The following is a 72,089-nucleotide window of genomic DNA, read 5'->3' as shown; positions in this document are numbered from 1 at the left end:
ACCAGAAAGAATATAAGGAAACAGAGGACTTGAACAACACTATCAACTAATTGGACCTAACAGATATACAAAATAATCCATCTATAAGAAAGGTTATGTATGAAAACCCCACAGTTAATATCATACTCAAATATTGAAAGACTGAAAGTGTTTCATATAAGATCAGCAACAAGACAAGACTTTCCCTACGTCTGGTCATCCTAGTAATGGAAATTCTAGCCAGAACATTTCTACAAAATATCAATAAAAAATCTAAAAAGGAAATTAAGAAAACAATTCCACTTACAATATCATCAAAAAGAATAAAATAGTTAGGAATAAACTTAACTGAGAACTACAAAATGTGCTGAAAAAAATTAACTAAGACACAAATAAATAGACATCCAATGTTCAAGGATTGGAAGACTCAACAACGTTAAGATGTTAATACTATCCAAAATGATCTACAAATTCAATGCAATCCCTATCAAAATCCCAATTATGTTTTCTGCAAAAAATAGAGAAATCCATCCTCAAATTCAAATGGAATCTCAAGGGACTTCAAATAGCCAAAACAATCTTCAAAAAGAAAAACAAAACTGCAGGGCTTATGCTTCCTGATTTCAACACTTACCTTAAAGGTGTAGTAATCAAAATATTGTGGTAGTGGAATAAAGACACACATTTAGACCAACAGGGTAGAATAGAGAGCCCAGAAATAAACCCTCCAATATATGCTCATGCTAAGGCTTGAATGTATATGCTCCCCCCAAATTCATATGTTAAAAACCCAACGCCCAGGGTGATGTTATTAAGAGGTAAGACCTGTGGGAGGTGAAGCCCTCATGAATGGAATTAATACCCTTATAAAAGAGACCTAAGAGGGAATTCCTTTCTGGTCCAGTGGTTAGGACTCAGCTGCTGTGGCACGGGTTCAATCCCTAGTCAGGGAACTAAGATCCCACAAGCTGTGCAGTGAGACCAAAAATAAATAAATAAATAAAGAGGCCCAAGAAAGCTCCCTTGTCCTTTCTTTCTTTTTCTTTCTTTTTTTTAAATAAGGTATTTACTTATTTATTTTTATTTTATTTTGGCTGAGCTGGATCTTTTTTGTGATACGTAGGCTCTTTGTTGTGGCACGTGAGCTTCTCTACCTGTGGCATCTGGGCTCCAGAGCGCACAGGCTCAGTAGCTGTGGTGTGTTGGCTCTCTAGTTGTGGCACACAGGCCCCAGAGCATGCGGGCTTCTCTCTAGTTGCAGTGCATGGGCTTAGTTGTCCCATGGTATATGGGATCTTAGCTCCCCAACCAGGGATTGAACCCCCATCTCTGGCATTAGAAGGCCGATTCTTAACCACTGGACCACCAGGGAAGTCCCCTCCCTTGCCCTTTCTGCCATGTGATGTTATAGTGAAAAGACAGCCATCTACGTGGAAGCGAGATGCTGAATCTGTCAGTGCCATGATCTTGGACTTCTCAGGTACCAGATCTGTCAAAAATAAATGTTTTTTCTTATACCACCTAAATTATGGCATTTTTGTTAAAGCAGCCCAAATAGGCTAAAATAGGGCAAATGATTTTTGGGAAAGGTGCCAAGACAATAGAATGGGAGAAAGGACAGTCTTTTCAATGAATGGTGTTAGGAAAACTGCATACCCACATGAAATCAAAGAAGTTGAGCCCTTAACTTACACTACATACATAAATTAATTAAAAATGGATTAAGAGAACTCTTCCCAGAGGCTCTGGCCTGCTGGCCTACTACATCAGATTTTGGATTCACCAAGCCTCCACAATCATAGACTTGGTGCTCTAGCTGGGTGTCAGGCCTGAACCTCTAAGGTGGGACAGCCGAGTTCAGGACATTGATCCACCAGAGAGATCCTGGCCCCATGTAATATCAAATGGTGAAATCTCTCTCAGAGATCTCCATCTCAATGATAAGACCCAGCTCCACTCAATGACCAGCAAGCTACAGTGCTGGAGACCCTATGCCAGACAACTAGCAAGACAGGAACACAATCCTACTCATTAGCAGAGAGGCTACCTAAAATCATAATAAGTTCACAGACACCCCAAAACACACCACTGGACATAGTCATGCCAACCAGAAAGACAAGATACAGCCTCACCCACCAGAACACAGGCACCAGTCCCCTCCACCAGGAAGCCTACAAAACCCACTGAAGCAAACTTACCCACTGGGGACAGACACCCAAAACAATGGGAACTATGAACTTGAAGCCTGCAGAAAGGACACTGCAAACACAGTAAGTTAAGCAAAATGAGAAGACAGAGAAACACACAGGAGATGAAGGAGCAAGGTAAAAACCACCAGAACAAACAAATGAAGAGGAAATAGGCAGTCTACTTGAAAGAGAATTCAGAGTAATGCTAGTAAAGATTATCCAAAATCTTGGAAAAAGAATGAAGAAAATACAAGAAATGTTAAACAAGGGCCTAGAAGAACTAAAGAGCAAGCAAACAATGATGAACAACACAATAAATGAACTTTAAAATTCTCAAGAAGGAATCAGTAGCAGAATAACTGATGCAGAAGAACGGATAAGTAACCTGGAAGATAAAATAATGGAAATAATTACTGAAGAACATAACAAAGAAAAAAGAATGAAAAGAATTGAGGACAGTCTCAGAGACCTCTGGGACAACATTAAATGCATCAACATTCAAATTATAGGGGCCCCAGAAGAAGAAGAGAAAAAGAAGGGACTGAGAAAATATTTGAACAGATTATAGTTGAAAACTTGCCTAATATGGGAAAGGAAAGAGTCAGTCAAGTCCAGGAGGGCACGGAGAGTCCCATACAGGATAAATCCAAGGAGAAACATGCCAAGACACATATTAATCAAACTATCAAAAATTAAATACAGAGAAAAAATATTAAAAGCAGCAAGGGAAAAGCAACAAATAACCTATAAGGGAATCCCCATCAGGTTAATAGCTGATCTTTCAGCAGAAACTCTGCAAGCCAGAAGGGAGGGGCAGGACATATTTAAAGTGATGAAAGAGAAAAACCTACAACCAAGATTAATCTACCCATAAGAATCACATTCAGATTCGACGGAGAAATTAAAACCTTTACAGACAGGCAAAAGCTAAGAGAATTCAACACCTCCAAACCAGCCCTACAACAAATCCTAAAGGAACTTCTCTAGGCAGGAAACACAAGAGAAGAAAAAGACCTACAATAACAAACCCAAAACAATTAAGAAATTGTTAATAGAAACACACATATTGATAACTACCTTAAATGTAAATGGATTAAATGCTCCAACCAAAAGACATAGACTGGCTGAATGGATACAAAAACTAGACCTGTATATATGCTGCCTACAAGAGAGCCATTTCAGACCTAGGGACACGTGCAGACTGAAAGTGAGGGGATCAAAAAGGATATTCCATGAAAATGGAAATCAAAAGAAAGTTGGAGTAGCAATTCTCATATCAGACAAAATAAGCTTTAAAATAAAGAATATTGCGAGAAACAAAGAAGGACACTACATAATGATCAAGGGATCAATCCAAGAAGAAGGTATAGAAAATGTAAATATTTATGCACCCAACATAGGAGTACCTCAATACTAAGGCAAAAGCATGCTAACAGCCATAAAAGGGGAAATTGACAGTAATACAATCATAGTAGGGGACTTTAACACCACACTGTCACCAATGGACAGATCATCTAAAATGGAAATAAATAAGGAAACACAAGCTTTAAATGATACATTAAACAAGATGGACTTAATCGATATTTATAAGACATTCCATCCAAAAACAACAGAATACATTTTCTTCTCAAGTGCTCATGGAACATTCTCCAGGATAGATCATATCTTGGGTCACAAACCAAGCCCTGGTAAATTTAAGAAAACTAAAATCATACCAAGGATCTTTTCTGACCACAACACTATGAGACTAGATATCAATTCCAGGAAAAAATCTGTAAAAAATACAAACACATGGAGGCTAAACAATACACTACTGAATAACCAAGATATCAGTGAAGAAATCAAAGAGGAAATCAAAAAATACCTAGAAACAAATGACAATGAAAACACGATGATCCAAAACCTATGGGGTGCAGAAAGAGCAGTTCTAAGAGGGAAATTTATAGCAATACAATCCCAGCTTAAGAAACAGAAAACACCTCAAATAAACAATCTAATCTTACACCTAAAGCAAGTAGAGAAACAAGAACAAAAATCCCCAAAGTTAGCAGAAGGAAAGAAATCATAAAAATCGGATCAGAAATAAATGAAAAAAAAATGAAGGAAAGAATAACTAAGATCTATAAAACTAAACGGTGGTTCTTTGAGAAGATAAACAAAATTGATAAATCACTAGCCAGATTCATCAAGAAAAAAATGGAGAAGACTCTAATCAATAGAATTAGAAATGAAAAAGGAGAAGTAATAACTGACACTGCAGAAATACAAAAGATCATGAGAGATTACTACAAGCAACTATATGCCAATAAAATTGAAAAACCTGTAAGAAATGGACAAATTCTTAGAAAAGCACAACCTCCTGAGACTGAACCAGGAAGAAATAGAAAATATGAACAGACCAATCACAAGCACTGAAATTGAAACTGTGATTAAAAATCTTCCAACAGACAAAAGCCCAGGACCAGATGGCTTCACAGGCGAATTCTATCAAACATTTAGAGAAGAGCTAACACCTGTCCTTCTCAAACTCTTCCAACATATAGCCGAGGGAGGAACACTCCAAAAAGCATTCTATGAGGCCACCATCACCCTGATACCAAAACCACACAAAGATGCCACAAAAAAAGAAAACTACACGCAAATATCACTGATGAACATACATGCAAAAATCCTCAACAAGATACTAGTAAACAGAATCCAACAGCACATTAAAAGGATCATACACCATGATCAAGTGGGGTTTATCCCAGGAATGCAAGGATTCTTCAGTATACACAAATCAATCAATGTCATAAACCATATTAACAAATTCAAGGAGAAAAACCATATGATCAGCTCAATAGATGCAGAAAAAGTTTTTGACAAAACTCACCACCCATTTACGATAAAAACTCTTCAGAAAGTGGGCACAGAGGGAACCTACCCCAACTTAATAAAGGTCATATATGACACGCCCACAGGCAAGATTGTTCTCAATAGTGAAAAACTGAAACCATTTCCTCTAAGATCAGGAACAAGACAAGGTTACCCACTTTTACCACTATTATTCAACATGGTTTTGGAAGTTTTAGCCACAGCACTCAGAGAAGAAAAAGAAATTAAAGGAATCCAAATCGGAAAAGAAGTAAAGTTGTCGCTGCAGATTACATGATACTATACATAGAGAATCCTAAAGGTGTTACCAGAAAATTACTAGAGGTAATCAATGAATTTGGTAAAGTAGCAGGATACAGAATTAATGCACAGAAATCTCTTGCATTCCTTATACACTAATGATGAAAAATCTGAAAGAGAAATTACGGAAACACTCCCATTTACCATTGCAACAAAAAGAATAAAATACCTAGGAATAACCTACCTAAGGAGAGAAAAGACCTATATGCAGAAAACTATAAAACACTGATGAAAGAAATTAAAGATGATATGAACAGATGGAGACATATACCATGTTCTTTGATTGGAAGAATCAACATTGTGAAAATGACTATACGACCCAAAGCAATCCACAGATTCAGTGCAATCCTTATCAAACTACCAATGGCATTTTTCACAGAACTAGAACAAAAAAATTTCACAATTTGTATGGAAACAGAAAAGATCCTGAATAACCAAAGCGATCTTTTTTTAAAAATTTACTTATTTTATTTATTTATTTTAGGCAGAATTGGGTCTTCATTGCTGGGTGCGGGCTTTCTCTAGTTGCAGAGAGTGGGGGCTACTCTTCGTTGTGGTGCGCAGGCTGCTCATTGCGGTGGCTTCTCTTTTTGCAGAGCACAGGCTCTAGGTGCAGGCTTCAGTAGTTGTGGCTCACTGGCTCAGTAGTTGTGGATCACGGAATCTGGAGTGCAGGCTCAGTAGTTGTGGTGCATGGGATTAGTTGCTCCGTGGCATGTGGGATCTTCCCTGACCAGGGCTCAAACCCGTGTCCCCTGCATTGGCAGGTGGATTCTTAACCACTGTACCACCAGGGAAGCCCCAAAGCAATCTTGAGAAAGAAAAATGGAGCTGGAGGAAGAAGGCTCCCTGACTTCAGACTATACTACAAAGCTATAGTAATCAAGACAGTATGGTACTGGCACAAAAACAGAAATATAGATCAATAGAACACGATAGAAAGCTTAGAGATAAACCGACCCACATAAGGTCACCTTATATTTGATAAAGAAGGCAAGAATATACAGTGGAGAAAAGACAGCCTCTTCAATAAGTGGTGCTAGAAAACTGGACAGCTACATGAAAAAGAATGAAATTAGAACACTTCCTAACATCATACACAAAAATAAACTTAAAATGGATTATTGACCTAAATGTAAGGCCAGACACTATCAAACTCTTAGAGGAAAACATAGGCAGAACACTCTATGACATAAATCACAGCAAGATCCTTTTTGTCCCACCTCCTAGAAAAATGGAAATAAAAACAAAAATAAACAAATGGGACCTAATGAACCTTAAAAGCTTTTGCACAGCAAAGGGAACCATAAAGAAGATGAAAAGCCAACCCTCAGAATGGGAGAAAATATTTTCAAACAAAGCAACTGACAAAGGAGTAATCTCCAAAATATACAGGCAGCTCATGCAGCTCAATATCAAAAAACAAACAACCCAATCCAAAAATGGGCAGAAGATCTAAATGGCCATTTCTCCAAAGAAGGTATACAGATTAGCAACAAACAAGTGAATAGATGCTCAACGTCACTAATCTTTAGAGAAATGCAAATCAAAACTACAATGAGGTATCACCTCATACCAGTCAGAATGGCCATCATCAAAAAATCTACAAACAATAAATACTGGAGAGGTTGTGGAGAAAATGGAGCCCTCTTGCAGTGTTGGTGGGTATGTAAATTGATACAGCCACTATGGAGAACAGTATGGAGGTTCCTTAAAAAACTAAAAATAGAACTACCATACGACCCAGCAATCCCACTACTGGGCATATGCCCTGAGAAAAGCATAATTCAAAAAGATTCATGTACCACAATGTTCATTACAGCACTATTTACAATAGCCAGCACATGGAATCAACCTAAGTGTCCATCGACAGATGAATGGATAAAGAAGATGTGTCACATATATACAATGGAATATTACTCAGCCATAAAAGGAAATGAAATTGAGTTATTTGTAGTGAGGTGGATGGACCTAGAGTCTGTCATACAGAGTGAAGTAAGTCAGAAAGAGAAAAACAAATACTGTGTTTTAACACATATATATAGAATCTAAAAAAAAAAAGCTTCTGAAGAACCTAGGGACAGGACAGGAATAAAGATGTAGAGAATGGGCTTGAGGACAAACAGAGGGGAAGGGTAAGCTGGGACGAAGTGAAAGAATGGCATGAACATATATACACTACCAAATGTAAAATAGATAGCTAGTGGGAAGCAGCCACATATAGCACAGGGAGATCATCTTGGTGCTTTGTGTCCACCTAGAGGGGTCAGATAGGGAGGTTGGGATGGAGATGCAAGAGGGAAGAGATATGGGGATATATGTTTATATATAGATGATTCACTTAGTTATACAGCAAAAACTAACACACCATTGTAAAGCAATTATACTCTAATAAAGCTGTTAAAGAAAAAAATGGATTAAGAACCTAAACATAAGACCTTAAACTATAAACCTCCTCGAAGAAAACTTGGGGGGAATGCTTAATGACATTGCATTTGTCAATGATTTCTCGTTTATGACACTAAAAACACAATCAACAAAGAAAAAATAAATAAATTGGACCTCATCAAAATGAAAAAATTTTGTGAATCAAATTCAGGGAGACCATATAGGTGCTTTGTGACCACCTGGAGGAGTGGGATAGGGCGGTTGGGAGGGAGGGAGATGCAAGAGGGAAGGGATATGGGAACAGATGTATATGTATAACTGATTCACTTTGTTATAAATCAGAAACTAATACACACAAAAAAATAAATAAAACTGCATAAAATTAAAAAAGGACTGTATTAACAAAGTAAATAGTAAATCATGGAATGGGAGAAAATGTCTGCAAATCATATATCTGACAAGGGATTGATATTCAGAATATATAAAGAAATATAAGAATAAACACAAACAGTCCTGTAGTATAAGTACATCCTATATTTAATCTGGCACTCCTAACTCTCTGGTCCCATCAAACTCTCTCCAGTAGGGTCTTCTCTTAATTACCTTTCTGTTTTGGAGTTCTGCACCTCCTTGGAAGAGTCACTCAATGCCTCTGACCTGTTTCTGCCTCTGGGTAAAGGAGATAACAGCACCAGCAACCCAGGGTGTAATTAGGACTCCAAGAAAATGAGCTACCCATTTCTTAGCACCCAATACAGATGCCATAAAGAGCAACAAGTAAGGTCATTAAAATGGGCAAAGGATTGAATAGATGTTTCTCCAAAGAAGATATACAAATTGACAGTAAACACATGAAAAGATCACCAATCATTAGGGAAATGAAAAGCAAGACCGTGAGATACCACTTAACATTCATTAGTATATCTATTGTTTAAAAACAAAAAACTAAAAAACAAAATAACTGTTGGAGAGGATATGGAGAAATCGGATCACTCCTGCATTGCCTGTGGGAAAGTAAAATAGTGGAGGTACTGTGGGAAACAGTTTGATACTTCCTCAAAAAGTAAAACATAGGGCTTCCCTGGTGGTGCAGTGGTTGAGAGTCCGCCTGCCGATGCAGGGGACACGGGTTCGTGCCCCAGTCTGGGAAGATCCCACATGCCGCAGGGTGGCTGGGCCCGTGAGCCATGGCCACTGAGCCTGCACGTCTGGAGCCTGTGCTCCGCAACGGGAGAGGCCACAACAGTGAGAGGCCTGGGTACCACAAAAAAAAAAAAAAAAAAGTAAAACATAGCATTACCATATAATTCATCAATACCACTTCTAGGTATATATCCCAAAGAACTGAAAGCAGAGACTCAAACAGATACTTGCACACCAATGTTCATAGCAGCATTTTTCTTAACAACAAAAAGGTGGAAACAACTCAAATGTTCATTCATATAATAGATTAAAAAATGTGATATATACTGTACATACAATGGCATATTATTCAACCTAAAGAAGGAAATTCTGACACATGCTTCAGCATGGGTGACATGTGAAGACATTATGCTAAAGGAAATAAGCCAGGCACAAAAAGGACACATATTTTGTAATTCCACTTATATGATGTAATTCAAATTCATAGAGAAAAAAGTAGAATGATTGTTGCCAGAATTGGGATTAAGGAAGAATAGCAGTTATTGTTTAATGGGTCCAGTTTCAGTTGGGAAGATGAAAAAATTATGGAGATAAATGATGGTGATGTTTTCAAAATAATGTGAGCATACTTAATGCCACTGAACTGTGCACTTAAAAATGGTTAACATGGTAAATTTTACATATGTATATTTTACCTCAATTTTTTAAAAGCCAGTATTTTAATCCCCAAATAGGGAAACGAAGTAGGGGGTGCCTCCCATATTAAACAAAATGATCTCTTTTTCAGACAAAGAGAACAAATATTTTCCTCAGGTCCTTTTTTGGTTGTTGTTACCTCAAGTCTCTAAAATGTTTAGCAAAATGTTGAATTTCATGCCATGGGATGATTTTTCAGTCAATTTTTTGTTTACATACCATATTTGTAATTTCTGGCTCTGAGTCATCAAGAAAAAAAAGTCAAAAGAGCATTAGAAATGTGAACAGTAGAAGCTAGTTGTCTAAAGTTACTGTTTAGGGAAACAGTTTCTCATATTTCCTCATAATTCTCATATTAAATTTATATACTATTATAGGGAGGCAATTTTTGAGTCTAAGTTTCATTTTGAAGCCTCCGCATATGAAACAGACAGTTGAACAGTAAAAATATTTTGTTTTTCTTGTTCTAAGGCACCTCTCATATGAACAACTTGTTCATATTCAAGTTCTGCAAAAGTGACCACTGTAATTCCAAAATGTTCTTGGTGTCTAATTGTGCCCGTTAGAAAGGTACACTTAGGAATTAGCATTAGAGTGAGAAAAAAGAAAGAGAGTAGGTGCTTTGTGTGCAGAAGGCACAGTTTTAGTTTGAAAAAAACACATAAGAAATGAAAAGTAAGAGTGGTGCTGATGGCCTATGTCTGTAGCCATGGCCATCAATAAGGAGGGGGTTCAATGCTGCCTTGTTATTATAGGGCAGGGATGAAATACAGGGCCCCACACATATTCTCAGAGCCTCAGAACCTGGTGAGGAGAAGGGCACAGATTTTTTGTGGTGTTTACTTGGAATTGGGTAGTACTATGGCCTAGATATCTGTGACCTTCCAAAATTTGTATGTTGAAATCCTAATGAGGAACAGAGCTTGGCCAAGATGGTGGAGTAAGAAGTGGTGTATTCTCATGGTACACCAAAATTACAACTATTTACAGAGCAACTATTGATGAGAAGGACTGGAATCTACCAGAAAAGATTTACAACTAAAGATATAAAGAAAGGACTAAAATGAGACAGATAGGAGGAGCAGAGTCACAGTATAGTCAACACCCATACCCCAAGGTGGGCGACCCACAAATGGAAGGATACTTATGATTGCAGAGTTTCTTCCCAATAAGTGAGGGTTCTGAACTCCATATCAGGCTCTCCAGCTCGGGGTCTTGCACTGGAAAGACAAGCCCCCAGAACATTTGGCTTTGAAGACCAGTGGGACTTACTTTTGGAGGAGCAAGAGGGCTGTGGGAAATAGAGACTCCACTCTTAAAGGGCACACACAAAATTAGATGCAGAAATCAGATGCACACAAATATCAGATGCAGAAAAATCTTTTGACAAAATTCAACAACTATTTATAATTAAAACCTCTTCATCAAGTGGATATAAAGGAAATATATCTCAATATAATAAAGGCCATATATGATACACCCACAGCTAACATTATACTCAACAGTGAAAAGCTGAAAGAGTTCCTTCTAAGATCGGGAACAAGACAAGTATGCCCACTTTTGCCACTTTTATTCAACATAGTATTGGAAGTCCTGGCCACAGTGATCAGACAATAAAAAGAAATAAAAGGAATCCAAATTGGAAAGGAAAAAGTAAAAGTGTCACTGTTTGCACATGACATGATACTATACATAAAAAATCCTAAAGACAGCAACAAAAAAAGAATAGAGCTCATGAATGAACTTGGTAAAGACACAGGATACAAAATTAATATGCAGAAGTCTGCTGCATTTCTATACACTAATAACAAACCATCAGAAAGAGAAATTAAATAAACAATCCCATTTACCATCACATCAAAAAAAAAAACAAACCTAGGGATAAACCTACATAAAAAGATAAAAGACCTGGACTTGAAAAACTATAAGACACTGATGAAAGAAATTGAAGACAACACAAATAGTTGGAAAAATATACCATGTTAATAGATTGGAAGAATTAATTTTGTTAAAATGCCCACAGTACCCAAGGCAATCTACATATTCAATGCAACCTTTATTAAAATACCAAAGGCATTTTCCATAAAACTAGAAGAAATAATTGTAAAATTTGTATGGAAACACAAAAGACCCAGAATAGCAAAAAACGATCTTGAGAAAGAAGAACAGAGCTGGAGGAATCATGCTCCATGACTTCAGATTATACTACAAAGCTACAGTAATCAAAACAGTATGGTACTGGCACAAAAGCAGACACACAGATCATTGGCACAAAATAGAGAGCCCAGAAATGAACCCACACACTTATGGTCAATTATCCTATGGCAAAGGAGGCAAGAATACACAATGTGGAAAAAGTCTCTTCAGTACGTCAGTGTTGGGAAAACTGGACAGCTACATGTAAAAGAATAAAATTAGAACATTCCTTCACAAGGAAACAAAAGCAAAAATAAACAAATGGGACTTAGCAAAACTTAAAAACTTTGTACAGCAAAGGAAACCATTGACAAAACAAAAAGACAACCTACTGAATGGGAGAATATATTTGCAAGTGAATGATCATAGGGATTAATATCCAAAAAATATAAACAGCTCATACAACTCAATATCAAAAAAACAAACAACCCAATTAAAAAATGGGCAGAAGACCTGAATAGACATTTTTTGAAAGAAGACTTACAGATGGCTAATGAGCACATGAAAAGATGTTCAACATCACTAATCATCCGAAAAATGCAAGTCAAAACCACAGTGAGATATCACCTCATACCTGTCAGAATGGCTATCATCAAAAAGAACACAAATTTTGGTGAAGATATGGAGAAAAGGGAACCCTTGTACACTGTTGGTGGGAATGTAAGTTGGTGTAATCACTGTGGAAAACAGTATGGAGGTTCCTTAAAAAACTAAAAATAGGGAATTCCCTGGTTGTTCAGTGGTTAATACTCCATGCTTCCACTGCCGGGGGTTCAGGTTCAATCCCTGGTCAGGGAACTAAGAACCTGCATGCCACGTGGTGTGGGGGGAAAAAAAAGGAGAAAAGAAAGAAAAAATAAAAAGAAAGTGAAAAGGCAAACTAAAGGTTGGGGGGAAAAATTAAAAATCAAAACAAAACTAAAAAGTAGAACTACTATATGATCTAGCAATTCAACTCCTGGGTATATATCTGAAGAAAATGAAAACACTAATTCAAAAAGATACATGCAGCCCAATATTCATGGCAGCATTATTTGCAATAGCCAAGATATGAATCCAACCTAAATGTCCATCAAGAGTTGAATGGATAAAGAAAATGTTGTATATATACACGCAATGGAATGCTACTCAGCCAGACCAAAGAATGGAATTTTGCCATTTGCAACAACATGGATGGACCTAGAGGGTGTTATGCATGCTTAGTGAAATAAGTCACAGGTAAAGACAAATACTGTGTGTTATTACTTATATGTAGAATCTAAAAATAAACCTAAAAAATAATTAATCTAAGAAAAAGAAACAAATGAATATAACAGAAAGAAATAGACTTACACATATAGAGAACAAATTAGTGGTTACCAGTGGGGAGAGGGAAGCAGGGATGTGCCAGATAGGGGTAGGGAATTAAGAGGTACAAACTACTATGTATAAAATAAATAATCTACAAGGATATATTGTATAGCACAGGGAATATAGCCAATAGTTAATAATAACTTTAAATGGAGAATAATCTTTAAAAATTATGAATCACTATGTTGTACACCTGAAACTAATATAATATTGTAAATCAACTATACCTCAAGAAAAAAATAAATAAAATAAAGAGAAGTTAGAAAAATTCTAACCCCCAAAGATGATAATATTAGGATGTAGGCATTTGGGAGGTGCTTATGTCTTGATGATGGAACCATCATTAGTGGAATTACTGCCTTATAAAATAGGCCCCAGAGAGATCCCTAGCCTCATCCACCATGTGAGAACACAGTCCACCATGTGAGGACACAGCAAGAAGGCACTGGCTATGTACAAGGAAGGGCCCTCACCAGAAGACAAACATGCTGGCACCTTGATCTTGGACTTTTCAGCCTCCAGAACCATAAACATTAAATTTCTGTTGTTTATAGGCTACCCAGTCTGTGGTATTTCTTATAGCAGCCTGACCAGACTAAGACAGGTCAAAATGTTTCTCTCCTTCTGGACTGCCTTCTTCCTTGCTTTTTGCTAAACAGAGCTGGCTTTTCTTGGGGGCAATTTTGTCTACAGCCATTAGTGTTATAAGTTGTTATGTCTTCTTGGAGAGTTGACCCCTTTATCATTATGTAAGGCTTCTCTTTATCCCTGATAATTTTCCTTGCTCTGAAGTCTGCTTTGTCTCAAATTAAGATAGCTACTCCAGCTTTCTTTTCATTAGTGAGTGTTAGTATGGTGTGTCTTTCTCCATCATTTTACTTTTAATCTATCTGTGTCTTTGTATTTAAAGTGGGTTTCTTGTGGTCAACATATAGTTGGGTCTTGTTTTTTGTCCACTCTGACAGTTTTTGTGTTTTATGTGTACTCAGTGTGTATTTAAACCATTGATGTTTAAAGTGATTATTGATATAGTTGAATAATATGTTTTCTTTCTATTTGTTGCCTTTGTTCCTTTTTGTTTGTTTCTACTATTTTTCAGCCTTCTTTTGTTTAACTGAGCAATTAATATGATTCCATTTTATCTCCTCCCTTAGTGTGTCAATTATACTTCTTTTTAAAGACTTCTTAAGTGACTGATTTGAGTTTGCAAAATACATTTATGACTAGTCCAAGTCCTCTTTGAAATAACACAATACCACTTCACAGGTAGTGCAATTACCTTATAATGGAGTATTATATATCCAATTCCTTCCTCCATCCCTTACAACATTGCTATCATTCATTTCACTTATCCATAGGCTATAGTCACTGATTATTTTGTTGCTATTATCATTTTGAACAAATTATTATATCTTATCTCAATTAAGAATAAGAAAAATGAAAGATTTTATTTTACCTTCATTTATTCCTTCTCTAATATTCTTACTTTTTTATGAGAGCTAAGCTTTTGACCTATACATAATTTCCATTCTTTCTGAAGAATTTCTTTTAACATTTCTTGCAACACAAGTCTTCTGGTGACAAATTCCCTCAATTTTTGTTACTTTTGGAGGTAATTTCACTGTATACTACTTCTTCAGCTCCTTTCTCTCTTCTTCTTCTTTTATTCCCATTAATCAGATATCACACCATTTTTAACTGTCCCTTGGTTCTTGGATAATATGTTCTATCTTTTCTATTCCTTTTTATCTTTGCTTTTCATTTTGGAAAGTTTCTATTGACATATCTTCAACCTTACTGATTCTTGTCTGACTGAGTTCACTCTATTGATTAGCCTATGAAAGCAATTCTTTATTTCTGTTCCAGTGTTTTTTATATCTAGCACTTTCTTTTGATTCTTTCTTAAGAGTTTATATCTCTCTGCTTACATCACCCATCTATTCTTGCATGTTGTCCACTTTTTCCATTAGAGCCCTTAGCATATTAATCAAAATTGTATTAAGTTCCTAGTCTGAAATTTTCAACATCTCTGCTATATCTGTGTCTGTTCTGACAGTTGGGCTCTATCTTTTTAAACTGGTTTTTTTTTTGTTTTTTTTTAGTATGCCATGTGATTTTTTTGAAAGCTGGACATTATGGACTGGGTAAAAGTAACTGAATAGGTCTTTAGTATGACGATTTATGTTTATCAGGATAGGAATTAAGCTGTGTTTAGAGTTTGCTGTAGCTGAATGTATCAGAGGCTATTTCCTCTAGTGCCCTTAGCTTTATCTCCATTTTTGTGCAAAAATGCTATTGATGTGGTGGTAAATGTGTGTGAGGGGGTATTCATTCTATATCCCTCTGATTAGGTTTCATTTTTAGTGAGTCTGTACTCCTGGGCTGTGACCTTCACAGGGACTCCTCAGATTGTTTACCCTTTAGGTGGGTCAGAAAGGCTTGAGGGAACTGGAGTTGGGTACTTCCCTTCCTTCATGTGTCTTCTTGAAAGACACAAGCTGATAAAATTCACACAAGCAGAAATAGACACTCTGTATAGGCCTATATCTATTAAATAAGTATAGACCTATATCTATTAAAGAAATAGAATCAATAATTAATAATATTCTTAATCAAAAGGCACTAGGTCCAGATGGTTGCACTGGTAAATTCTAACAACTATTTTGAGAACAAATTATACCAATTCTTTACAGTCTCTTACAGAGGATAAGAGCAGAGGGAATATTTCCTAATTCTTTCTTTGAGATCAGGATTTTCCTGATACCAAAAACCAGACAAAAACTTTACAAGAAAAGAAAACTAAAGAACAAAATCTTCCATAAATATAGATGCAAAACTCCTCAACAAAACATTAGCCAATTTAATCCAACAATGTATAAAAAGAATTATATACCATGACTAAGTGGGATTTATCTCAGATATGTAAGGCTGGTTCAACGCTAGAAAATCAATTCATATAATCCTTCATATCAATGGGCTAAAAAATTCAGATGATTATATTAATAGATACAGAAAAATAATTTGACAAAATCCAGCACCCACTTATGATAAAACTCTCAGTAAACAAGGAATAGAGAGGAACTTTCTCAAGTTAATAAAGAATATTTATTTAAAAACCTATGCTAACTAGAGGGAACTTTCCTCAACATAATAAAGGCCATATATGACAAACCCACAGCCAGCATCGTCCTCAATGGTGAAAAACTGAAACCATTTCCACTAAGATCAGGAACAAGACAAGGTTGCCCACTCTCACCACTCTTATTCAACCTAGTTTTGGAAGTTTTAGCCACAGCAATCAGAGAAGAAAAGGAAATAAAAGGAATCCAAATCGGAAAAGAAGAAGTAAAGCTGTCACTGTTTGCAGATGACATGATACTATACATAGAGAATCCTAAAGATGCTACCAGAAAACTACTAGAGTTAATCAATGAATTTGGTAAAGTTGCAGGATACAAAATTAATGCACAGAAATCTTTGGCATTCCTATATACTAATGATGAAAAATCTGAAAGTGAAATCAAGGAAACACTCCCATTTACCACTGCAACAAAAAGAATAAAATATCTAGGAATAAGCCTACCTAAGGAGACAAAAGACCTGTATGCAGAAAATTATAAGACACTGATGAAAGAAATTAAAGATGATACAAATAGATGGAGAGATGTACCAGGTTCTTGGATTGGAAGAATCAACATTGTGAAAATGACTCTACTACCCAAAGCAATCTACAGATTCAATGCAATCCCTATCAAACTACCACTGGCATTTTTCACAGAACTAGAACAAAAAATTTCACAATTTGTATGGAAACACAAAAGACCCCAAATAGCCAAAGCAATCTTGAGAACGAAAAATGGAGCTGGAGGAATCAGGCTCCCTGACTTCAGACTATACTACAAAGCTACAGTAATCAAGACAGTATGGTACTGGCACAAAAACAGAAAGATAGATCAATGGAACAGGATAGAAAGCCCAGAGTTAAACCCACAGACATATGGTCACCTTATCTTTGATAAAGGAGGCAGGAATGTACAGTGGAGAAAGGACAGTCTCTTCAATAAGTGGTGCTGGGGAAACTGGATAGGGACATGTAAAAGTATGAGATTTGATCACTCCCTAACACCATACACAAAAATAAGCTCAAAATGGATTAAAGACCTAAACGTAAGGCCAGACACTATCAAACTCTTAGAGGAAAACATAGGCAGAACACTCTATGACATAAATCACAGCAAGATCCTTTTTGACCCACCTCCTAGAGAAATGGAAATAAAGACAAAAATAAACACATGGGACCTAATGAAACTTCAAAGCTTTTGCACAGCAAAGGAAACCATAAACAAGACCAAAAGACAACCCTCAGAATGGGAGAAAATATTTGCAAATGAAGCAACTGACAAAGGATTAATCTCCAAAATTTATAAGCAGCTCATGCAGCTCAATGACAAAAAAACAAACAACCCAATCCAAAAGTGGGCAGAAGACTTAAATAGACATTTCTCCACAGAAGATATACAGACTGCCAACAAACACATGAAAGGATGCTCAACATCTTTACTCATTAGAGAAATGCAAATCAAAACTACAATGAGATATCATCTCACACCAGTCAGAATGGCCATCATCAAAAAATCTAGAAACAATAAATGCTGGAGAGGGTGTGGAAAAAAGGGAACACTCTTGCACTGCTGGTGGGAATGTGAATTGGTACAGCCGCTATGGAGAACGGTATGGAGGTTCCTTAAAAAACTACAAATAGAACTACCATATGACCCAGCAATCCCACTACTGGGCATATACCCTGAGAAAACCATAATTCAAAGAGACATGTACCAAAATGTTCATAGCAGCCCTATTTACAATAGCCCGGAGATGGAAACAACCTAAGTGTCCATCATCGGATGAATGGATAAAGAAGATGTGGCACATATATACAATGGAATATTACTCAGCCATAAAAAGAAATGAAATTGAGCTATTTGTAATGAGGTGGATAGACCTAGAGTCTGTCATACGGAGTGAAGTAAGTCAGAAAGAGAAAGACAAATACTGTATGCTAACACATATATATGAAATTTAAGAAAAAAAATGTCATGAAGAACATAGGGGTAAGACAGGAATAAAGACACAGACCTACTAGAGAATGGACTTGAGGATATGGGGAGGGGGAAGGGTAAGCTGTGACAAAGTGAAAGAGCGGCATGGACATATATACACTACCAAACGTAGGGTAGATAGCTAGTGGGAAGCAGCCGCATAGCACAGGGAGATCAGCTCGGTGCTTTGTGACCGCCTGGAGGGGTGGGATAGGGAGGGTGGGAGGGAGACGCAAAAGGGAGGGGCTATGGAAACATATGTATATGTATAACTGATTAAATTTGTTATTAAAAAAATAGTTAAAAAAAAACCTATGCTAACATCATATTTAATCATGAGAAACTCAAAGCTTTACCACTAAGAACAAGTATAGTGCAAGGATGTCTCCTCTCACCACTCTTTTTCAACATCATACTAGAAATCATAGCTAATGCAACCAGACAAGAAAAGTAAATAAAATTATACAGATTTGGAAAGAGAAATTAAACTGTCTTTGTTCACAGATGACATGATAATCCATGTAGAAAATCTGAAAGAATCAACCAAAAAACTCCTACAACTAATATGTGATTATAGCAAGGTTTCAGAATACAAGGTTAAAATAGAAAAGTCAATCACTTTCCTATATATCATCAATGAAAAAGCAGAACTTGAAATTAAAAACACAGTATCATTTATGTTAGCACCCCCCCAAATGAAATATTTACATATAAGGCTAACAAAATATGCATAAGATCTATACCAGATAAATTACAAAACTCTGATGAATCAGATCAAAGAAGAGCTAAATAAAAGGAGGGACATTTCATATTTATGGATAGGAAGACTCAGACTCAGTATTGTCAGGATGTCAGTTCTTCCCAGCTTGCTTTATAAATTCATTGTAATCCCAATCAAAATCCCAGCAAGTTATTTTGTGGAAACTGACAAACTGATTCTAAACTTTATTTGGGGGAGTTCCCTGGTTGCCTAGTGGTTAGGATTCCAGGCTGTCACTGCTGTGGCTCGGGTTCAATCCCTGCTTGGTCATAGAACTAGATCCCACATGCATGCCACAACTAAGAGTTTGCATGCAGCAACTAGAGTCCACATGCTGCAACTAAGGAGCCCTCCTGACACAACTAAGCCCCAGTGCAACCAAATAAATAGATAAATAAATGTACAGTTCAATGATTTTAAAAAAGAATATATACAGATGTTAAATAAGCATATAAAAAGATGCTCCACATCATATGTCAGCAGGGAAATGCAAAATAAAACAGCAATGAGATACTACAACACGTCTATTGGAATGTCTAAAATCCAGAACACTGAAAGCACCAAATGCTCATGAGGATGTGGAGCAAAAGGAATTCTCATTCATTGCTGGTGGGAAGGCAAAATTGTACAGCCAATTTGGAAGACAGTTTGACAGTTTCTCACAAAACTGAACACACTTTACTATATGACAGCATTTGTGCTCCTTTCAACCCAAAGGACTTGAAAATTTATGCCCAGACAAAAATCTCACATGGATGTTTATCGCAGCTTTATTTATAATTGGCAAATCTTGGAAGCAACCAAGATGTTCTTCAGTAGGTGAATGAATAAATAAACTGTGGTACATCCAGGCAATGGAATAGTATTCAGTACTAAAGAGAAATGAGCTATTAAGTTATGAAAAGATATGGAGGGATTTAAAAGCATATTATTAAGTGAAAGAAGCCAAAGGCTATATACTGTATGATTCCAACTATATGAAATTCTAGTAAAGGGAAAACTATGGAGGCAGGAAAAAGATTAGTTGTTGCCAGGGGTTAGGGTAAGGGAATGGGTGAATAGGGAGAGCACAAAGGATTTTCACAGAGGGTATCATAATGATGGATACATGTAATCATACATCTTCCAAACTTATATAATGGACAACACCAATAGTGAACCCTAATGTACACTATGGATTTAAGTGATTATGATGTGTCAACCTAGGTTTCTCACTTATAACAAATGTACAATTCTGGTGGAGGATATTGATGATGGCAGAGGTTATGCAGGTATGGGGGCAGGCAGTATATGAGAAATCTCTGTAGCTTTCTCTCAATTTTGCTAGGAAATTGAAACTGCTCAAAAATTTACAGTCTTTTAAAAAATTCCTTTTTTGTCCTTTTAATATCCATGGGATCAGTAGTGATGTTCTCTCTTTCATTTCTGATACTAGTAATTTTGTCCTCTCTCTCTTTTTCTTAGTTAGCTTAGCTAGAGACATCAATTCCATTGATCTTTTCAAAAAACAAGCTTTTGGTTTTGTTCAGTTTCTCTATTAATATCCTGTTTTCAATTTTATTTATTTTTGCTCTAATTTTTATTTCTATTCTTCTGCTTGCTTTAGTTTTACCTTGCTCTTTTTCTTTAATTTCCTAAGGTGGAAGTTTATTTTTTTTTAAACTTTATAAATTATTTATTTTTACAGTAGGTCCTTGTTTGTTATCTACTTTAAATACAGCAGTATGTACATGTCAACCCCATACTCCCAATCTATTCCTCCCCCTCCCCCTTCCCTCCTGGTAACCATAAGTTAATTCTCTAAGTCTGTGAGTCTGTTTCTATTTTGTAAATAAGTTCATCTGTATTCATTTTTTTTGATTTTGCATATAAGCAATATCATATGATATTTATCTTTCTCTGTCTGACTTATTTCCCTTAGTATGATAATCTCCAGGTCCATCCATGTTGCTGCAAATGGCATGATTTCATTCTTTTTAATGGCTGAGTAATATTCCATTGTATATATGTACCACATCTTCTTTATCCATTCATCTGTTGATGGACATTTAGGTTGTTTCCATGTTTTGGCTATTGTAAGCATTGCTGCAATGAACATTGGGGTGCGTGTTTCCTTTTGAACCATGTTTTCCTCCAGATATATGCCCAGGAGTGGGATTGCTGGATCATATGGTAGCTCTATTTTTAGTTTTTTAAGGAACCTCCATACTGTTCTCCATAATGGCTGTACCAATTTACATTCCCACCAACAGTGTAAGAGGGTTCCCTTTTCTCCACACCCTCTCCACCATTTATTGTTTGTAGATTTTTTAAATGATGGCCATTCTGACTGGTGTGAGGTGATATCTCATTGTAGTTTTGATTTGCATTTCTTTAATAATTAGTGATATTGAGCATCTTTTCATATGCCTCTTGGCCATCTGTATATCTTCTTCAGAGAAATGTCTATTTTAGGGCTTCTGCCCATTTTAAGATTGGGTTGTTTGTTTTTTTGTTACTGAGCTGCATGAACTGCTTCTAAATCTTGGAGATTAATCCTTTGTCAGTTGTTTCATTTGCAAATATTTTCTCCTATTCTGAGGGTTGTCTTTTAGTCTTGTTTACAGTTTCCTTTGCTGTACAAAAGCTTTGAAGTTTCATTAGGTCCCATTGGTTTATTTTTGTTTTTATTTCCATTTCTCTAGGAGGTGGGTCCAAAAGGATCTTACTGTGATTTATGTCATAGAGTGTTCTGCCTATGTTTTCCTCTAAGAGTTTGATAGTGTCTGGCCTTACATTTAGGTCTTTAATCCATTTTGAGCTTATTTTTGTGTATGGTGTTATGGAGTGTTCTAATTTTGTACTTTTACATGTCCCTGTCCAGTTTTCCCAGCACCACTTATTGAAGAGGCTGTCTTTTCTCCACTGTATTTTCCTGCCTCCTTTATCAAAGATAAGGTGACCATATGTGCGTGGGTTTATCTCTGGGTTTCTATCCTGTTCCATTGATCTATATTTCTGTTTTTGTGCCAGTACCATACCGTCTTGATTACTGTAGCTTTGTAGTATAGCCTGAAGTCAGGGAGCCTGATTCCTCCAGCTCCGTTTTTCGTTCTCAAGATTGCTTTGGCTATTCGGGGTCTTCTGTGTTTCCATACAAATTTTGAAATTTTTTGTTCTAGTTCTGTGAAAAATGCCAGTGGTAGTTTGATAGGGATTGCATTGAATTTGTAGATTGCTTTGGGTAGTAGAGCCATTTTCACAATGTTGATTCTTCCAATCCAAGAACATGGTATATCTCTCCACCTATTTGTATCATCTTTCATTTCTTTCATCAGTGTCTTATAATTTTCTGCATACAGGTCTTTTGTCTCCTTAGGGAGGTTTATTCCTAGGTATTTTATTCTTTTTGTTGCAATGGTAAATGGGAGTGTTTTCTTAATTTCACTCTCAGATTTTTCATCATTAGTGTATAGGAATGCAGGAGATTTCTGTGCATTAATTTTGTATCCTGCTACTTTACCGAATTCATTGATTAGCTCTATTAGTTTTCTGGTAGCATCTTTAGGATTCTCTATGTAGAGCATCATGTCATCTACAAACGGTGACAGTTTTACTTCTTCTTTTCTGATTTGGATTCCTTTTATTTATTTTTTTTCTTCTTTGATTGCTGTGGCTAAAACTTCCAAAACTATGTTGAGTGGTGAGAGTGGGCAATCTTGTCTTTTTCCTGATCTTAGTGGAAATGGTTTCAATTTTTCACCATTGAGGATGATGTTGGCTGTGGATTTGTCATATATGGCCTTTATTATGTTGAGGAAAGTTCCCTCTATGCCTACTTTCTACAGGGTTTTTATCATAAATGGGTGTTGAATTTTGTCGAAAGCTTTCTCTGCATTTATTGAGAAGATCATATGGTTTTTCTCCTTCAATTTGTTAATATGGTGTATCACTTTGATTGATTTGGATATATTGAAGAATCCTTGCATTCCTGGAATAAACCCCACTTGATCATGGTGTATGATCCTTTTAATGTGCTGTTGGATTCTGTTTGCTAGTATTTTGTTGAGGATTTTTGCATCTATATTCATCAGTGATATTAGCCTTTAGTTTTCTTTCTTTGTGACACCTTTGTCTGGTTTTGGTGTCAGGGTGATGGTGACCTCGTAGAATGAGTTTGGGAGTGTTCCTCCCTCTGCTATATTTTGGAAGAGTTTGAGAAGGATAGGTGTTAGCTCTTCTCTAAATGTTTGATAGAATTCGCCTGTGAAGCCATCTGGTCCTGGGCTTTTGTTTGTTGGAAGATTTTTAATCACAGTTTCAATTTCAGTGCTTGTGATTGGTCTGTTCATATTTTCTATTTCTTCCTGATTCAGTCTTGGCAAGTTGTGCATTTCTAAGAATTTGTCCATTTCTTCCAGGTTGTCCATTTTATTGGCATAGAGTTGCTTGTAGTAATCTCTCATGATCTTTTGTATTTCTGCAGTGTCAGTTGTTACTTCTTCTTTTTCATTTCTAATTCTATTGATTTGAGTCTTCTCCCTTTTTTTCTTAATGAGTCTGGATAATGGTTTATCAATTTTGTTTATCTTGTCAAAGAAACAGCTTTTAATTTTATTGATCTTTCGTGTCGTTTCCTTCATTTCTTTTTCATTTATTTCTGATCTGATCTTTATGATTTCTTTCCTTCTGCTAACTTAGGGTTTTTTTGTTCTTTCTCTAATTTCTTTAGGTGCAAGGTTAAGTTGTTTATTTGAGATGTTTCCTGTTTCTTAAGGTAGGATTGTATTGCTATAAACTTCCCTCTTAGAACTGCTTTTGCTGCATCCCATAGGTTTTGGGTTGTCGTGTCTCCATTGTCATTTGTTTCTAGGTATTTTTTGATTTCCTTTTTGATTTCTTCAGTGATCACTTGGGTATTAAGTAGTGTATTGTTTAGCCTCCATGTGTTTGTATTTTTTACAGATCTTTACCTGTAATTGATATCTAGTCTCATAGCGTTGTGGTCAGAAAAGATACTTGATACAATTTCAATTTTCTTAAATTACCAAGGCTTGACTTGTGACCCAAGATATGATCTATCCTGTAGAATGTTCCATGAGCACTTGAGAAAAATGTCAAAATACTTTAAAATTTTCTCCTAAGACTTTTTTGATACATGTGTTATTTAACAGTGTGTTGCAGAGTCTCCAAAATTTGGGGATTTTTCAGCTCCTTTTCTGTTGCTGATTTCTTGTCTAATTCCAGTGTTGTCTGAGAACATACTTTATTTAATTTGTATTCCTGTACATTGTTAAGACCTGTTTAATGGCCTAGAATGTGATCTATCTTGGTGAATGTTCCATGTGAGCTTGAGTTCAACGTGTATTCTGCTGTTGTTTGATGAATATTTTATAAATGTCTATTATGTCCAGTGGAATGATGGTGCTGGTGGGTTCAAATATATCATTACTGATTTTATGCCTATAAGATCTTTCAATTAGTGATAGAGGAATACTAAAGTCTCCAATAGTAACAGTGAATTTGACTACTTTTCTTTTCAGTTCTACCAGTTTTTTTTCCAGTTTCATTGAGAAATATTTGACACACATCACTGTGTAAGTAAGTTTAAAGTGTACAGTATGGTGGTTTGATTTACATATATTGTGAAATGATTACCACAATAAGGTTTAGTTAACATCTGTCATCTCACATAGATACATAAGTAGAAAAGAAAAAAGCAATCTTTAAATTTATAAATATTATGAGATGAAAATTTAATACCTCCTCCTCTCATTCCTCATCTTCTATCCAAAAATTTTATCATACTTTAAATTATATCATAATTAGTGTTTGCATCATTATAACAATGTAAATATAGTTCACTGCAGAACCTTTTAGAATACTGTGATTATATATCCTTTTAAAAAATCGAAGTATAATTGACCTACAGCACTATTTTAGTTCCAGGTACACACCTCAGTGATTCAATATTTCTGTACATTACAAAATGATCACCACAGTAAGTCTAGCTACCATCGGTGACCATACAAAGTTATTACAATATTATTGACTATATTCCCAATGCTGTACATTTCATCTCCATGACTCAGTTATTTTGTAACTAGAAATTTGTACCTCTTAATCTCCTTCACCTATTTCACTCAACCCCCCATCCTCCTCTCCTCTGGCAACCATCTGTTTGTTCTCTGTATCTATGAGTCTTTCTGGTTTGTTTTTTTGTTGTTGTTCATTTGTTTCAGATTCCACATATAAGTGAATTCATACAGTATTTGTCTTTGTCTGATTTATTTCACTTAGCATAATACCCTCAAGGCCCATCCATGTTGTTGCAAATGGCAAGATTTCATTCTTCTTTATGGCTGAGTAGTATTCCATTGTATGTATATGTGTCTGTGTGAATATATAGATATTCATACGTCTTCTTTATCCATTCAATCTATTGATGGACACTTAGGTTGCATCCATATCTTGGCTATTGTAAATAATGCTGCTATGAACATTGGGGTACGTGTATCTTTTTGAATTAAGTTTTTTCATTTTCTTCAGATTTATACCCAGAAGTAGAATTGCTGGATCATATGGTAGCTTTTTTAAAAAAAATTAATTTATTTATTTTATTTATTTATTTTTGGCTGTGTTGGGTCTTCATTGCTGGGTGTGGGCTTTCTCTAATTGTGGTGAGCGGGGGCTACTCTTCATTGCAGAGCAGGGGCTCTAGGTGTGTGGGCTCAGTAGTTGTGGCTTGCCGGCTCTAGAGCACAGGCTCAGTAGTAGTGGCCCATTGGCTTATTTGCGCCGTGGCATGTGGGATCTTCCCGGACCAGAGCTTGAACCTTCATCCCCTGCATTGGAAGGCGGATTCTCAACCACTGTGCCACCATGGAAGCCCCATATGGTAGTTTTATTTTTAGTTTTTTGAGGAACCTCCATACTGTTTTCCTCAGTGGCTGCCCCAATTTACATTTGCACCGACAGTGTACAAGTGTTCCTTTTTTCTCCATATCTTTGCCAGCATTTGTTATTTGTGTTCTTTTTGATTGTAGCCATTCTGACAGGTGTGAGGTGGTATGTTATTGCAATTTTTTAAAAAATAAATAAATAAACATTTTTTTTTAAAAAAGGACAAGATTTCGCCCGCAGACCACACAGAACAGGCAGAGCCAAAGCATACAATGAAGCCACCACACCTCTCAGCACTAGGCTGCCCTCTTCCTTCCATCCGTAAACACGCTAAACCAGGAGCAAAGGACAAAACCCCCCTGGGAACATCCCATAAAGCACGTCTCAGTCACGAGCGAAGGTTCTACCTGGTACTTGTGTTCTCACAAGGCTGAGATTTCCTGCTTTGTAATTTTGAATATCTACTTCTTAAATACGTGACAAAAGTATGAAGGTGCCAGAACAGGATCATTCCTGAGTGCCTGGCATGCACACCTGGCCCAATGGGCACAGAGCAGCCCGTCCCCACACTGAATTCCCGCTACGTGATGACGTTCTACCCAAATAAATGCATCCTATTCATGATGTACAAGTGCCATAGGTCTGCAGATGAGGAAAGGGGAGCGCTGGCTAGGGCAATGGGGCTGTCTCCAGAAGCTCCTTTCATACTACAGCTGAAAGCACCTGCCAAGGGGACAGTTGCTGCTCGACACAGGACAAAGGGTTTAATCTCACAGAAATCGGTAGAGGTCCTGAGGAGCACTCTGAACCCTTTGAAATCTCACAGGGAACGCTGTACGCAGGCACAGGCGCACGTTTTTCCAGGATCAGAGATCCAAAGCCTTCACCAAGGAGCCTGGGACCAAAAAACGCGTAAAACTCACTGTTGTGTACCCGCCTCACCAGGAAACCCACCGCTGTCCCTGGGACACACACACACACACACACGTGCAGCTGACACATGTGGGCAATAGAAGACACCAGTCCTGGGGAAGGGCAAAGCCCCGCACCTCACCTGGCGAGCTCTGCGCAGCCGAGAGGCTCTCACACCCTCCACGTGCTCTGTGTTCACTCCCGCTCTCAGGCCGTCCTCTGTGGACTGAGGCTCTTCATCGTGTTTCAGCTTCAGCTTCTCTAACACCCAAGTCAAGACCACGTGGTGAGAAGCACCCTCTTTCTGCAGCTGCTCCTCCAGGCCCGGCAGCTCCAGGCCCCGCAAGGTCTGCATCTCAGACAGGTAACGCGACTCCAAAGCGTACAGGCGTGACGCGTGTCTGGTCTCCAAAGCACTGATTTCCGCAGCGTGTTTTGTCTGCAGCTCAGCCACACGGGCTTCTGAGAGAGCCCCCCACTCTCGCTCCAAAGAAGCCCTTAGCACGTCCACCTCGGCCTGGTGCCGGGTCTCCAGCTCCGCAGTCAAAGACAGGACGTGCTGCCGGTGTCTCTCCTGGAGCAGCTGGAGCTCGCGGGCGTGCTTCTCCCGGGCCTCCCGCAGGAAGGCGTCTTGCTCTGCGGCAAATTTCTCTGTGATTTCTCGACGTTCTTCTAAAAACCTGCTCTGGGCCAGCTTCAGCTGGAGGGCACAGTCCTCCTTCAGGTGGTCCCGGTCCATGGGGGCCAGACCACCGCCCAGCTCCCGGCCACACTGGCTGCACTGCAGAGACTCGTCCCCCAAGAGCCCCAGCTCCAGCTGCCTCAGGCGGCCCTGCTGCTCCATCAGCGACCCCTCCAGGTCCAGGATCTGGGCCGCCTGCTGGTCCTGCAGCTGCCTCATTTCGGCTTCTCGAAGCTCAAACCTGTGCATCATGGACAGCTTCTCGGACTCAGCCTGCTCCTGCAGCTCGAGGAGCAGCTGCGTCAGCCTCTCTTCGTCCCCTCTCCTCGGGTCCTCACTCGTGACTTTCCACTCAGCCTCTCTCTCGCCGAGTTCTCGTCTCATTAGCTCAAGCTTCTCCTTAGCGCTCTTCAGTGCTTCCTGGTGGGCTTCAACTGAAGTACATTTCACTTGCTCAGAGTCCTCTTCTAGGCGGATTTCATGCTGCAATTTCTCGTGTAAATTTCTATTTTCTACTTTTAAGAGGTCGATTTCTTCCTTGAGCTCCGTGAGAAGAAGCAGGAGATGAGCCTTGTGCATGGTTTCCAGACCCAAGTCTCCGGCTGCCACCTCCAAGGCTGTGCTGTGTGCACACAGGAGGGGCACCTGGGCGAGCTCTTGGCCGGGCTCTTCCGAAGGCCCCGCATGCTGCTCCCCTTCCAACACCTGGGTCCCCGCGAGGCCCGCCTCCTGCTGGACTTCCTGGGAGGACTTCCCCGCTGCTAGTTGGTGCTGGTGGTTTTCTTCTAGCTGTGTGTGCAACCCCAGTGTCTCCTCGTGCTGCTCCAGCTGAAGGCCAAGTTCATCAAGACGGTCTCTTCCTTCTCCTTCAGACGTCTCTTCTGAACAGGCACTGATTCCCACAGCCTCCGGCGGGGAGCTGTCCTTCCCGTCCTGCAGCCGCTGGTGTAACAGGGTCGGGTCCTCCTGGTGGCCCCTCTCAGCCTCCCTCAACTTCTCTTCAGAAGAGATTCTCAGCTGTTCCAGTTCAGACTCGTGCCTGGTTCTCTCCTGCTGCTGCTGCTGCTGCTGCTGCTGCTGCTGCTGCTGCTGCTGCTGCTGCTCTAAGTCCCACGTCAGGTGTTCCAGCCCCTCCACGTGAGACGCTCGGGCCAGGAGCTGCTTGGGTAACTCGCTCGGCTCCTGCCCGCTGGACCTCGCAGACTCCAGCTGGGCCCCCAGGCGCCGGATCTCCTCCTGTGACTGGGCCTGCAGCTCTGCGTACGAGGCGTGCAGGTCCTCCAACTCAAGCTGCTTTTCCTTTTCCTTTTCTCTGAATTTCAGCTCCAGGTCTTCCACGTACTGGCAGTGTTCCAGCTGCAGGTCCGCGCGTAACTTGCTCAGGGCCGCCTCGTGCTGAGCCTCCTGAGTCTGAAGGGAAAATTCAGCCTGATTTTTGTCTTGAAAAACCTTCTCCAACTCAGCCTTCTGTTCTGCCAATTCTTTCTTAAACTGGTTTTGTAAATTCTCCAGTTCTGACCGATGCCTTTCCGATAATTCTTGGCGTAGGTTTTCTAAGCACAAGTCTCTCTCGGATTCCCAGTCTTGATTCAGGGTCTCTATCATCTGGGCATTTTTCTCCATTTCTGATTGTAGCTTCTCCTTCAGCTCAGCTGCCTCCTCCCGGACCAGCTCCAGCTCCCGGCACGCGCGGCTCTGAAGCAGGGCCCGCTCCTGCGCTTGCCGCCCGGCGAGCTCGGCACGCAGCTCGGCCAGCGCCGCCTCCTTCTCGCGCTGCAGGTGCGCCTGCGTCAGCTCCAGCCGCGCCGTGTGCATGTCGCTCAAGCTCAGGCGCAGCACTTCCAGCTCCAGCTCCTTCGTCATTACCCCAGGCTGCTCCGGACCGTCGCCTTCCAGCTTCTGCGGCGTCCCCGCTCCACCGGGCTCCTGCAGCTGAGGGACTCCTGCGCCATCAGGGGTGTCGCTGCACGACGTGTTCTTGCCAACGTCCCGGCCTCCCAGGAGTCCGCTGGCCTCGGCCTCAGCTACCGGACTCTCCTCCTGGTCAGGCGCATCGACAGCCGCGCCCTTCCTCTTCGCCGGCGTTTTCTTCGAATGCGCACAGTCACCTTTTGTTTTTCTCTGTCGGAAGTGAGCAAGCTTCGCTCTCCCGGCCTCCACTTTTCTGCGCCGCTGCTGTTGCTCATCTTCTTCCATCTTACTCCGGGGCTCTTCGCAGGTCGCCGAGATGTGGCGGGGCCGATGCGGTGCCCTGTTATTGCAATTTTGATTTGTATTTCTCTGATGATTAGTGATGTTGAGCATCCTTTCCTCTGCCTGTTAGCCATCTGTAAGTCTTCTTTGGAAAAATGTCTATTCAGATCTTCTACCCCCTCCCCCCTTTTATTTTTTGACCATGCCACATGGCTTGCATGATCTTAGTTCCCCGACCAGGGATTGAACCCTGGCCCAAGGCAGTGAAAGCACCAAGTCCTAACCACTGGACCACCAGGGAATTTCCCTCTGCCCATTTTTAGATTGGGTTGTTTGTTTGTTTGTTTTTTGATAGTGAGTTTTATATATTTTAGATATTAACCCCGTATCAGTAATATCATTTGCAAATATATTCACCCATTCAGTAGGTTGTCTTTTAATTTTTTAAAAAGTTTTGTTTTTATGTGGACCATTTTTAAAGTCTTTATTGAATTTGTTACAATATTGCTTCTGTTTTATGTTTTGGTGTTTTGGTCATGAGGCATGTGGGATCTTAGCTCCCCGACCAGAGATCGAACCTGCACCCCAGCACTGGAAGGCAAAATCTTAACTGCTGGACCACCAGGGAAGTCCCCTCTTTTCATTTTTTTGATGATTTCCTTTGCTGTGCAAAACCTCTAGCTTTATTTTGATTAATGTTAGCATGCAATATCTTTCTCTGTTGCTTTAATTTGATCTATTTGTGTCTTAAAATTTTTTTTTGTTTAGTTTGAATCCACAGCTTTATTTAGAAATAATTAATATATAACATTATGTAAACTTTAGCTGTACTGTGTAATGATTTGATACACATATATATTAGAAAATGATTACCACACAAGATTAGTTAATACATCCATCATCTCACACAATTACAGTTTTTTATTGTAATATAATGGACATATAACATATCAGTTTCAGGTGTACAACATAATGATTTGATATATATGTATACATACGTACATATTTATATAACAAAATGATCATTATAAGTCTAATTATATTCATTACCACACAGTAACAATTTTTTTCTTGTGATGAGAACTTTTAATATCTACCCTCAGCAGCTCTCAAATATACAGTACACTATTATTAACTATTTTCACCATACTGTACATTATTGTCTCCAGGACTCTTTTATTTTATAATTGGAAGTCTGTACCTTTTTAAAAAAATAAATGTATGCATGTATGTATGTATGTATTTATTTATTTATGGCTGCATTGGGTCTTTGTTGCTGTGCGTGGGCTTTCTGTAGTTGTGGCTAGCAGGGGTTTCTTCATGGCGGTGCAGGGGCTTCTCATTGTGGTGACTTCTCTTGTTGTGGAGCACAGACTCTAGGCATGTGGGCTTCCGTAGTTGTGGCACACGGGTTCAGTAGTTGTGGCTCGCGGACTCTAGAGTGCAGGTTCAGTAACTGTGGCACAGGGGCTTAGTTGCTCCATGGCATGTGGGATCTTCCTGGACCAGGGCTCAAACCCATGTCCCCTGCATTGGCAGGCAGATTCTTAACCACTGTGCCATGAGGGAAGTCCCAGAAGTTTGTATCTTTTGACTCCCTTCACCTCATTCAACCACCCCCACCCCCATGGTTGGAAACCACCAATTTGTCTGAGTTCAATTTTTTCCTTCTTTCTTTTTAAAATTTTCAAATATAAGTGAGATCATACAGTATTTGTCTTTCTCTGTTTGACTTATTTCACTTAGCATAATGCCCTCAAGGTCCATCCATGATGTTGCAAACGGCAGTGTTTCCTTCTTTTTAGGGCTTAATAATTTTCCATTATATACACATATGAAGGTCTATACAGATCCTTTTCCCATTATTTAATTGAATTATGTCTTTTTGCTATTGAGTTGTAGGAGTTCTTTATATATTCTTGATATTAATCCCTTGTCAGAAATAATTGATATATAACATTGTGTAAATTTAAAGTGTACATTTCTCTCTACCTGGAGATAGTAGCATTTCACAGGTTAAATGCTCCCCCTTTTGTTTCCCCCCTACTCCCTCCCAGACTTTAGATTCCAATGGTAAGTAAGGTTTTGTTACATGTACTTCTGAACAACTGGCTATAAATCAGAGGTTCCCGTGATTTCCTCCTTGGTTTCCATTAATTTGCTAGAGTGGCTCACAGAACTCAGAGAGACATTTTACTTACTAGATAACCAGTTTATTATAAAAGGGCAAGGTATAGGGAATAGACACTGCACTTCCATGTCCTCTCTGAGAGCGTCACTCTTCCCAAATCTCCATGTGTTCACCAATGCAGAAACTCTCTGAACCCCACCCTTCTGGATTTTTACGGAAGTGTTATTTCGTAGACATGATTGATTAAATTGTTGGCCACTGGTGCTTGATTCAGACTCTCTCCCCTCCCTGGAGGTCAGTGGGGGTGAGACTGAAAGTTAGGTAGGAGGTCAGGGGCCCCTGGTTAGCTCCCCTGATAACTAGCCCCCATCCTTAGGTGTTTTCCCAAAATCACCTCATTAACATAACAAAAGACAACTTTTTCATTCTTATCACTCAGGAAATTCCAAATGTTTTAGTAGCTTTGTGCCAGGAGTGGGGAAGAAGACCAAATATATATATTTCTTTTTTTTTTTTTTTTTTTTTTTTTTTTGCGGTACGCGGGCCTCTCACTGTTGTGGCCTCTCCCGTTGTGGAGCACAGGCTCCGGACGCGCAGGCTCAGCGGCCATAGCTCACGGGCCCAGCCGCTCCGCGGCATGTGGGATCTTCCCGGACTGGGGCACGAACCCGTGTCCCCTGCATCGGCAGGCGGACTCTCAACCACTGCGCCACCAGGGAAGCCCTATATTTCTTTTTATAACTCACAATATCACAGCTTCCGAACCATTTGTTGTGTTACCACCGAGTCTAAGCTTGTACTGCTTGCCCACAATAGGCCAATATGTCGAGAGACAAGGTATTGGGGCAAGGAATGGCGACTTTATTTGGAAAGTCAGAAAATTGAGAAGATGGCTGGATAATGTCCTAAAGAACCATCTTAACTTGGAATAGAATTCAGGCTTCTTTTATGTTCAGGGAAAGGGGAAGCAGGAGGATTCAAGATTAAAGGGTAAAAGTGGAATGCAGGCTTCTTGGAGTCACCTGGCCTTCAAGGGAAGCATAACATTTCTTTGTCCTTCTGCTTGCTCATGTAGGCTGGATCACAAGCCCCCTGTAAAAACTTAAAATTGTTAGCAGTTATTTTTACTCTACTATTCTTATCTCTGCTTATTAGCAAGATTTCTGGGCTAAAAGCGAACTTATCTACAAAAAGTAGTAGCCATACTAGCTCGGGACCAGGGGATGGAAACTTTCCTCAGGGAACTTAATGAGCTATTTGGGCACAAGCAATATTTCTCTAATATTTAACTCTTTATGTGCAAGACTAGAGTAATAGAGTATAAGCTGAAAAATGAGGGAGGCTGTTCCAACATGGTGTTAGTTCTGTTCTTCCTCTGTTACAGTTGGAAAGACTATCCTTCTGCCATTGAATTGCTTTTGCACCTTTGTCAAAAATCAGTTGGCTGTACTTGCATACTATTTCTGGGTTCCCAATTCTTTTTCTTTGAACTGTCTGTCTCTTTGCTAATATCAAACTGTCTTGATTACTGTAGCTATATAATAAGTCCAAAAAATGAGTAGAATGATTTCCACTATATTTTGTCTCAAAATTATTTTATTGAGCTGGCTGGGTCTTCCAGGGCTAGGTAGAATTAGAGTGGTGAGAACAAACATTTGCCTTGTTCCCAAACTTAGGGGGAAAGCATTCAGTCTTTCATAATTTAATTTGATATTCGCTATAGTTTCCCCCCCTAACTTATGAAGTTAGGAAGTTCACCTCTACTCTTAATTCCTGACAGTTAAAAGAAAACAAGAAATGACTGTTCAATTTTGTCAAATGCCTTTTCTGCATCAATTGATATGATCATGTAATATCTTTAATTTTATCCTGTTAATATGATGGATTACAATGATTGATTACATTGGTTTAATTTATTCCATGACTTAATAAACACCACTTGGTAATAGTGTGTGATTATTTTTATATATTTGTTACAAACAAAATAACAGGCCCAAAATGGAGTCACTTATGCTAAACCTCATGTCACCAAATCGACACATACCTTAATTACAGTTTCAGCTCTCTAAGAAATAAAATCTTAAACCAGTCAATACGGAATCACCTGATCAGCACTTGTTAGGTAATCTGCCTGATAGCCCTTGTCATTCCCTAAAGGAAACTAATCTTGCAATAACCAATCTGCTTTCTGCCTAATATAAATATCTTCCTTGTTCCTGCTCTCTTCTGCCCATAAAAAATTTCATTTTGCACAGCTTCTCAGAGTTCCTTTCTATCTGCTACGTTGGATGCTGCCAGATTCATGAATCGTTGAATAAAGCCAATAAGATCTTTAAAATTTACTCAGCTAAATTTTACTTTTAACATATTTAAAAATTCTACTTGCTAATACTTTGTTAAGGATTTTTTCCTTATCAACATTCATGAAGTATATTGATCTGTATTCTTTTTTTGTTTTTTTGGTACTGTCTTTCATTTTGGTATCAGGGCAATACTGACCTCATGAAGTTTGTTGGACTGTGTTCCTTTTAATTGTTTATTCTGAAAGAGATCGTGTAGAATTTGTGTTAATCTTTAAATGTTTGTTAGAAATCTCCAATGAAGACATCTGGGCCTGAAGATTTCATTTTCAGATGTTTAAATTTTGACTTCAATTATAGAGCTACTCAACATATTCATTTCTTGCTGTGAAAGTTGTTGGAGTTTGTGCTTTTATGAGCAATTGGTGTATTTATCTAAGTTGTCAAATTTATGTGTATAGAATGGTTTTTGGTATCCTCTTTTTTTAAACATCTTTATTGGAGTATAATTGTTTTAAAATGGTGTGTTAGTTTCTGCTTTATAACAAAAATGAATCAGTTATACATATACATGTATCCTCATATCCCCTCCCTATCCCACTCCTCTATGTGGTCACAAAGCACCAAGCTGATCTCCCTGTGCTATGCAGCTGCTTCCCACTAGCTATCGATTTTACATTTGGTAGTGTATATATGTCCATGCCATTCTCTCACTTTGTCCCAGCTTACCTTTCCCCTTCCCCGTGTCCTCAAGTCCATTCTCTAGTAAGTCTGCGTCTTTATTCCCATCCTGCCTCTAAGTTCTTCATGACCTTTTTTTGTTTTTTTAGATTCCATATATATGTGTTAGCATACGGTATTTGTTTTCTCTTTCTGACTTATTTCACTCTGTATGACAGACTCTAGGTCATCCACATCACTACAAATAACTCAATTTCGTTTCTTTTTATGGCTGAGTAATAGTCCATTGTATATACGTGCCACATCTTTATCCATTCATCTGTCAATGGACACTTAGGTTGCTTCCATGTCCTGGCTACTGTAAATAGAGCTGCAATGGACATTGTGGTACATGACTCTTTTTGAATTATGGTTTTCTCAGGGTATATGCCCAGTAGTGGGATTGCTGGGTCATATGGTAGTTCTATTGGTATTCTCTTGTTATCTGTAGGATCTACAGTGGTATCTCACATTTCATTCTTGTTTTTGGTAACTTATGTCTCCTCTAGAGGCTTGTCGATTTTATCACACTTCCCATAGAACTAGCTTATTGTTTTGTTTTCTGTATTGTTTATTCTTTTTTTAATTTTATTGTTTTTTGCTCATATTTTTATTATTTACTTCCTTCTTGTTTTTTTTTCTCTTCCTCTTCTAGTTTATTAATGTGGGAACTTAGGTTATTGATTCGAGAATTTTCTTCTTTTCTAATGTAAACATTTAGCAGTATAAAATTCCTCTCACCACTACTTTACTTGCCAACTACAAATTTTGATACATTTTGTTTCCACTTTCATTCATTTCAATATATTTTAAAAATTTCCTTGAGTCTTCTCTTTTGACCCATGGATTATTTAGAATTGTGTTGTTTAATTTACAAGTGTTAATTTCCCATTGTCTTTCTGTTACTGATTTCTTGTTTGATTCTATCGTGTCCAGAGAACATACTCTTGTTGGAGAAAATTTTCACATACTGAGGTATGGAGAAGTCATTTTGGCTTATACATGGTTCAGCCTGAACTTTGGGTGAACTAAAGAAGCCTGACTCATGGCCTGTCAAGTACATACAGTGCTTCTGCTTTAATCATTAAGGTAAAGAATGTTTGTTTCAAAGACAAGGATAAATAACTCCCTTCCTATAGCATCCAATGTTAACACTCCCTCGAAGATAAAGTTCCCTTTCCAGACACCAGGGTCCTGCTGTCTCGCTGTATATGTAATACATCTGTCTCTTTTGAAAGCTTGAAGGAATATACCCCTGTCATGTTTGATGTATGCTCTTTGTTCTGATAAGGTTTAAGCTTATGCTAAAAACCATGCTTCAAGGGAGTGGTTCCTCAGAGCTATCTGAGAAGCTGTCTCCTGGGCTACAGTTCTCAGTTTGGCTCAAATAGAACTCTTTTATATTCCTATTTTAGATTATTTACTTATTATTTCCACCAATACTCTCTAAGATTTCAGTTCTATTAAAGTTGATAAGATTTGTTTTACAGTCCAGCTTATGATATCCCTTGGTAAATGCTCCATAGGTGCTTGCATAGAATGTTTATTCTACTGTTTGGGGGTGGAGTGTTTAATAATTGCTGATTAGATCTTATTGTTTGATGGTGTTTGAAGCCACAGGAGTAGGGGAAAGGCCTGGGGCTGTTTGGGGTGACCGACTCTGGTCACCCAGAGCTCTGGGTTGTTCCTGGCTTAATTCCAGGATACATACCTCTCTGGTCCACCTTTCCTCCTGACAGCTCTTAATTACACACAAGTCTACGTCACTTCAACATGGCCGCCCACAGGCCTGAGTGACTACAGGGGCGCCGCCATAATGACTTCAAATTTAAGACATTTAGAGACGGGCGGGGCTCAGCAGAGCGCCATGTTGGATACTGGCAAGTTTTGGCAAAGAAGCCGCTACTGAGCATGCGCACACTCAGGAGGCGCCGAAGGAATTCCGCAAGGACAGGGAGGGATCCAGAAAAAGGAAGTGGGTGCTGTTGTCGTTCCAGTGATTAAATGACCACTGTCTTGAAAGAGCGTGGGTGAGGGGCTGGTGAGTGCAGGGAGTTTCCGAGGGCTGAGTGAAGAGGTGTCTCTGATGTCCGTGAAGAACAATCGGGTCAGTGATGGAGGTGGTCAGTGGATGGAATAATAGGGGTCGGTGTGATCTTGATGGTGGCTTCCCGGCGGATTGATAGTGGGCTCTTTAATGGTGAATCCGCGGAGACATAGGGTGGGAGTGATGGGGTCTATGATGGTGGATTCCCAGGCGGAGTGAAGGGATCTGTGGGATCTTTGATGTTGGATCTGTGGACGGATTCCCGGTGTCTGTGGGGGGTGGGGAGGATAACTGTGAGGCCTGAGTAATGAAGGCTCTGAGGGGGAAGGATGCTAGATCTTCATTGATTTCCTCTCTTTTTTCTGCTTACTGGTTTGTTTCTATTTCTGATATTTTAAAAGTTGTCGATGGAAATAATCAATAAGTAATCATAATAGGAGTAGAAAAGAGTTTTATTTGAGCCAAACTGAGGACTGTAGCGCAGGAGATAGCGTCTCAGAAGTCTCTGAGGAACCTCTGGGTTGAAGCATGATTTTTAACATAGTCTTATACCTTATCAGAACAAAAATCATACATCAAACATGACAGGGATATATTCCTTCAAGGTTTTAATAGCACCAGATTTAGTACATATAAAGTGAGACAGCCGAACCCTGGTGTCTAGGAAAGGGATGCCATGGGAAGGGAGTTATTTATTTTTATCTTCGAAACAGACTTCTTTACTTTAATGGTTAAAGCAGATGTGCTGTGTGTGTTCACACAAGTTCAGGCAGAACGATGTATAAGCCAGAATGACTTCTCCATACCTCTGTATGTGAAAATTTTCTTTATCGTTATCATGGTACACTTTGCTAGAGATTTTCTGATCCCTTCCATATCCAGATTAGTAGCTACTGTGTCGTTCCTAATATTTATGTATCATTTTTCTTTCCCTTTTTTATTATCAGTCATCTCAAGGTTTACTTTATTGCATTTTGAAGTACCGATTGTGCTTATACTCTCTTCTGTTTTTATATTAATTTTATCTTTTTCTTTTTAGATAGTTTCTCTTTTATCTCCATTTTATGTAAGTTGTCATTCTTTCCCTTATTTTCCCAGTTTTATACTGGATACGTTTAGGGGTATAAAGTTTCTTTTATATACATCTTTATCTTTGAAATGTATAGTTTCAGTTTGATGTTCCACTTTGATCCTGAGTTATTGGAGTTTCTTCATTCCCAAATTATTGATATGTTTTGTTTATTTTAAATTTTATTATATTGTCATAAACTGTAGACTACAAAGTCTCAACTTTTAAAAATTTGTCAAGATTTTACTTGAAGACAAGTTACACAAGTTACATTGAACTTTGTTCAATGGCTATAGAAGAAAGTATGTTTTCTGTTTGTGTGGTACAAACTTCTCTTAATGTATATTAAATATAGCCTGTTAGTATTTTTCAAGTTTTTTTCTTTCCTATTTTTGGTCTACTTGATTCATCATATTCTGAAAAATATATAAAAATAATCTCTCACTAATAATTCACTTTGTAGTTCTATGTGCTTTTTTGCTAGCTTTATTTGTGCGTGTCTGGGGGAGAGACATACATAAACCTAATGGTTAATGCATTTTGTATCATTTTTTTTCATTTATTGGATGCTATTATTATAGGATCCCTCTTTTCAACAAAAAGCAATTTCAATTTTGAATTTCACTTTGGTATTTATATTGCTATCCCTGTGTTCATTTTCATTTCATTTGGATGATTTATCTTTGCCCAGGGCTTTATTTTATATTTCTATTTGTCTCATTGTTTAGGTTAACTACTTATAATAGATACATTTTATTTTTCTCAAATCCAACCTATAACCTAGTCTTTGTTTGTCAATAGGATAATTTTACCTTTTCAGTTTAGTGTAATAATGATTTACCTGACTTTTATACCTTCTGTTTTAATGTTTACTATTTATTTTAACTCATTTTCTTTTCCTTTTTCATACTTTTATTGGATTGATGAAATTTCTGTTCATTGTTTCCATTCTACACCCCAGATAAATCCTGTTTTTTTCCTGAGATAGTTAAAAATGTTTTGTCATAGGATAGTATTATTAATTTTCTGTTTAATGGCCTCCTTATCACATAATCATCATCTTTTTAAATAATTATATATCTCTTGCAAAAATTATTGCTGAACAATTTTTCTATTTGCTGTTTCTCATCTGATTTATTTTACATTTGTTTGGACTACTTTTGTGGGTATTTTCCTCAGGTAATGATAAGAGATATTCTGCAAGTGCTTTTATTTCTGAAAATGTCTTTGGCCCTAACAAAGAAGTGGTCCTTTAGATGCTACTTCTGATGTCAGGTAGCTTTCATTACTGCAGATGGGGCATCTTGATTTTCTTAATTCTTTTTCTGTAAATAATCTGTTCCTTCACACATGATTTAGATTTAGATGTGTTTTAGATTTTAAAATTTACCTTTAAAATTCAAGAATATTCCTAGATTTGTTCACTGATTGAGCTCCAACTGGTGTGCGTGTTTGTGTGTAAATTTGTTGGAAAGGCTAATGGTGTAGGCCTAGTGAGTGGTGTGGATAGTGGTAGGAGTCCTTGGGTGATTTCTCAGAGTCCATCGCAGGTGCAGGTATGTCTGGAATTGGAGTCTTGGGATCACTGATGGAGATGCATTGTGGGTAGTGTGGACAAAGAACACCGCCTGCCATTTCAGTAAACAAAGTATGGTGTGGCTATCAAGCCATCAGCCACTGCAGCCACCCCCAACTGTGCATCCTGAGGGAAGTCCAGAATGGGGAAAAGCAGGATATTGGCCTTAGATAGTTAGATGCATGTCAAAGGAATGATTTCAGTGAGCCCAGACTCTTGCATCTCCCATATACAGGAAAGTGCTAAACTCATTAACTTGAGATGTCTGGATTTTCTTTAATTGACGGTAATCTTTTGATGTTCCAATTAGATGGTTTTGGTTTTGTTTTGTTTTGCAAAAACTCATATATATTCTGGCTCCTCCCATACCTCTTTGGAACAGTCCCTCAGAGCTATCTGAGGGGCTGTATCCTGGGCTTAAGTCCTCAGCAATTCTGCTGAATAAATAGTAATCCTCACCTTTTAGGCTGTGCACTTTTTTTTCAGTCGACAGTAGTGATAACAGTGTGGAGGCCAGTTATTGGTACATGTGGTATTGTGATATAATAAGAAATATATATTTTGGTTTTCATCCACTGTTCCCAGCACATAGCTCCTAACACCTTTATTATTTCCTAAGTGATAGGGCTATAGGGGCTTCTTTTGTTGCTGTGTCTTGAAATAGCATCCAAGGGATAGGGTGAAATTAGTGGGGGTTTTTTGCTATAAAAATTTCCTTTCAACCACGCCTGAAGTGATGTTTGGAAAGCCCCTAGTGAATTGCTGGATGGGGGCTGGTTGCCAGGGGAACCAAGCAAATTATTAGAGTTTTAGAACTTGAAACACACTCTCTGGCTGGAGGGTGAATCAGTTGCCAATGGCCAGTTATTTAATCAATCATTTGTACATAGTGAAGCCTCCATAAAAACCCAAAAGGGTGGGGTTTGGAGAGTTTCTGGATTGAACATGTTGAGATTCTGGGAGAGAGATGCACTGCTTCCGACGTATCTTGCCATAACCATCTCTTCTATTCTACCTGGCTGTTTCTGAGTTATATTCTTTTATAACAAATTGGTAATCTAATAAGTAAAATATTTTCTTGAGTTCTATGAGCTGCTCTAGCAAATTAATGGAGACTGAGGAGGAGGTCGTGGGAACCTCTGATTATAACCGGTTGGTCAGAGCACAAGTAACCTGAACTTGTGATTGGCACCTGAAGTTGGGGTGGGGACAGTCTCGTAGGACTAAGTCCTTAACCTGTGTGATCTAGTGCTAACCCTTAAGTAGATGGTGTCAGAACTGAGTTAAACTGTAGGACACCCAGCTGGTGTTGTAGAATTGCTTGGTTTGGGGACCCCTCCTCCCAACACACACAACACACACACACACACACACACACACACACACACTTGGTGGCCAGAAGTGTTGAGAATAGAGGAAAAACACACAGGAGGAGTTTTTCCTTTTCAGGGCATGATTGATGTAGAACCAGGACCATGAGGTAGAGATGTTGGAGGTTCTGTGATGAGGGACTGTAGAATGAGTGATTGTGATCTCGTGGAGAGAGCAGTGAGTGGTGGCTTGAAGTGAGATCTTAGTTCCATGCCCAAGAATTGGACCTGGGTAGCCTGGATGAAAACCAAGAATCCTAGCCCCTAGACCAGCAAGGGCAAAGTTTCCCTGGCTCTTGCCCCGTTTGAAAGCAAGAATGTTTCAAGGAGGCAAAAACCGTAAAAACAGGTACAAAGTTTATTATTAAAGACACAGCACAACATGTGGGAGAGACATAGAGAAACAGTTTGTGTAGTTAAGACAGAAGCAAGGCAGAGATACACACCCGCAGAGAAAGAGTATGGGCATCCTCCCTAATGAGGAGGAGTGAAGTAAAGAGGTGGTTAAATCATTTATATAAGGCATTTCGTCTGGATCTTTGCTTATCTTTGACCAGTTATCTCACTTCTTTTTCCACACCTGACCTATCCTAGGTCCCTCCCTCACATGCATGCACATCTTTTTGCCAAGATGGATTCCAGTGCAGAAGCCTGTGGGAAGGTTGACACCACCTATTATGGGGTGGAGCCCCCTCCCTTTTTTGACCCCTGAGGAGCCTTTATACGCATGTGTAGTTGGGGAGGTCTCCTTGACCTCAAACATGAGAAATATGTGGTCTCTTTATCGTTTATCTGGGAAGGACTCAGCTCCTGTCTGCCCCTGCCATTACTGTTATCTTAAAGTGTCCACTGGAGGCAAAGTGCAGCTGTTTACCCTGTTCCTGTGTTCTTTCTATCTGGAAGTGTAAACAGGAAGCTGGCTGTAAATGTCTAACCTGGAGCCCATCGATTTCTTGCCTCAAGAAATATAAACAGAGGATGGTTGTAAACGCCTAGCCTGGAACCCATCTATCTTCTGCCTCAATTGCGGCCTGTGGGAAGCAGGACAAGGGAACCAGTGATTCTGATGTGTGAGTAATGGCTGCTGGGGGGAGGTCAGTGTGCAGCAGTTGACAGTTGTAGTAAGCAGATTGAGGAGTGGGAGTGAGGAATTGAGTGTCAGTGTTGGTGATGACTTGAGGGGCTGGTGAAGTCAGATAATGTTTGATACAGTAATTGCATTCTATGTGGATTACTGATTTTGTAATAATAGCAGTAATTAATATTTAACAAGCACTTATGTGCCACACATGGACTGAGTGCTTTTCAAGTATTATAAAATTGGTTTGTTTATCTTAAAAGTATAAGGATGAGGAAACTGAGACTGAAGTAAGTTCTTCAGATTGTCACAGCTAGAAGGTGGAAGACCTGGGATTCAAATGTACGTTGATTTGGCTCCACACCTCATATATTTCCCCTGTGCCACCCTGTTCCACACTGTTTGATGCACTCTTGGGAGGACAGCTGAGAGGCTGTCACTGAGTGGCACTCTTTCTGTCAGGATCCCTTTGTGTTTCCACAGAGCTCTGAGGTCAGACCACTTAGTTGAGCCTTCAGGATCATTTTTTCAGACTCCAGCCCAACTAGGCCCGATAATCACTGGCAGTCTTTGGACCCTCACTCAACTTAGGGCTCCTGGGAAGACTGGAGTTCTAAGAAAACACAGAGGTGAAGCTCATTGTGAACATGCTAGCCAAAAAGAGCTTGTCTCATAGATCCCATATCCAGTTCAAATCCTGGCTTGGCAGGAATATGACAGTTCCTGTGAGTGGAGAGGGGGAAGCCCAGAAGCACGAATCTTCTCAGAGATGGACTTGCTGAAACAAAGCATGATCCTTTGCAATGTGAATAATGCATGGCTCATGTCATGTACTCCAAGGCTGTTCCCTGTAATGGGAGAGGATTTATTTTTTTAAGTTTTTATTATAGAAAATTTCAAACATACAGGAAAGTAGAGAAAATGTTATAATGAAACTACAAATGCTCTCATCACCCAGTCTCAATAATTATCAACTATTTGCCAGTGTTGTTTCACCTTATCTCTTCTCACTTGCTTTGTTCTAGTTAGAATATCTTAAAACAAATCTTGGATACCATGTCATTTCACCCACAAATACTTTAGCATGCAAATCCAACTGATGTGGACTGTTTTCCCCCACATAACCCCCAGGCCATTACTCACCTAACAAAAGTTACAGTAACTCCTTAATATCATCTGATACTCAATCTATAGTCAGAGTTCTCTGATTATTGTGGACAAAGAAAGTTGTCACCTGCCGTATCAGTAAACAAAGGATGTGGTGGTCAACAATCCATCAGCCACTGCACTCGCCCCCAACTGTGCACCCTGAGGGGATTCAGGATGGAAAAAAACCAGGATACTGGCCCTAGATATTTAAGGTGCATATCAAAGCCATGATTTAATGAGCCCAGACTCTCGAATCTTCCCATACATAGAGAACTGCTAAATTCATTAACTTGAGATGTCTGGATTTTCTTTTTCTTTTCTTTTCTTTTTTTAAAAGTTTTATTGGATATAGTTGATTTACAATGTTGTGTTAGTTTCAGGTGTACAGCAAAGTGAATCAGTTATACATATACATATATCCACTTTTTTAAAGATTCTTTTCCCATATAGGCTATTACAGTATTAACAGTAATCTTTTCATGTTCCAGCTACCTATTTTTTTGTGTGTAAAAACTCCTATATATCCTGGCTCCTCCCTTACCTTTTCGGAACAGTCCCTCAGAGCTATCTGAGAGGCTGCATCCTGGGCTTAAGTTCTCAGCAAGTCTGCCGAATAAAACATAATTCTCGCCTTTTAGGTTGTGCATTTTTTTTCAGCTGATGTTATCTAAAAAATGACTTTTTAAACTTTTCCTATGAAAATTAAAAAAATACAAATGTAGAGAAAGTAGTATAAAGAAGCCTCATTTAGGGGATTTCCCTGGTGGCCCAGTGGTAAAGAATCCGCCTTCCAATGCAGGGGATGCGGGTTCGATCCCTGGTCAGGGAACTAGGATCCCACATGCCACGGGTCAACGAAGCCCGTGCACCACAGCTACTGAGCTGTGCGCCTCAACTAGAGAGCCCATGTGCCACAAGCTACAGAGCCCATGCGCTCTGGAGCTCGCGTGCCATAACTAGAGAAGAGAAAACCCCCACGCCACAACTAGAGAGAAGCCCTCGCGCCGCAATTACCCATCAATTTTCACAATTATCAACTCATGCCCAGTCATTTGTCATCCATCCCTTCCTCCAACATTTCTTTTCTTCTGCTGGATTATTTTGAAGCAAATCTCAAAGATTTTGTCATTTTATCCATAAATATTTCAACATGTAAAATTCCTTTAATAAAAATAGCCACGGTGCTATTATCACACTTTAAAAAATTACAATACATTTTAAAGTATCATTTTATATGGATTGGATTGGTAAGATTTAGAGGCTTGATCAGATTCAGATTCCTTTTTTTTTGTTTTTGTTTTTTGGGGAGCAAGACTACTTCCCAGGTGATATACTTGATCAGGAGGCACATAATGTCTGGTTATCTGTTTTGTGATGTGAGCAGCCACTGATGATTGTTTCTTAGATCCATATTTCATTATGTGTGCAAAATGGACATTTCTATTTCTACCATTCCTTTACTTTGTCGACTTATAAAAATGCATAATGTGAGAGTTGAGAGTTGTCTTATTTGGGGCAAAATGAGGACTATGGCCCAGGAGACTGTTTTATATAGCTCTGAGAAACTGCTCCGAGAGGTAGGGGGGAGGGTCAGTATTATATCTGATTCAGGTGAAGAGGGGTGGTACGTACAGTCAAGCACACATTTTGGCAAAGTCTTGCTGCTAGTCCTGTGAAGGTTGCTGCTAGTCACAAGGAGCAGATGTCTCTGTTCATGATTTTAATGCCTTTCTAGATATGAGGAGATGCAAGGATTTGGGCTCATAAAATATTCTCCTGAAAATATCTTACTATCTGCAAGGCTGTTCTGCCAGTTTTTGCCAGAGCATCAAGTGCCTCATTCCTGATCTCCACCCTGAACTCCTTTCAGGATGTGTTGAAGGTCAGCAGTTGCAGTGGCTGGTGACTTAACCCTTGTAGAGGCAGATGGCAAGTGCCAATTTTTAGTTGGCAACTTGTAGCTGAAATAATTATATAAGCAGAAAAAGAAATTCCTTCATGAAGTGTTTGGTTATGCTTGACTGACTCTTGCTTTTTGACAAGTTTCAAAAATAATGGTTTGATTCCCTAATACTTTCCAAAGGTGCTAGAAATGTTCTCTCTCTTGATCTGGATGGCAGATGTGAAAAATAGGGGGAAATGCTGTATACTTAATATTCATGTATTTTACATAAGTTATACCACACAAAAAAATTAGCAAAGAAGTAACCAAAATGTTGTATATATTAGAAAGTGTATGTTAGAAGCAAAAAATTTAAAAGTCCATCATAAAAAGATACTGGGGAAGATAGGTCTAGGGTAAAAGGGACACAGTCCTCAATGTATAAGTCTTAATTGGAACATACTTTCAACAAAACAGCAAGAAAAGGTTTTTCTGGGGTAATTGGGAATTTTGATTATGAGCTGAATATTAAAGTGTTATAGAATTGCTAATAATTTTCTCAGGCATGATAATAATCTTTTAGGAGATTGATGTTATGAATTTAGGCATGAAGTGTCATGAAATCTGCAACTTTCAAATGGTTCAGCCAAAAAAAAAGTATATACACTAGTATACTCATATATATGTATGCATTTACATGTAACTATATGTGTATATAGAAAGGTTAAACAAATATGGCAAAATACTAATTGTTGAAACTAGATGGAAGTTATTTCTTGTACTAATAATTCAACTCTTTATGTTAGAAAACTCAATAAAAAAATTAGAGGGGCTTCCCTGGTGGCGCAGTGGTTGAGACTCCGCCTGCCGATGCAGGGGACACGAGTTCGTGCCCCGGTCCGGGAAGATCCCACATGTAGCGGAGCGGCCAGGCCCGGAGTGGCTGAGCCTGCGCGTCTGGAGCCTGTGCTGCACAACGGGAGAGGCCACAACAGTGAGAGGCTCGTGTACCGAAAAAAAAAAAAAAAAAAAAATTAGAAAACAGTGGCTTCAGTCAGTAAGTGACTTAGGTCTTAAGGTTTATTAACTAGAACCAAATCCACTTATTATATTGTAGTTAAGACAAAGTTTCCATTGACAGTTCCCTTTTAAGAATGGGAAGCGGGAATTCCCTGGTGGTTCAGTGGTTAGGGCTCAGCACTTTCACTGCTGGGTCCAGGTTCAATTCCTGTTCTGGGAGCTAATATCCCACAAGCCACGGGGTGTGGCCCCCCCAAAAAAGAACTGTAAGCAAAGAACAGTGAAAAAGCTAGCAGTCTCCCTTTTTTTGGTCTTACTTATGGATGTTCTCACTACTTGTGATGGGCTGGTCACAGAAGCTCAGAGCAAAATCATTAAAAAGTTACTTTGCTTTTTACTAGCAAATAAGAAAAATATAAACATTCAAATTACTTATAATTTTACCATCACCCAAATATTATATCTGTTAACATATATTTCCTTCCAGATAATTTTCTCTATGTGTATGAATGCATTCATGTATGTGTGTATGTGTGTATGTACACACATATTGTTCAGTGAAAATGGACTCATACTGTTTGGTACATATTTTTATTTTTACTTAGCATTTTAACATATTTTTCTACAGTAGTTTAATTTTACATGACATTATGTCTACTTTATAATACCTATAAAGTATTTAAAGCTGTCCACAATTGTTATCAAGATGTTTCTAAACTTTTTTTTTTTTTGATATTAGCTGTGGTAAAACTCCTGGATTTAAATCTTTGTGCAACACAGGATGATTTTTTTATGATGTAGTTCTAGAAATAAGTTTTTGGGTCAGTTGCATGGACACTAAATGATGTATATGTCCATGTGTGCCATTGACACACTTCCTTCTCTCATCTGTCCCTCTGTCAATCTGTTTTTTCAGATCTCTGCCCCTTTCCCAGAAGAACCAGAAATGACCAAGTCCCTGGTGAGTTCTTATTTGTTCATGTATTTATTTGTTGCTTTCTTTATTTTTTAGTGGATTTTAGGAGGCATCTATTAACCCATGTAGTAAATGTGTAAGTATAAATAAATGAAAGTTAAGATCAGAGAAAGTAAAGAAGAGATTATCAACTCCAAGTCAAGCTTGGATTATAGGTATATGTGAGTTGTGTGGCTTCACACAGTTATGAACTTTGAACTGTAAAATTGTCTCTGGTCTTCCTGAAAGACATAACAATGATGGAAGTGAAATACATGGTTTATATTGTTGAAAAGTAATTTATTTCATCTATAGTAACTATTTCCTGGTTCTTGATGTTTGAGAAAATTTTTGATAGATCTTCAGATGAATGGAGATAGGACAGTGTCTTTAACAACCCTGTTAGAAGTTCACTAACAGGTTTTCTATAGTGACTTACAAAGCAGTGCTTTTCACACTTGCACATGACTTCAGATTCTGATTTAGTAGGACTGGGATTCCCACAGGATGTTAGTGCTGCTGGTGCAAGGACCACGTTGTGAGGCAAAGTTTTGAGTGAATCGACGTTGAATTTTGTCAGTTGCTTTTTCTGCATCAGTTGACATGGTCAGGTGATTTTCCTTTTTAGCTTATTGCTGCTGTAGATTACATTGATTAATTTTCACATATTGAGCCAGCCTCAGCCTTTCAACCTCTGAATAATTTCCACTTGGTCATGACATACACTTCTTTTTATATATTTGTATTTGCTAGTATATTTTTTAAGGATTTTGTATCATGTTTAGGAGGGATATTGTTCTATTTTTTTCTTTCGTTACTACTATGCATGGATGAAAGTCCCAAAACTCCACTTGGCTTTTTTCTTTTTCCATACCACTCCATTGGTGTGTGACGGGGCCCCTCTGTTCAGCCAGGCAAGAGTGGGAATCTAAGCTACCCACTGGGTCTTTGCTGATGGGCATGGGATCAGGCCCAGAGTTTTCTGTTTATTTGTTATGTTTGGCTGGAGCATGTTTTGCCTAAAGGTTTTCTGTCTTTCTAGATTGCCCCTTTCCTGGTCTTTTAGCTAGAGAGAGCAGACTTTTCTTTGAGTTTTTTTGTTGTGCCCTTGTTGGTGTTTCTGGGTTGTAGGCTTTTCTAGTACTTGGCCAGGGCTGTATGAGTTAATAGACTTCAGGAAACTCATGCTGTGTAGTTCCTTGGTTCCTGAGGTCCCTAGACAGTTTGCTTTTTTTTTCTTTAAGCTTTCAGTCTTCTTATGTTTGCTTTATGGATAATGTCTATGGTTACTAGATGTACTTAGTGGGTGAATAGGGACAAGTGCATCTACCCTGTTTTTCCAGGGGTCGAAGTCAGTTCATTGATTTTTTTTTTAAAGGAGGAGTTATTTATATATTAAGCATGGTCTTTTTTTTTTCAATTTTTTTTACTTCTTTGTTCTTTGCATTTTAACTTTTAAAAGTAAATATTTAATTGTGAATATCATTAAGGTTATAGATATGTTTACTCAAATAGATTTTTGAAGCTTCATTTAAAAAAAAACAAACCACCTGTTAGCTGCTCTCTTATCCCTCAAATTGCAGCTTCTTAAAGGTAATCACATCAGTCTGAACTCAACTGAACTAATTTTTTTAGTATTTACGTTCCCATGTCTAAATAACATGTTTATATTGGTACCTTTTGGTTTTCAGTTTTAGGCAGTTTCTACTGACTTAGCACAATGGAAAGTAGGGATTTTACTCTCTTTCAGACACTTAAGGCTTCAACACTTATATGCACATTTCTTCTTCCCCTCCTTCTAATATAAGTATATCATAATTTTGGGTAAATCAATAGGCTGTATTTATTATTATGATTATTTTAATTATATTCACAGCTGAACCATTTATTTTACCTTTTATGCACTATTTTTTGTTTTACCTGGAATTAATTATTGTTTGGTTTAATCATTTGTTTCATTTTCCATATTTGGATCACTAATTCAACTCCACATTCTTCCCAGGTATATAAATATCTTCTCAATATGTTAAAATATATTAGATAATAACAGTAATCACAAACATTAATATAGGCTTACTATATGCTAGGCACTATAAACACTCTCTATTAACTGATTTAATCATAACCCCTCTGAGGTATCTATAATCATTATCCTCATTTTACAGAGAAGGAAACATCCACAGAGAAGTAACTTGCCCTGGGTCACACTGCTAGTAAGTGGTGAAGCCAGAAGTAAAACCCAACCAATTTGGCTCCAGAATATAGGTATTTATTTCAGCTGTTGAAAGAAGCTTCCCTTAGAGTCTTTGACCTGCTTGAAGTTGCTCTCTATTTGATATTCATCCACTGACTTGGGGGTCTCCCTTTGGCATGATTCTAGGAATTCCTTTCATGTCTCTCAAGTATTGGAGCTCTTGTTTTCTGGCTCTTTCCTGATTTATGCTTTCATTTTTAGAGAATATTATCCAGTAGCTCTCTAGAAAGTATTGTGTGGAAAGTAAATTTTTTGAGACCTTGCATATCTGGAAATATTTTTATTTTACCCTCAGTAATTTCATAGCTAATTCTAGATTGTAAGTCATTTTTACTCAGAAATTTTAAGCCATTCTTTTTACTTTTACTATCCCATCTTCTCTTACTGATGTGATAGGCAGAATAATAACCCCCAAAGGTATCCACATCCTAATTCCTGAAACCCGTGAATATGTTACTTCACATGACAATAGGGACTTTGTAGATGTGATTAAGTTAAGGATTTTGAGATGGGGTGATTGTTCTGGGTTATCTGGGAGGGCCCAGTGTAATCACAGTTCCTTATAAATGAAAGAGGGAGGCAGAAGGGTCAGAGTCAAGGGGAGATTTGAAGATGCTACTCTGCTGGCTTTGAAGATAGAGGAAGGGACCACGAGCCTCTTAGAAGTCATACAAGACAAGGAAATGGATTCTCTCTTATAGCCTCCAGAAGGAGTGCATCCAACACATTGATTTTAGCCCAGTAAGACCTATTTTCAACTTCTGATCTCCAGAACTGTAAGATAATAAATTTGTGTTTTAAGTTTGTGGCAATTTGTTGCAGCAGCAATAGGAAACCTTTACAGATTTTGGTACCTGGAAGTGGAATGATGCTGTAACAAATACCCAAAAATGTCAAATGGCTTTGGAATTTGGTAATAGATAGAAACTGTAAAAATTTTGAAGAGCATAATAGCAAGAGCCTAGATTTCCTCGAACAGACTGATAATAGAAATATGAATGTTAACTCTGCTAGAGGACTCAGAATGAAGTGAGGAGCACACTAGGAAAAAAGCTATATTGTTTTAGAGAATATTTCAATTATTATAAACAGACTATTGATAGAAATATGGGTGTTAATGGTGCTGCTGCTGAAGACTCAGAAGGAAATGAGGAACATGTTACTGGAAACTAGAGGAAAACATCTCTGTTACACAGTGGCAGAAAGCTTAGCTGACTTTTTTTCTGTAGTTATGTGAAAAGCAGATTTGTCCATGATGAACTTGTATTTTTCTCTGAGGAGATTTTCAAGCAAAAGGTTGAAGATGTAGCCTGGTTTCTTCTTCCTGCTTATAGTAAAATATGAATGTTAAGAGACAGATTGAAGGAAGAACTGTTGAGCAAAAAGGAACTAGACTTGATGTTTTGGGAAATTTGGGGGCTATCAAGATTCCAAAAGATGCTAAAATTAGTTTCACTGTAGGAAAGTATGCTCTCGAGAGAAAGTCAAGGGTGTGGATAGATGCTTGTATATATTTCTAGGTTTTTAGAAAAAAACCTAGGTATTTAGCAGGATGAATAGGGTGGAATGCATTTAACTTTTTTTTTTTTCTTTTTTTTTTTGCGGTATGTGGGCCTCTCACTGCTGTGGCCTCTCCCGTTGCGGAGCACAGGCTCCGGACGCGCAGGCCCAGCGGCCATGGCTCACGGGCCCAGCCGCTCCGCGGCATGTGGGATCCTCCCAGACCGGGGCACGAACCCGTATCCCCTGCATCGGCAGGCGGACTCTCAACCACTGCGCCACCAGGGAGGCCCTAACTTTTTTTTTTTTGAACTGGAAGTCTCAATCTTTGCTGTTAATTTGATTGTTTAGTTTATTTACATTTAATGCAATTACTGATATACTTGAATTTATATCCAGTTTTTTTTTTCTTTCTTTCTTTCTTTTTAAATTAATTAATTAATTTTTTTGGCTGCGTTGGGTCTTTGTTGCCGGGCACGGGCTCTCTCTAGTTGTGGCGAGTGGGGACTACTCTTCGTTGTGGTGCCCGGGCTTCTCATTGTGGTGGCTTCTCTTTGTTGTGGAGCATGGGCTCTAGGCACACGGGCTTCAGTAGTTGTGGCACGCGGGCTCAGTAGTTGTAGTGCGAGGGCTTAGTTGCTCCGCAGTATGTGGGATCTTCCTGGACCAGGGCTCAAACCCGTGTCCCCTGCATTGGCAGGCAGATTCTTAATCACTGTGCCACCAGAGAAGTCCTATATCCAATTTTATTAGTTTTATTTTTGAATTATCTGTTTAATATTATTTTTACATTCCTTTCTTGACTTTCTTTTAGATTAGTCAAAATTTTAATTTTTATTTTGTTAACTTGCTTGTTATACATTCTTTTATTTGTTTCCCTAGATATTACAATATCCATTTTTAACTCATTATTACCTTGCCCCCTTCTCAGTAGATACTAAAACACCTTAATTCCATTTGCTGCATTTAAATTCTACACATATTTTAAACTTCACAAGATATTACTGTTACTGTTTTTGCATAGTCAGTATTTACAGTATTGTAAAGTGGGATTTGAGAAACTTCTTGAATCTTTGAGTTGCTGTCATTCACCATTACTTTTTCAAATTTTGCTTCTGCCTCATATTCTCCCTCTTTATCTTTTCAGACTACAATATGTTATTCCTTTTCACTGTGTTGTACATGTGATATGTCACATGCACTTGTGTTTATTTTATTTAGAAAAAACTCTGTGGTCTGGTTTGTATATTTTCTGTTTGCTTGTCTTCCATTTCAGTAATTCTGTATTCTGCTATTAAACCTCTCTCAGTTCTTAATTTTAGATGCCGAATTTTTCAGTTTTCATTTGATATCTTTATTATAAGTCCCATTTTCTCTAATGAAATTCTCCATCTTTTCTTCTAACTCCAAAGCACTGTAGAACTGTTTCTTTTGAATATTTTTCCTCTGGTTTTGGATATTTGGCCCTGTTTTTTGATAGGCATAGGATTTCTTTTATTGTATCAAAACATGTATAAAGCATTGTAGAAGATCTAGATTATGATATCTTTCTCAATGGTGGATTCATCTTTCCCTGAGCAGATAGCGTAGAAGATGAACATCTTTATCCAGTCAGGCACAGTGTTATGTTGAATCAAGGCTGAGTTGAAGCCCTAATAATAGTCTACCTTTGGTTCACTCTGGCTATCTACGATTTTCAGCTGAGAGCCTGGTTTGTCCTCTGTGGACCCCCCTCCTGATAGATGCCAACTCTGTCTTCTTACTAGACTACTAAAATTTTGCTTTGCTTTTCAGAGGCTATTCTGCTTAAGTTTTTAGTCTTCTGCCCATACAGACCTAGAATTTGGTAGATGTCCTGAGGGGAAAATTGGCCATGTGTTTGAGTTCTGGTTTATCTGTCACCCAACTGTACCCTTCTACTTGTTCAAAGCTGGATTTTCACCTTTTGCCACACCCAGAATTGGTAAATACTCCCAGTGTAAAAGTGGCTGCGTACATCAACTTAAATCTTCAATGTTCTCTTGAGAGTCTTAGAACCTAACAAGCTTCCAGTACTTCCAAACAGATGATTTCAGTATTTCATCTGGCATTTATAGTTATTCTTGGAATAAACACTGGACTGCCATAAACTATTGTATGCCATCTGGAAATGACAGTGCCTCAAAAGGGTCTCCTTCACATACCATATATATTGCCCATTTAAAGTGTGCATTCAATGGGTTTTAGTATATTCATGGAGTTGTGCACCCTTTTTCACAGTTTTAGAACATTTCCTTTCCCTCCCTACTCCGACTCATACCTTTTAGCTGTCACCCCTCCCCCCCCCACACACACACATCCTTCCATTCCCCCTAGCCCTGGGCAACCAGTAGTCTTCTTTCTGTCTCAATAGGTTTGCCTGTTCTGGACATCTCATATAAATAGAATCATATAATATGTGGTCTTATGTGACTGGCTTCTTTCACTTAGCATAGTATTTTCAAGATTCATCCATATTGTAGCATAAATCAGTACTTCATTTCTTATTATGGCTGAATAATCTCTTGTATGGATATACCACATTTTAAAATTCATCAGTAGTTGGCAGACATTGCATTGGTTCTATTTTTGACTATTAAGAATAATGCTACTATGAACATTCCTGTACAAGTTTCATGTGGATAAGTGTTTTTATTTCTATTGGGTATGTACCTAGAAGTGGAACCATTGGGTCATATTATTCTTTTTGAGGAAGTATCAGACTGTTTTACAAAGTGACTGCACCATTTTACATTCTCACCTTTACTGTATGAGGGTTCCAGTTTCTCCACTTCCTCACTAACACTTGTTATTATGTGTCTTTTTTTAAAAAATTATAGCCATCCTAATGGGTGCATTTTTCTGATGACTAATGACTAATGATTTAAGCAGTTTTTTAAATGTCAGAATGCAAATTTTAATGTCATTTATTATTTTGCTACAAAGTAATAATAAAAATACAAATAGGCACAAACAGAGCATTTTTTAGATTATAATCATCTTAGTGAATTTGAAGGGGTATCTCTTTGATTTGAATTTCAATATCCCTTATGACTAAAGATATTGAGACCCTCTCATGTGCTCTTTTGGCCATTTGTATATCTTCTTTGGAGATATGTATATTCAGATTCTTGATCCATTTTTAATTGGATCATTTATCTTTTTATTGAGTTGTAAGAGTTCTTTATCTATTCTATACACAAGTCCCTTATCAGATATATAGTTGCAAACATTTTCTCCCAGTCTTTGGGTTGTCTTTTCACTCTCTTTTTTTAAAAGTACACCTTTTATATGTTTGTTTGTTTTGGCTGCGCCGCATGGCATGTGAGATCTTAGTTCCCCAACTAGAGATCGAACCCATGCCCCCTGCAGTGGAAGCACAGTGACCTAACCACTGGACCACCAGAGAATTCTCCCTGTGTTTTCACATTCTTGATGGTATCCTTTTAAACACAAAGTCTTTAACTTTGATAAAGTCCAATTTATCTATTTTTTTCTTTGGTTACTTGTGCTTTTGATTTTATATCTAAGCATTGACATATATATGCTACCAAAATGTAAAATAGTTATCTAGTGGGAAGCAGCAGCATAGCACAGGGAGATCAGCTGAGTGCTTTGTGATGACCTAGAGGGGTGGGATAGGGAGGGTGGGAGGGAGGCTCAAGAGGGAGGGGATATGGGGATATATGTATATAGATAGCTGATTCACTTTGTTGTACAACAGAAACTAACACAGTATTGTGAAGCAATTAGTCTCCAATAAAGATCTATTAAAAAAAAAGAAATCATTGCCAAATCCAATGTCACAAAGATATACCCTTTTTAGCTAAAACTTAAGAATATTTAGGTCTTTTGATCCATTGTGAGTTTATTTTTTTAATATGGCATGAGGTAGGAGTCCAACCTCATTTTTTTGCATGTGGATGTCCACTAGTCCTAGCACCATTTGTTGAAAAGACTATTTTTCCTTTTTAAATTGTCTTGACATCTGTGTTGAATTATCAGTTTACCCTAAATATGAGGGTTTATTTCTGGATTCTTGGTTACATTCCATTGAATTCTATCGTCTATACTTATGCCAATACCACACAGCTTATTGAAAAAAAGCCTATTTTATTCATCTTTTTTAAAGAAAGAATTGACTTAGTAGATCGATGAGTGCAAAGTGAAAAGCAGAAGATATATTCTAAGTGAAGTGTTAATGAAATATGGCATACATAGAAAAGAATGCACAAATCATGTGTATGCAGCTTGATGAGTTTTCACAGCTTATTCTTTTGTAACCAGCACACAGATAAAAACAAAACAAAATAAAACACCAGAATATTATCAGAACCATAGAAAGAATGGCATGATACTTTTAATATTTATCTTTTCCTTGAAATAATAATGTAAAATTTAGGTATTTAGTGGGAATCTTATATGTCGTATCATGTTAAAAATTATTAAAAATAAGTTTCTAAATATCTTGTTCCTGTCCTGCAATCCTGATCCTTTACATTGAATAAGCATGTGTTTTTCCAGGGATCAGTGTCTTTCAAGGATGTAACTGTAGACTTCAGCAGGGAGGAGTGGCAACAGTTGGACCTTGCTCAGAAAAGTCTATACAGGGATGTAATGCTGGAAAACTATTTCAACTTGATCTCAGTGGGTAAGCACAGCTCTGCTGGGTAAGGCTGTACCTAATTGAGTGTATTTTCTTTCTCAGTGGAATTTCTGAAATCTGTGAGATTTCTGAGGTACGTGGGACTTCTAAAGACTGTAGGACATCTGAAGTGTGTAATAGTTTTGTCCTTATTTTTTGTCCTATGTTCTTAACAATATTATGAATATACTTCTGTTCCCCATGGACTTTTCTGGAAAGTAAATGGAATGTTTCATTGTATGACCTCTGAAATCAAGTATTTTATCATTTCCTGTTATTAGGGTGTCAAGTTCCCAAGCCAGAAGTCATTTTCAACTTGGAGCGGGGAGAAGAGACATGTATGTTGGATGGTGAAATCTCAAGCCAGAGCTATCTAGGTGAGTAGGGAACAAAAAGCATAAGAGATAGCACAACCGAACTGCAGTTGTACTGGCAGAGGCTGACAACTTTGAAGTGCTATTCATATGATGTTTCTCAGCATTCTGAACTTTTGGAACTGCATGGATAGAGTTGATATTGGCCCCTTGGACATCTAAATGCCATCCCCACTTCAGGCCCCTTCCAATATCAGTGTCTTTTTTGCTTGACTTTTTTTTTTTTTTATTAGCAGAGTTCCCTGTGCTATTCAGTAAGTCCTTGCTGGTTGTCTATTAAATTTAATTAATTAATTAATTAATTAATTTAAAAAGCATCTTTATTGGAGTATAATTGCTTTACAATGGTGTGTTAGTTTCTGCTTTGTAACAAAGTGAATCAGCTATACACATACATATATCCCCATATCTCCTTCCTCTTGCATCTCCCTCCCACCCTCCCTATTCTACCCCTCTAGGTGGTCACAAAGCACTGAGCTGATCTCCCTGTGCTATGTGGCTGCTTCCCACTAGCTATCTGTTTTACATTTGCTAGTGTATATATGTCCATGGCACTCTCTTCATCCCACTTTGCTTGACTTTTTAGGAGGGATGTGCTACAACTACTGGTATGTTGGATTTAGGATACTGCTTTTTTGCTTTTTCTCCCTTTTTATAGCATTTTAAAAATTCTTTTTACCTCCATCAAGATCTTAAATCATTTTCTTACACATTCAGGAGCTCATAGAGTTTTTTTTTTTTTTTTTAAATTACTGTGGGTCACACTCCTGCTGATTTCTTTTCATTGTTTTTCTTTTCCCTTAGTGCTTCAGAATTGTCATCTAGAGATGGCCTTATTATATCTTCTCCCATGCCTCTCCTCCAACTGTTGACTTTGAGGGTACCATTACGTACATTTGGGGACAGCTTTTTGTTGTATGTGACATTAGTAATTATGCTTCCTGCCATTTTCTTCCTATCTGGCTAGTGTAACACAACACTCACTAGGTCTTTCTGATTAATTTATTAATTTTGATATTTTACAAAAAGTTTCTGTACCTTGTGTGCAGGAAATTGAGTAAATTACAGTCTTCACTTTATAGTCAATATATTCATCACTCTGTTTAAGCTCCCCTTCTTATTTTATTTCTTTCATAACTTTTTTCTTTTTTTTGTCACACCCTGCAGCATGCAGGATCTTGGTTCTCTGACTAGGGATCGAACTGTGCCCCCCTGCAGTGGAAGCTCAAAGTCCTAACCACTGGATGGCCAGGGAATTCCCTATTTTACAATAAAAATTTTATTTTATTTTATTTCTTTACTTATCCCTTTTAATCCTCACTCTCTATTTGTTTTTATTCTTCCCAGAGGCAACTGCTCTATTATATTTGATATGTTTGCAATCTATCCTTGTATTTGTGGGGTATTTGTAAAATTAAATTTTTGGTCATTTTAATTTATAGAAATGGTACTGTGCTGTATGTCCTACTCAGTTTCTTATTTTTTTCTCTCAGAACTAAATTGGTTCATGTTACAATGTGTTTTTCTAGTTCATTTCTTCTAATTGACGCATACATTTCATAGTGTGTATATATACCACATTTACTTGTCCAGCTTTCTAGCTACTACAACTAGTATTGTAATAAATTTCTTCATGAACTATTCTTATAAGAAATGAGAATTTCTTGAGGAAGAGTAGTGGGATTGTTTTATTACTGAGTATACTAATACTTTATTTCACTAAGTATAAACATGTTGTTTTCTAGATTGGATGTATTAGTCTGCAATCCCCTGAACATACAAGGGCATCAGTTTCTCCACACCCCTGCCCATATTTTTAATAATTTCACATAATGTGGCTAATATGATGGATTTTAATTTCTAACTATTGTTTTAATTTGTGTTTCCCTAATAACAAAATATTTTGAACATCTTATCATGTACCTTGTAGTAGATTCTGACTTCATTTTTGGTATTTGACTGCTGGCACCTTCTAAACTTCACCACGGTCTCTTTACCTTCTGCCCCACATCTGGGCAAACTGACAAGAAAGCCCAGGTGCTCTCTCCCTTGGTACTAGTGGGAAGCTGCACTCTATCAGTCAGCTTAGCCCCACATCCCAACCACCATAAGAATCCCAAGCCAGTTTCCTTTTCTTGCTCTCTTAAGTCACTTTTGGACCTTCTTGGGAGCTCTCCCTTTAAAAGCCTCATTGTGTGAGTAATGAACCTTTTCACACCTTATTGGTACGTATGTCAAATTATCACTCTTGACATTTGAACCAAATTTGGGGTGGGAGTCCATTCCTCCTCTGAAGGTGACTTAACAGTTGGTGTAGTAAGCAGGATCTTTAGACAATGACCACCACCAGGGGGTCTTTCTTCTCTTGTTCTGTGGCTTTACTGCTCTCTGGTGAGTATACACTTTGAGCTGTGCTACTTTATGCTACATTTGCTGAGTCCCACAAGTCTCTGTCATATTTTTTTTTCTCTGTGGGTGGGTGAGGATATATTTATTCTCTCAGAGTATACTTAATAAGTGGAAATAAGAATCAGAGTAAATAATCACATTTATATGTATATTTTGTAGGCTGATTAGCAATAAGTGAAATTGAAATAAAAATGACAAACATAAAAACAGCAAAAAAAAAAAATAACAGTTAAAACAATGATGGTAGGTACATTGAGAAACAGGCACAATGCTGAAAGCTCTGTAAGTTTAGCCAAATCTTTCTGGAAAGAACTCTGGAAACATATAATAAGTGATATTAAACTGAACATGCTTCCTGCCCTGGAAATTCTACTTTGGGGACATATTCCAAGGAAGCAAGCAAAAGAAAAGTCAAGAAGTTGACACAAAGATGTTTATGGCTACACTATGTATGAGAATAAACTAAACAACCCAAATGGTCCAAACAGAGGAAAAACTACCATAGCTATAAAAAAAATTATAAGTATAGGAAGTACTAATATACAGAAATGTACTATGAAATGTTATGTGAAGGAAGCAAAAACAAATAATCTATCAACACAGAGTTTAAATACATATAATGTACACACAGACCTTAACAGTGTTCATAAGATTTTAAACAATATAAATAAATTATAATGCTCTGTCATATTTTTAACCAATTGAGGTTGGAAGTTATTGGCATTATGGGACATATGTAAAGGACAACGCCTTCCTTAAAGTGGCCTAGACCTATCTGTGTGTCTCAGAGTGAATCATGTGTCTCAATTCTGGCATAAGCCATGATTGACTCCAGAATCGGGAACAAGTCTTAACCTGTCACTGTTGGTTGTGTGTCTCAAGGAGGCATTGGCCCCCATTGTATAGAGCTTTCAGGGGAACAACTGATACCTTACACGTATAAGGGCCCATCAGGTGGCTGCTTTTGTGGAGGAAGAGCAGTTACAATACAGCATGCTAACAGCAGATGGCACATCTTTCAAAATTTTGTCATATTTTATTGTGCTTTTTGCTTTTCCCTGTGACTCATCTTCTCAAACAATTCTTTATGCTCTTTCTACTAATTTTTATCTTTTATAAAATATCAGTTAGATGCCCTCCTCCTTTTACTTTCCAGTGATATCACCAAAACCATGTCTGTATTTACTTATGCCTGGATTATTCAAACCCTATTTGGATGTACTGTTTCCTTTTTTTTTTTTTAACTTTTTTTTCTTAGATGCTGATTAAAATATTCTGCTTATCTTGTCATAGCTATATGGTGCAAAATATTATCTAACATATGACAAATTCCTCTCTCAATGGGTTTATAAAGGAAGAACATGCCTCATATTTGCAATTCACATTTATCTCTATTTAGTTTCCATAATCATGTTTACTTTGTTTTAACATTTTCTTTAATGATCCCCCTGCATCTGACCCTTTATTTTCTGACCTATCTGCCTATTCAGATAATCCACATACTTATGCTTTGCTCTCAGGTTTCACTTACTCCTTGAATTGGACCTAACTATTACATCATACATTGCTTTTCCCTTTTCTAATTCTCCAACCCCCAGAAATTCAGAGAAAACAACATTAATTTGTGTGATAACTGAGTCTTTTACCTCTTTTTAAAAATGTTTCCTTAGAGAATAGTTAGTGAAATTAACTTCTTTAATTGGTGTGATAGGCAGAGGAGGTTATTTTGTGCTATTTCAGAGGGATTTGAAAAATTTTCTGCTAGGAGTAATTCAAAGGGCTAATAATTGTAATTAGAAAGGGAAGACAACTGCAAGAAATGTTTAAAATTTCAGGCTTTGAGCATTAAGCATTTGTTATTGTGCAAATCTATGCCGATTAAATATGACTATGAAATGCTCAGAAATATCTGTTTATTTTTAAGTTAAAAGAAAAGAGAGCCTTCCTAGAGTTGTGCTGAGATTTGAGATTCATTTTCAGAGCATAGAATCCTAAATAATCCATGAAGAAAATGAATTTTGAATAGGAACAGAGGATCAGAAAAAGGAAGCTTAATGGGGAAAAGGAAAAGAATATATGTTTGGATTCAGTAATAAAATAGACTTTAGTGACTGGTGGAAAGATAACTTGCATACATTCATTTTATTGGCCTGAATTATGACTCTGTATTTTATTGAATGAGTAATTCAATGTGTGACAGAGGAATTATGGATAAACTTTTTACCACAGGAGCAAATTTTTTACATTGAACATTGTTGGTAATAATGTAAATGTTGTCAGGTGTAGCAATGGGTTTATAAACTAAAGAAAGTGAAAGGTTGCAAAAGATGAAAATCCATGTTTAGAAATCAGTATTAGAGGCCCTCAGGATTAATGAAAGCCATTAATGTGTGTGAGTAAAAATGTAATATAAAAATTAAAGAATGTGTTTGGGGACATTACAAGGCCCTAGAGATAGAATGAAATGGATATGAGGTTAGACTGTGTCTATATTCAAGAATAATCTAATTTTTACTTAAATATTTACTGAGAATCTACTATGTCTTACACACTATTCAAGAATTTGGAATATTAGTGATTCTTATTCTGGGCAAGAATGGTATATTGGAGTAAAACTAAGCCCCTGTCACTGAGAGACCCCCAAGAAACAGTGACTTTTAGAGAATATAAACATTGACCCATCACATGACAGTTCCAAAGTGTGGTCCAAGTCTGCCAGACCACTCTGCTTCCAATGACTATTTAGGGACAGAGTTTCTAGAAAGTCATTGCACCATGATCTCCTAGAGCAGGGGTCGGCAAACATTTTCTGTAAAGGCCCAGAAGTAACTATTTTAGGCTTTGTGAGGCATGTGATTGCTGTCATAATTACTCAATTTTGTTTTGAATCCCCAAAGCATCTATAGACAATACATCAATGAATGGATGTGGTTGTGTTCCAATAAGAACTTTATGGACATGGAAATTTGAATTTCATATAATTGTCATGTACCATGAAGTATTACTCTGCTTTTGTTTTTTCAACCATTCAAAACTGTAAAATCTTTTCTTAGCTTTTGGGTAGAGGCCTGGATTTAGCCTGAGGGCTGTAGTTTTCTGATCTCTGCCTTGGGCATTGCCAGCTGCAAGTCTGGAATATAGCCAGTGGGAAGAGGAGAGGGTTTGGGGAGACACACCCACTTCCTTAAGACCTTGGCCTGATTACAACAAATATAATTTTTACTCCCATTTGATTGGTGATAACTGAATTACTTGGCTTGACAAATGAGGCTGCACAGACCTATTGTTCTTTTGGTTTTTTTTAGACCTATTGTTTTGAGGCAGACACATGTTTGGCTACAAGCTTAATACTGTTGAAGGAAGGGGACAGATTTTGATGGACACCTTTCAGTCTCTGCTTCAGAGTTAGCCCTTTTTGCTGTTATATTCTTCCTATTAGATGCATGTGTGTGTACCCCAAACAGGACATAAAGAATTGAATCATATACATACATTTATTGTTTGTAATGGTAAAGCTAATTCAGGATGACTGAGGCTACAATAGTTTTCTAAACATAAATAAGTTGGTATTTAGGGCACAGTGGTTAATAGGGAAAAGAGAAAGCAGGGAGATTAAGATTTATAGATGAAGGATAGTAAGAATCTAGAATCAGAAACACTTCTTTTGGGCTTCCCTTTGGGTGGTGCAGTGGTTGAGAATCTGCCTGCCAATGCAGGGGACACGGGTTCGAGCCCTGGCCTGGGAAGACCCCACATGCCGCGGAGCAAGTAGGCCCGTGAGCCACAATTACTGAGCCTGCGTGTCTGGAGCCTGTGCTCCGCAACAAGAGAGGCCGCGATAGTGAGAGGCCCCGCGCACTGCGATGAAGAGGGGCCCTCACTTGCCGCAACTGGAGAAAGCCCTCGCACAGAAATGAAGACCCAACACAGCTATAAATAAATAAATATTAAAAAAAAAAAAGAAACACTTCTTTTTAGCCACATAGTTTGTCAATTTGTTCTTCTGACCCCTTACTATGTAGTTCTGCTACATACACAGAACTGATGTACTTCAGTTTGAATCTCATCTTCCCCAATTACTAAACATTTGATTTGGACACACTACTTAACTCTTCTTTGGCTCAGTTTCCTCATCTGTAAAATAGGGACAATAATAACACCAATAACAAAAGCTTGTGATGATGTTTAAATGAGTTAGAACTTGGAAAAATGCCTGGCAAATCTAAATGCTATTGTTTATCAGACAGTAAATGTAATGTAAATGCTTTTTTTTTTTTTTTGCAGTACGCGGGCCTCTCACTGTTGTGGCCTCTCCCGTTGCGGAGCACAGGCTCCGGACGTGCAGGCTCAGTGGCCATGGCTTACGGGCCTAGCTGCTCCGTGGCACGTGGGATCTTCCCAGACCAGGGCACAAACCTGTGTCCCCTGCATCGGCAGGCGGACTCTCAACCACTGCGCCACCAGGGAAGCCCTGTAAATGCTTATTTTATTATTGCATATTATTATATATAAAGAGATTACTACACATATATTTATTCATATCTTATATATTCATCTATATTTAGTATTATGTTTATATAAACCTCTTCCATTTCTCTGTGTTCACCCTGTATCCACTCTATGTATCATCCCTTCTGTGTTCTGCTAACTGTTCTTTGTGTGTTTTATTTTATTTTATTTTTTAGATCAGGGTATTGGTTTTGAAACGTCACAACAGGGAATGTCTGAAGAAGTTTCAATCCAGTTTGAGAGAATTAATCTCTTCACAAGAGATGACCTGTATTCCATTTTAGAAGAATTGTGGCAAGATGATGAACAGACAGGGAGATGTGAGGAAAACCAGAACAAATATTTAAGTCATGTTCCCTTCATCAACAAGGATACACTAGCTAATGAGGGAGACTGTGAATATAATAAAGACATTAGGAAACTATTTCCTGTAAACACATACCTTGTTCCTTCAAGAAAAAGACTCCATAACTATGACTCATTTCAAAAGAATTTGAAGCCTATTGTAAGCCTATGTAATTATAATAGAAACAATGCAACAGAAAATTTTGATAAGATTATTGGGTATGGTAATATCTTTACTCATATGAATTCTCATACAGAAATGAATGCTTGTGAATATAATCAATGTAAGAAACTTCTGAGTCATAAGCAAACTCTCATTCAACATCAAAAATTTCATGGGGAGAACCTCTATTTATTTTCTGATTGTGTAAAACTTTCCACCCATAAGTCACACCTTTTTGCACATCAAAGGATTTGTACTGAAGAGAAACATCATGAGTGCAGCAAATGTGAAACAGTCTTCACTCGGAAGTCCCAATTTGCTGTACCTCAGGTTTATACAAGAGAGAAACCCTATATATGCACTGAATATGGGAAGGACTTTCCCCTCAACTCAAACCATGAGAAAACTCCTCACACTGAGGAGACTGCTTGTAAATGCAGTCCACATGGAAAAGCCTTTATCCTGAAGTCAGATCTGTTCAGACACCAGAGAATTCATACTGGAGGGAAAAAACCCTATAATTGTAATGAATGTGGGGAAAATGTCTCTCAGAATTCAAACCTCAGTATACATAAAAAAGTTCATACTGGCGAGAAACACTTTGAATGTACTGAATGTGGAAAAGCTTTCACAAGGAAATCAACACTAAGTATGCATCAGAAAATTCATACAGGAGAAAAACCCTATGTATGTACTGAATGTGGGAAAGCCTTTATCCGGAAGTCACATTTTATTACACATGAGAGAATTCATACCGGAGAGAAACCTTATGAATGCAGTGACTGTGGGAATTCCTTTATAAAGAAGTCACAGCTCCATGTGCATCAGCGAATTCACACAGGGGAGAATCCCTTTATATGTTCAGAATGTGGGAAGGTATTCACCCACAAGACAAATCTCATTATACACCAGAAAATTCATACTGGTGAGAGACCCTATATATGTACTGAATGTGGGAAGGCCTTTACTGACAGGTCAAATCTCATTAAACACCAAAAAATTCATACTGGAGAGAAACCCTATAAATGCAGTGACTGTGGAAAATCATTCACCTGGAAGTCACGGCTCAGGATACATCAGAAATGTCATACTGGAGAGAGACATTATGAATGCAGTGAATGTGGGAAAGCATTTATTCAGAAGTCAACACTGAGTATGCACCAGAGAATTCATAAAGGAGAAAAGCCCTATGTTTGCACTGAATGTGGGAAGGCCTTCTTCCATAAGTCACATTTTATTACACATGAGAGAATTCATACTGGAGAGAAACCTTACGAATGCAGTGATTGTGGGAAATCCTTCACGAAGAAATCACAGCTTCATGTACATCAGCAAATTCACACAGGAGAGAAACCCTACAGATGTGCTGAATGTGGAAAGGCTTTTAGTGACAGATCAAATCTCTTTACACACCAGAAAATTCATACTGGTGAGAAACCCTATAAATGTAATGACTGTGGAAAAGCTTTCACTCGGAAATCAGGCCTCCATATACATCAGCAGTCTCATACTGGAGAAAAGCATTATGAGTGCAGCGAATGTGGGAAAGCCTTTGCAAGAAAATCAACACTAATTATGCATCAGAGAATTCATACAGGAGAGAAACCTTATATTTGTGCTGAATGTGGGAAGTCCTTCATCCAGAAGTCACATTTAAATCGACATCGGAGAATTCATACTGGAGAGAAGCCCTATGAATGCAGTGACTGTGGGAAGGCCTTTATTAAGAAGACACAACTCCTTGAACACCATCGAATTCACACAGGAGAGAAACCATATATGTGTGCTGAATGTGGAAAGGCTTTCACCATCAGATCAAATCTTATTAAACACCAGAAAATTCATACTAAGCAGAAACCCTATAAATGTAGTGACTTTAGGAAAGCCTTCAACTGGAAAGTACAACTCAGTATACATCAGAAATCTGATACTGGGGACGTAGAATGCTCAGTGCCACAATCATGGTGTGGGGATAAAAGTTTTGAGGAGCTATAGCTTGGCTAAGAAGAGGTAACCAAAGTCACTTTATCTAGTCAGAAGAATGAATATCTGGATCTCATAGCTGATGTCCAGTTTTATACATATGGGGAGACACTCTGGAGAAAGTGTTTAAGCAGTGTTTAATGGCCATGCTTGGTTAATTGGGATTGTCAAGCCCCTGCAAATAATAGTACATTTGGAAGGAGATAACTTGGCAATCTTTCTTGTTTCACATTTTGGATAAGCAGCTTTATAAATCAGGGCTGTTGAGTTTTTCATGCCCTGCATAGCAAAAATATTCAATGTTGACCAAAGGAATTTCTTAATGAACAGTGTTCTAAGAAAATTTTTCATTGTCCAAGCACTCTAAGGACACTGAAATCAAGGCAACAGTATAGACAGTTCAGGTCTATAATGAAGAAAAGCTAGACGTTTTTGTGAAAATTGACATTAAAGGCACAAAGAAGGACTCTACTTTTTTTTTTCTTTGGGAAGTCAGTATTATTTATTGTTTATAATGTTTACTAGTGTGTGGAAATTTGGATTCGTAAATTTAAAATTTACAATTTGACTTTGAGATTGGCAAATCAGAACCACAGACTTACCTGAATATTCACAGGTATATCTTTAGGTAACCAATGTGTTCCCTCGTTTACTAATTCCCTGCCATGGCAGCAGGTAACTCATGCCCAAGAGGTATAAAGTGCTCCCAGCCTATATACCAAAAGTGATCAATGATGTAAGCAGCACCCCATAGACTACCTGTCACACTAGAAGTGGCCCTGAGATTGTGGAATTTAGCTGCAGGTTACAGATTTAGCACTCTGGATTCTCAGCATCTTCCACAGAAACCCCTACTTTTTACTGATTTCTGTTTGAAAAAGAGACAAATTAAGAAAATGAGTTTTAAAACCTAGAATTCTTTCCTTCCAATTTCGTTAATGCATTCTCTACATATTTATTATTACATACTAGGTTATATGAGGCAGTTGTCTTGCATTTGAGCTTGTATTCTTAGAAGATAGCTGCACATTTGGAAGAATACTCCTATTTCCTTTCAGTCTCTACAAATTAATCAATTGTTTTCAAATCCTCTATATTCTTAAACTTTTTTTGTGTTTTCAAATGCTCTATATTTTTAAATTCTTAATCCTCTATATTCTATCAGATACTAAAAGAATGTGTGTACTAATCTCCCAGAATAATTGTGAATTTGTCTCTCTTTTAGAGCTACTAGTTTTTGTTTTATATATTTTAAGTCTTTGTCTTTACATATATTCATATTTAGAATTGTTATACTCTTTCTGGTTAGTTGAAACAATCATTATAAAATATCTGTTTTTATCTCTAGTGGTGCTTTTTGTCTCAAAATTTACTATGTAAGATATTAATACAATATGCATACTTTACTTATTAACGGCTAATGTAAATTAGTACACCACTTTCGGTATAAGGTGAAGAGTAGAACATTAACTTTATTTCCTTCTTGACATATGGTATTGGTAGCATGTATTTTAATTCTGAATGTAGTTGAAACACTCAATCATTACTATTTCAGAGTCAATATGCATTTAAATGAATCTGTATATTTACCCTTTTTGTTACTTTTTCCCCTTCTTTTTCTTGAATTTTCCTTCTAGAATCATTTTTTTTTTTCTGACTGAAGAACACCTTTTAGTATTTCTTTTAGTGTATGTTTGCTAGTGACAAATTGTTTTCATTTGTTGGAAAATGTCTTAATTTTGCCTTCATTTTTAAAGGATGTTTTTACTGAGTATAGAATTCTAAGTTGGCAGTTATTTTCTGTTAGTATTTTGAGATATTTTGTTATGATTTGTATTTCATTGTTTTGTTGAAAAGTAAGCTTTCAATCCAGTTACCTTTGAAGGTTATGTTTTTTTAAAATTCTTCTTTTCTCTCACTCCTTTAAAATCTGTGTCTTTGTCTTAGGCTGTCAACAATTGGACAGTGATATGCTTAGGTATGATATTCTATGTATTTATCCTGCTTGTGGTTTGCAGTGTTTTTTTAAAATCTGGAGCTTAATGCTTTTTTTTCTTTGGGTTTTTTTTTTTTTTTTTTGCACATTTGGGGAAATTTCTAGCTATTATTTATTCAAATTATGCATTTACTTCATTGTGTTCCTCTCCTTCTCCTAGTGATGACCCCATTGTCTAGATCCCAATAGTATTTTTCTGTTGACTATTGTTTCTCTTGGGTTTTGGTGATGTCTTGTCTCCTCATATACCTGGTGATTTTAAATGAACTGCTTAGACATTATATATTAAAAATTGTAGATATGATTAGATGGTCTGGATGATATCTTTCAGAGAGGGTTTCCTTTGCTTCTAACAGGTGACCAGCCTAGGAACACGAGCAATCCCTGATTGCCTTCATCCAATCATTTACTGAGATTATTTGAAACTGGGCTGCAGTCCCTGTGAAGGCTTGTCTATTTTTTTTCACTCTTATTCTTAGGGGGTACCCTCAAGACTTAGGACTTTGGGAGATTTATCAGGCCCCTCCTCCTTAGAGGGAACTTAATTCTACTATTTGTCCCTTTAGTCCCATAACTTTGTCAAAAAACTGTCTTAAGCTTCCCTTGCCCAGTATTTGCTTTAAGAATTAGCAAACACCTCTTTTTAATAAATAGTTCCAAATTCCAGAGGTTATGTCTTTAATCTTATTCTTGCAGTTTCTCACTTCCTTGGTAGCTCTCCAGTGCTGTCACAAAGCTAAACGTTTTTAATATTTTCTTCCACCTTTTTTAGTTCTCAGAGGGAGTACTGGTACAGACCACCTACATTGCCATTAACAGAAGTTTTTAATTCACTGAGATAGCTGTTGCTACTTAAGGAATGCAGAGTCCAGAAATATATTTTTTTAATTACAAAAACTCTCCAAACTTTCCAAAAAATGAAAGTGCTCTGATTTGCAACATGACTTTATTCCCAATTTTTGTTGCTAAAAGTTAAGTCATTCACTCTTTTGTTAAACACTTTATAAAGAAAATTACTTCTGGTGGTGTCAAATTTTATTACGGTAGCTGCCAAACTTTAGCAAAAGGAGGAGATTGACTAAGAGCCTCTCAGATTCCTTCTTTGATAGTATGCCCCCCCCATTGGATAATTAATAGAAAATTAAGTTAATGAAAACTGGTGTCAAGAGCCCAGCGGTTTGATTCTCAACTTTTTTTTTCTACGTTGGGGGTAGGAGTTTATTAATTAATTTATTTATTTTTGCTGTGTTGGGTCTTCATTTCTGTGCGAGGGCTTTCTCTAGTTGTGGCAAGCAGGGGCCGCTCTTCATTGCAGTGCGTGGGCCTCTCACTATCACGGCCTCTCTTGTTGCAGAGCACAGGCTCCAGACGCGCAAGCTCAGTAGTTGTGGCTCATGGGCCTAGTTGCTCCGCGGCATGTGGGATCCTCCCAGACCAGGGCGTGAACCCATGTCCCCTGCATTAGCAGGCAGATTCTCAACCACTGTGCCACCAGGGAAGCCCCTCAACTTTTTTTATTCTTAGGTACATTAAAAAAAAAGACAATTCTACATTACCAAGCCCCCCCCAAAAAAAGATACTTTACCTTTCGTAAACACACAATTAATCTCTAGGAGAAAGGAAGAGTGTTTTGTGGGCCTCCATGTATCTCAAGGGATACTTGGGAATTGATTGAGGAATGGATGATGGAAAATTATCAGTGGAATATGAGAGCTAAATCCTAAATAGGTAAACCTCAAGGTCAGTATAAATTGATTGGGGGAAATGTGGAGTATAGACTTGACTTGGGAAAGTAGTGTGAGTTAGCCATATCTCTTTTTTTTTTAACATCTTTATTGGAGTATAATTGTTTACAATGGTGTGCTAGTTTCTGCTTTATAACAAAGTGAATCAACTATACATAAACATATATCCCCATATCTCTCTCTTGCCTCTCCCTCCCCACTCCCTATCCCATTCCTCTAGGTGGACACAAAGCACTGAGCCGATCTTCCTGTGCTATGCGGCTGCTTCCCAGTAGCTATTTTACATTTGGTAGTGTATATATGTCTATGCCACTCTCTCACTTCATCCCAGCTTACCCTTCCCCCTCCTCATGTCTTCAAGTCCATTCTCTACAGCTGTATCTTTTTATGACAGCACTATAATACAGTTCACTTGTATTTACAGCAAAACTATTTTAAGACAGTTTTACAATATAAATTTTTAAATTAAAAATGCACTTTATATTAATTTTTCAAAAAGGAATCTTGTTCTGTGAATTCAGTAAATGTAAGAAACCGGTCACTTGGACCAGTATTTAATTATACATCAGGTAATTCATAGGGGAGAGTACTGTGATTAAATGCGGTAGGGCTGCATTCACAAATCATACTTCATTACAGAAACTCATTTTGGAGAGAAAAACCTATAAAAGCAGTGACTAGAAAACACTACACCTGGAAGTTATAAGAAAATTTCTGCTAGAGGAAGACAAATGCACTAAATATGGGAATAGCTTCAGTCAGAAATCAGTTTTCAGTATTCTGTATTATACACAAGTAAAATTGTGTAATTCTTAAAAGCGAGAAAGTATTCTTACACAAGTCAGAATTATAAATTATTAATTACAAGTTATTCATACTACAGAGAGGCCCTATGATATTGTATATTGTATGTTATATGTCAAAAAGTCTTTGTCCATGAGTTACACCTTACTGGACATCAGATAAATAATTGAGAAAAATAAGTCTTCTAAGAATACATCATTTCTTTAAAATGCCACAAAATTCATAGTGGGAGGAAACTATATATTTGATATAGTGGAAGAAGCCTTCCTATAGAAGCAAATTCCTCAAGAAATATGATTCATCTTGTTTATTGCTTTAATTTCATGCCCATGTCTCTAGAACAAGTGGGGACAAATAGGTCAGTCCCAAAATCTCCTTTCTTTTAATTAAAAAAAATATTTAAAGACACACATGTGCACACACATAAAACTTTGTATAAATGTGACTTATAATATATTTTGTCTCTTGAATTTTGTACTTTCTCCATTCTCAGCAACTCCAGCCATCAACAGTCTGTCAACAGATAAGCAATGCTGATGAACTTCTTTTATTTTTCTTTATACTCATAACCATATGTAGACACATTAATATGTTATCTGTGCACACATATATGAGTGTGTGTTTCAATTGTCTTAATATGGGATTATACACACATTTTTGCATCTTTTGCACTCAACAGTACTTTTAGCCAGCTGAAGAGTCCATGGTGCGGACATGCCATAATTTGTTCAACCACTTTGCCACTGTTTATTGACATTTTTGTCACTAGGAAAAATGATCTGATAAATATCTTCAAGAGGTGACATAGCATAATAGGTTAGTGGACAAGCATACTCATGCCCTTACCTACTGGAGCTTTTTGTTTTCCCCTGTAAGAGTGAGATTGATGGATTTCATTGTGTTTTCTTATTTTAATAGATGTTGCCAGATTTCTCTGTAATAAGACTAGCATTTCATATTTCTAACATTATTATAAATATATGCCCTTCCCCTGTATTAAAAGTAGCTGTTACTCTTTAACCTTGAGGAGTTTTATGATTTCAAAGTGATAACTAGTTTTATTTTAATTGACATGTTAATATACCTCTTTAAAAGTTCCTTGGCCACTTTGCTAATCTGCAAAGTTGCCTTTATAAACCACCCTAAATTTTTCTTTTGGATTGTCTTGTCAATTTGTAACAGCTTTTTATGTTCTAAAGGTAGTAACTCCTTTTTTTAAAAAAAAGCCTATTGTTTGTCTCTTGAGTTTGTATATGATATTTTCCCATTCACATTTTATTTTTTACATTTTTTGTGTGTTTTTTTGTGGTACGCTGGCCTCTCACTGTTGTGGCCTCTCCCATTGTGGAGCACAGGCTCCGGATGCGCAGGCTCAGCAGCCATGGCTCACGGGCCCAGCTGCTCCACAGCATGTGGGATCTTCCCGGACCGGGGCATGAACCCGTGTCCCCTGCATCAGCAGGCGGACTCTCAACCACTGCACCACCAGGGAAGTCCTTTTTACATGTTTAAATATGCCCATCTATTCTTCTGCAGTTTCTGAATTTCTAGTCTTAGTTAATCTTCACACATTATAAGATTTTTAAGTGTTTGTGGGTTTTTTTGGTATACTTTGTGTATCTTTTTTCTTGGATATGGATAGTCACTTTCACAGTTGTAGACACTGTTGGTTTGCTGAGCAATTCCAGTACTCCTCTCTCACTGCTTACTCCATTAGCATCTTTTGAAGCTGGTAGTGGCCGAGTGAACTGACTCAGGCTAGGAGAAGCAAAACACTGGTAGTTCTGGGAAAACCTTTGCTTTCCTAAAGAAAAGGACAGACTTAGCTGCTGTCATCAATTTATGCTTTCTTCCTTTTACATGATGCCTGGGGCAGAGGCAACATTTTCTCAACCATAGGGGAGAGGCCAAAAGAATCAGAGACATGTCCTGACATATATTTAATCAACACTAGCAGCAAGTTAACTCCTGAATTTTGCTATGTGATAAAAATAGACATGCTTTGTATAAACCATTCTATTTTAGATTTCTCTTGCATGGGAAACTATGCCTGAATTTATTCAGGCACCAAATTTATAAAGTAGTCCATCTTTTCTCTATTAAAATAAATAGAAAAGATTTTTTAAAACCCCAGTAAACTAGATACCCCACAGAAACTGAAATGAGGTAGACAGATAGCAAAATTAAACAAGATGTGTAATGAGTAAAAACAACCACAGATACTGGGTCAATCAATAGGACCAAAAGAGAATACTACCAAGAGTAAATGATTTCCTAGCAAGACATAATTGATCAAAATTGAAAAAGAAAAAACTGAAAAAAGTCAACAATCATAAAAAATTGTAAATGTCATTATAGAGCAACCATTTAAAATGTACCAGGACCATAGGAAAATACTTCTTAG

At 37.8% G+C, this 72,089-nt stretch overlaps 1 protein-coding gene across 6 annotated transcripts; it reads left to right on the top strand.

The window, feature by feature from the left end:
- Positions 1–36,731: 36,731 nt before the first annotated feature.
- On the top strand, positions 36,732–66,797 carry ZNF484 (zinc finger protein 484). 6 transcript variants are annotated; one of them, XM_081238001.1, is made up of 7 exons: positions 36,733–36,901; positions 41,760–41,926; positions 46,902–46,946; positions 49,106–49,205; positions 55,237–55,363; positions 55,639–55,734; positions 62,826–66,797. In XM_081238001.1, the coding sequence occupies exons 5-7, from the start codon at positions 55,330–55,332 to the stop codon at positions 65,150–65,152; spliced, it is 2,457 nt and encodes an 818-aa protein (XP_081094127.1). In that variant the 5' UTR covers positions 36,733–36,901; positions 41,760–41,926; positions 46,902–46,946; positions 49,106–49,205; positions 55,237–55,329; the 3' UTR covers positions 65,153–66,797. The 6 variants fall into 6 exon arrangements, with proteins under 6 accessions (XP_081094125.1, XP_081094127.1, XP_081094124.1 ...); XM_081237999.1 differs by lacking the exon at positions 49,106–49,205 and having other exon boundaries at positions 36,732–36,769; XM_081237998.1 differs by lacking the exon at positions 49,106–49,205 and having other exon boundaries at positions 36,733–36,835.
- Positions 66,798–72,089: the final 5,292 nt, after the last annotated feature.

This window comes from Mesoplodon bidens, assembly GCF_964165515.1.
Source record: "Mesoplodon bidens genome assembly, chromosome: 6".
In the NCBI taxonomy this organism is placed as follows: Eukaryota; Metazoa; Chordata; class Mammalia; order Artiodactyla; family Ziphiidae; genus Mesoplodon; species Mesoplodon bidens.
This window is presented reverse-complemented; position numbering and strand designations above follow the sequence as displayed.

Bases quoted from the DNA above. Each gene is read 5' to 3' on its own strand.
- ZNF484 (XM_081237996.1), top strand. From the start codon at position 36,881: ATGTCCGTGAAGAACAATCGG. The intron at 36,902-46,901 runs GTCAGTGATGGA...CTGTTTTTTCAG, and splicing joins TGTCCGTGAAGAACAATCGG to ATCTCTGCCCCTTTCCCAGA. The intron at 55,735-62,825 runs GTGAGTAGGGAA...TTTATTTTTTAG, and splicing joins CTCAAGCCAGAGCTATCTAG to ATCAGGGTATTGGTTTTGAA.